The sequence below is a fragment of the Lactuca sativa genome, chromosome 5 (assembly GCF_002870075.4).
Source record: "Lactuca sativa cultivar Salinas chromosome 5, Lsat_Salinas_v11, whole genome shotgun sequence".
NCBI lineage: Eukaryota > Viridiplantae > Streptophyta > Magnoliopsida > Asterales > Asteraceae > Lactuca > Lactuca sativa.
In genome coordinates this window covers 344,305,910-344,377,998 of record NC_056627.2, presented here as the reverse complement: position 1 = coordinate 344,377,998, position 72,089 = coordinate 344,305,910, and the positions used below count along the sequence as shown (strand labels likewise).

Sequence of the window (72,089 nt, the reverse complement as noted above, 5' to 3'; positions counted from 1 at the left end):
TTCTTCTCTAATGACCATTTTCTTCACAATGGAAGCAAGTGGCCTCTTTTGGGTCACTAATCACAGGAACATCAAAATTGGGCTTCGTCTTAGACCCACTGCTAGACCCTCCAATATGGGACTTCCCTTTCCTATTGGATTGAGAAGGAGCCTTCCTCTTTTTCCTTTTGCCACATCCAATGGCTAGGTCAGGAGCATTTGTTGTAGTAGAGGCATGATTTTTCTTCATCCTCGACTCAACAGTTTGCAATAAAATATGGAACTGGGTCAATGTCGTCTCTATGTTGTTCAAATGATAAGTTAGGACAAACGGATTATAACTAGGAGGCAAAGATTTAAGGACTGTATCAATGGCCAACTCCTCACCAAACAAGACATTCAGCCTCTAGAGTTGCTCCATGTACCTTTGCATTTTTTGTATGTGAGCACAAACTGATTCTCCTTCCTTGAGCTTACATGTCATAAGAGATTTGACCACTTCATAACGCTCTTGTCTGGCCTTCTTGTGGAACTTTCCAGCAAGGTCAAGACTCATCACATATGGCCAGTAGTCCTCAGAACTTGGCTAGGTCAAGTGCCATAGTGGCCACCATGATGCGAGTGACCTTCGTGGAGTTATTAGAATGTTTTTTGTAGGAAGCAATTTCCTCGGGAGTAGCCGTGGAATGATCGATTTCAACAAGATGCTTATCAAGGACATATTCCTTGCCCTCATATCGAAGAGTCATCTTCAAATTTCTCATCCAGTCCATGTAGTTAGGGCAGTAAGCTTCTCTTTTGAAAAAATCGAAAGTATGGAGAAGCTTGAGTTTGAGGAGCCGGTTTGAGTAGTTGAGAGATCACCGTTTACAGACATCTATTAAGAGACATAGTTTTAGTTAATGATATAAATCGTTATTATTTTAACCAAAAATTAATATTCAAGGCTAGGATCCTAACTACAATTTACAACAAAGAGAAGGGATGTCAAAATCTAATTGCAAATTTATTAAGGTATGTAACACAAATTTACCAATTCCAATCTACCATAAAATTCCTAGATCATTTGAGATTCATTGAATCTTATCAACGACATGTTTAATCTTAGATTATGTTCTTCAATTTGTGACTAGGATGCCGGGAATCACAAATAAGATGTGAATAACCATGCAATCCCGCTTGACAACATCAATGTCATTTATCATCACAAATTAATGTGCAGTAAACCACACATGCTCCATTAACAATGATAAATTTTGATTTGTCCATCACCCAACTTTATAGTCCCAAATTAGTGTGTCGGTTAACCACGCACGCTCCACTAACGACTTATAAAGAGTGGTTTGTGTTTTCATGGATTAACATACATTTCACATTTTTTCATAAAGTAACTAGAGTTGGGATTTTATAAAAGGTTTAGTTACTTTATTGTATCATACTTTTAGAGGTTATGTCTTATCAACCGGTTCGGCTAACAACCCTCCACCACGCAAGGGAGCAGTGGGTGAGAGTATAAACCCATTCAGCAGTCATTTTATAGGTCGTTTCTTATACCCCCCCCCCCCCCCCTTATATAGCATGGCTTATGAATGAGGCTTACTAACGATTGAATGGCTTGTCTTATACATATAGTATATTAAACTTATATATATATATATATATATATATATATATATATATATATATATATTATAAGGTGTATTTTAAAACTTTTTAAAATACGAGGTTTAAATATAAATTACTAAATTATCATATAATTAATTAATCAATTTAAACATATTATAAATTTATAATTATCCATTAATTACTTTACTATTAAATTAATTATTAAATTCATATGAGATCATTCAATTTAATTCTATCTAATTATAAATTATCAAATAAGGATATCTCCTAATATTTAGGGTTTTACGGATTATCACACAAGGCAATCAAAATTCGGAATCTTACAGAATTAATACTGGATAATTACAAAAACTAACACATAAATTTGATTAGGAGGATGAAAACCTGAAATTCTGGAAAAACATTGAGCTCACGACGTGAGATCTATCTCTCACATCGTGAGATTAGTATTTTGAAAAAAAAAATTAATTCTAGGCTCTAATACCACTAATGTGTTTTATAGATAGCAAATATGTATAATGTGGAAAACAATTAACAATTAATAAGTTACATGCATCCTATAAAAGGTCTATGTCATACACCTTGATAACAACATACAATGAACAACTAAACTACCTAACCCTAGTGTATATCGAATATTACAAAGTTTAGGTTTCATACCTTTTGATTTGTTATAGCAAACAAATCAAACAAATCCTTGAAGTTATGAAGCTTGGAAAAACTATCATAAAAAGATGATGTCTTTAATGGTTTGTACCCAAACCTTAGTAACAAGAACATAAGATGAGAGAAGAGAGGGGTAAGGAATTTCGGATCTTAGAAGAGTTAGAAGGCATGGACAAAAATAATGAGACCATAAGGTCCTATTTGATATGGAATCCATGGATAACACTCAATTGAATATAAAAGTAATATCTCAAAATATGTAGTTATCCAAACCTTTACTTATTCTCGAAGGCTTCCTAGAAGCCTTAGGAATCTTTACAAAAATCGTCCCCTAGAGGGAGGTTCTAGAAACTCTCCATTGTTCAACCTTTGAACAATGTCACTTTTAATCCCTTGCATTTCCAATTAATTTAATTAATCCCAAAATTAATTTCAATTAATTTATGATTAATTCTAAATTAATAATTACTTTTTCTAATTAATATATTAATCATATAAAATATGAGTAAATTATCCTCTCTCTCTTTCTCTCTCTCTCTCTCTCTCTCTCTCTCTCTCTCTCTCTCTCTCTTTTTCTCAATGTAATTCTTCTCGGTTGCTAGTTTTAAGGGCAACCCAAAAAGGACTTTGTTTTTATTTTAAGAATATACCAATTTAGTTATTAACTTAAACATGGAAATCAACACTTTGAACATATCATTAACAACATTCTGGTGTGACTCACTTTCTTATATAATCGGTTTAAGTAGTAAACCACATAGAACACTTATAGCATCCTACTTTCAACATTTTATACCCTTAACTTATATACTATAATTGACATCATACGAAGATTACACACATTTAGTTTCAACCTTATAATTAAGTATCCTAAAGGCTCACTCGTTAAGTTTATGATTGTCATAATGAGACTTATATTATGATACTGCGTTTAGTATACATACTTAAAATTTCTTAAAATTAAGAATGTCTGTTTAAATTATCATATTATAAATATTGTTTAACGTTACTTAGAACCTTGAAATGATAATATACCATAATAATTATTCAAAAAAAAGACAAAATAGTTGGGATACCGCATTGTACCTTTATCATCAATAACGACCCATACACATCACATTACCCATATAAGCAACATCCGCTCACCAATACCATTTAATCATATTCCCACCCGCATACATTTACATCCATACCAATATTTTAAATTGGCATTGCTTTATTGTTACTTTCAAGCTTTATATAAGTTTGGGTGTTACAACATTGACCAAAGACATGGATATGGTGAAACATAGTTTTGATAATAAATAATTACCGACCGTATAGGTAATCATCAATGTTTATGACTAGCATCTATGTCTAAGGGTTATTACTTATTATTAGACACGAACAAAAGATGTATTTCTTTTACGAGCCATTTCCCAGTGCACCACCAAAGGGAACCACTATGAATGACATGTATCTTGATGATAGGTTATATGATCTAACTTCATTTGGCAATCATATCTTTTATCATACAATTTTTTAAGTGTTTTTATAAACCGGTTTTGTAAAGGCGCACTAAATATTTGGTCCTTCATCGTTTAATCATTTTCTATAGTGTTATTAACACCTTATATCCTGGCATGCCTTGTGCAAAAATCAAATTGAAGTCTCATAAAAAGTTTGTAGATAATTGTTGATTAAATTCATTATCGCTAAATTTAAAACTTAAAATTTATAACAAGTATCTTGTTAATTTTGTACTTGTGCATCATATATTGGTCTTAACTCATTAGAAATAAATTGAAACAGCTACAAACAGCTTTCCAAATAAAAAAAAAACAACTATTGCATTACTATTTTCTGAATGTCGATAATCTAGTATTTTTAAAAGAAAAAACTTTCTACGTGTTATTGTCAATATTTTCAAAAAATCTAATTCTCAATCAAAATCAAAGTAAAAACGTTTAATCTCTCTTGAAAAATAGTAGGTCTCAAATAATATATCAAAAGTTTTAGTTTTGAATAGTTTTTTTTTTTCTAGTGATGCAATTGTAATCAGAGGAACAATTAGCAATATTATGTACGAGACAATAAGCTGGATAATTATTTATCATTTTTAAAAAATTTAGTATACGTTAGATGATTATGAGATGTGACTATTTTATATCGTCATATCAAGATTTTTTTTCAACACTTTAGCTTATCAATACTCAATGACTTTAACTTTTATATTCTAAATAAGAAACCAAAAATCTTTTCATATTATTTGTATTATTCAAATCGTCGCTCTAACCAATAAAAGCGACGAACCAATAACTTGATCATTTATATAGTCAAAATAATCAACCACAAATGATTCTTGAGGTGAACGTTCATGTATTAGTTTCGGTGACTCAACGTTTCTCTCATCAAACAATTTTTTTTCCAATAATTCTTTTATTACTTTTCTCAACAAACACCAGATAAATTCCTAAATGATAAGCTATTGCTTAAGAAAAATTCAAAGCCTTCTCAAACCCATTTTGTCGTTACATCTTCTTTATGTTTTTCCTCACTAGATTGAATATTATTAAAATTTATAGTATTATCTTCAAATATATGTTGCTCCATTTGAACGGATTATTCGTTATATGACATTTTGACACCTTTTTATAATATATTCACTTGAAGTGATTCTTTAATAAATGTGTTGCATTCTTAACTTTAAAAGTCTGACCCTCGTCATCTACTTAACTCAACCCTAAAGCCCAAATATATTTTTAAATTTGAGTTATGTTTTCGAGCTTTAGTGTCGTGATATAAATGTCTATATATTGGTATATGAGAAATCGATATTTATAATATATTTAACAAACCTAAATTTAAAGTATATTGCTAATAACGTGAATCAAATTAATAACATCCAACTATATTTTAATTTTTATCAAGTTCTAATTTTGTAAGTAATATAATATTAAAAGAAATTTTCAATCGAAAACCTCTTTATAATCGGATATCTTGTGCGACCGTATGACCCGCACATCCCAAGACCGTCTATGTTTGGGGGTGTTTGTATTGGCTTTTAAACTAACTTTTGACTTTATCTTTTAGAAAAAGTCTAAAAAGATGTTTGGGTAAAATGAAAATGATTTTTTAATCAACTTTTGCTATAGAGTAAATTCAAGCTTTTTGAAAAGTCACGAAATCGACTTTTCCTGACTTTTCACCAGCTAAAACATTAAATTACATTTATAACCCCATCTAAAAGTTAAACCATGTCATTTTTAGTCCTTTTTAGTTATTTTACATGTAAAAGTTAAACCAAACATTTTAATTTTTGATTTTTTCCCTTCAAAAGCTAATACAAACACATTTTAAAAAACAACTTTTTCAAAAAGTTCTTTTACAAAAAAGACTTTTGTCCCACAAAAGCTAAGCCAAAAAAATACAATATTTTAAGTGATCTTTTGCTAAAAATACAAATGAATTTTAATAATCTTACAAGGAACTCAATCTTTTATCGGTATAATCAATGTTTTAAAAATCGGTTTGAACCAGCCGGTCGAACTGGTTGGACCGGAGAAGGGAACGGTTCAACTATCACCGGCTTTATGTCTATTTCTGAACCGGAACGAACCGACCGGTTTTCACAAAAATCCGGTTGAACCGGTTAAATTAAACAGGTTGAACCGATTAAATTGAATAAAAACATATGAAATTGAAACATTTTGCATAATAAACTTTGGTGTTTTTTCATATCTATTAAGATTTTCATGAATAAAAACACTTGATAAATTTTATGAAGTTCTTTGATGTGTTTGTATTCATTTAAGACTTTATTTTCTTTTTAATCCACTTGGATTGGTATAAAACTTATGGTTATATGTTATTTTAATATATTTAGATTGATCTACAACTTGTTTTCATGTTTATTTTTAACGTTTGAACTTGTGGACATCAAATTATTAATTTATGTATATATATGTATGTGTAGGAAAATACAAAAAAAATATAAAAATTATAGAAATCGGTTTATTTGACTGTCGAACCGGTTAAACCGATTGAACCGAAAACTGGTAATCATAAAAGTTTAACTAAAAAATCGATTTTTAAAACATTGGGTATAATAATTTCCTTTCTTTCATTTTATTGAACAGCTCATAACTATAAACTCATAGGCTTGGATGCCAATGTTGTTATCTATATTTTTGTTCCAAAATATCTCCACCGTAACCTACATGTGTTTAAATCACAGCTCCATCAGCGTCCACACCTGAGCCAGTCTCGATCCTGCCAACTTTCACATCAACTGAGCTTGTAGACTGGATGTCTCCTATTTGAGGTCCTACACCTAAAATTTCATATGATCAAATAAATATATGTAATCTTTTGTCACCTATGTATTCATTAGAAATATAAACTTTTCAATTGAGTTAAACCAGCTTTTAAAAATGGTGCTGACATATTACCAACTACTTAATTAGTCAATAAACTTTCAATAAAAAAATTAACCCAAATGTAATCATAACTTAATTTTTCAAGGACACCACTTATCAGCTCTTGATTTGTAGGTTTAACTTTTCTTCCAACTAAAGTTATTTAGTGACATACATTACTTTTAGCCGAAAAATACACCATATATAGTTCGTATTTTTTTTCTCTACAAATAAAGGTCTATCTTGACATATTTTAATATAAAACACCAAAAACTCATAATGATTCCTTTTTTTTTTTGGTACGATGTTTAGCTAAGAAAGATTGTTAATATTGTTATTGCTATGTCGCAATAATTAGTTTTTGACTACGATAATTAAAAACACATATATAGGTACCTTGAAACAAGGTTTTAAAATTGTAGGGAGATGTGAATTTGGAATCTCCATTCCAAAACAACTCTGCAAACTGGCGAACTGCGGCTTCACTAGGATGTAATGAGTCGAAGAAGAGATAATCATCAGGATTATCACATAATTCAAACTCTCGTATTCCTCTCTTTCCTCCACAACTAAAAAACCCTCGTAAAGGACCACTACCACAACATGCACTATCTCCAACCTTAAAACCTACAAATCCATTCAAATCCAAACAATGAATGATAATAGCTCACGAATTGAAAGCAATGAAACTCATGAGTATACAACCATATTTTGATGGGTTTTTCATCCGTTTGTTAATGGCAGTTGAGATATCATAGTTTGCAAACATGAATCCTTCCAATTGTTGCCCTAGATCTTGCAATTTATGTAAAAGTGCATGATTGTGTTGACTTGCTATGATGTTAAGCTCTTCGTTGCACGTATTGTCTGGCCTTTCTGCACGAGTGTTAGGCCAACAGCCTATTGCTGGGACTGTACCGATTCCAATTTTTCTTCCGCCCTTTGCATGGATTTCCTTTTTAAATTAAGATAAAATAAAGAGTAAATTACTCAAATCTTTCTTATGGTTTGGTCAAAATTGCATCCAAATTTTTTTTTGCACTCGGATTATTCCTATGGTTTGATTTTGTTGCGTTTTTCGTCTCTATGTTTGGTCAAAATTGTACGTTTAGTCCCTAACTTTATGTATGTAAGGGATGAAAACGCAACAAAATCAAATAATAGAGACAAACCCAGTGCAAAAAAAGGTTAGAAACCAAAAATATAATTTTGACCAAACCATAGGGACAAATTTAGTAATTTACTTTAAAATAAATTGAATATCAAGGTAATTAATTGGAAACATAACAACATCCTAATAGAAGTTTTCTGGGAGGTTTTTCAAATCAAAACATCTTGAAAAAAAAAAAGTTTGTTAATAACAAGTTCTTCCTAAAAGCTTTTTCAATAATTAGGTCATTGTGGACTCATTAATAATCAAATTGAAAAACTTCATCTACTCTCACATCATATTTACAATACATAAATAAATAAAATATAATTATATAGGTATTATATTGGTAGGAAGTATAGATAGAGGGGAGTGAGAATAGAGTCACTGAAAAACTCCATCAAACACCTCTCATGTTATGGATACTCCTGATATTTGTTACCTTGAAGACATCAGTAAGGTTTCCGATCACCATTTCAACGTACTGCTCATAAAGAAGACTACTCTCATTGTTGCTCAAGAGGACTGAATAGTCGTTGCATCCGCAGCTAAACAAGTAGACAGCATCGGACAACAGCTGATTGGCTTTCGCATCACCTAAATTCTGCCTATATTGTTTCTCTAAATCGGAGAAATACTGTAGCTGTGTTTTGAGGTCAACTACCTACATCCATTAATTTATATATATGAAGTCAATTCAAGCAGTGGATACGAAGAAGGGATACATACGAGTCCTGCATCGGTTTCAACTAATGCACCAGATCCCCCTGATGCAAAGTTTGCTCCATACAAAAATCCACTATTATGGTAATGGGGGTCGAGATATGCAGGGATGAAAGGCAATCCAGCAAACTCAGCTGTTAACAGAAGGGAATTAAGTTTGGAATAAGAAAGAAATTTGAAAAAGAGGAGTAAAATTGGTAGTTGTTTGAGATATATATTAATTGTTACCGATGAAATCAGGGAGGAGACGGCCATTGGAGAATCTTCCAGTTGGGTGATTGAAGTATGATTCGCCATAGGGCCAAAAATTGGCTTGAAAGTCCGGAGTAGTTTTTATGTAGTTGTTGTTTCCGGAATCGAAAAACGAATCACCGAAAACGAAGAGCGCAACATGTTTGTTGAAATGCCCCTGAGAACTCTGGCAACCTGTAAGGATCAAAAGACACAAAACAACAAGTTGATCAAGTCCCAACATGCTTTTTAGAACACCCATATCATATGTCTCAACTCTGAACCTTCAAATGACCCTTTGAGTTGTTTGCTTGTCTTCACTCTTTAATTAAATGGCCCAATCTAGTCAGCCCCGTTGAAGATTAAGAGTTTGTTTGGTTTAACTTTTCTTTTGATTTTCTTTTTTTAGAAAAAAGTTAAAAAGATGTTGGAAAAGATAAGAATGATTTTTTTAATAAAGTAAATTTGGTCTTTTTGAAAATCATGAAATAATGACTTTTTCAACTTTTCAATAACGTTAAAGCTTTTTATTTTTACACTCCATACTACTCATAATAAATGTTCAATTCAGTCTAAACTTAGATGTTTGGGAAAGATAAGAATGATTTTTCTAATAAAGTAAATTTGGTCTTTTTGAAAATCATGAAATAATGACTTTTTCAACTTTTCAATAACGTTAAAACTTTTTATTTTTACACTCCATACTACTCATAATAAATGTTCAATTCAGTCTAAACTTAGACTGTGAAAACTATAAAACTGAATATCCAATTAATAGTGTCTACGATTTTCTCCTCACCCCACTTTTCACCTATTCCACATGGGGCCTTTTTCTTCTAATTAAAGTTATTCATTTTTTTTTTTGTTTCATTTTTATACAAAAACTTATTTGTCACGGATAAAAGTAATTTAATTTAATTTTTTTTTACAATTGTTTTAAAAGTAGGTATCTTACTGTTTAGTTTTATTTAGGTTGAATATTGATTTTTTGCAGCTTGATTGTTTTTTTAATCGGAATAACAAAACTATTTATTATTTTTATTAAATTGTAATATATATTATTAATAAATGTGATTTGTTTAGTTTTGTTAATTTATATAAAGATATATCATATTTGTTTTTAATTTGGAATAATAGTATAAGATAAATTTCATAAATAATTTTGGTTTTTTTTTTCTTTTTGGTTTTCCTTTTAGTTTAGCCATTTTTTCTTTTCGTATAAAATTTTGATTATTATAAAATTTATTATAGTTTGAGTTTGGAGTCTAGTAGCTTTATTGTTTTGATATTAATTACATATTTTAGGTTTAACGACAAGTTTATCAATTTAAAAGAATAATATTTTAATAAGTTTTTTTTTTCATACAATTATATTTACACTTTAAAAAAATTTATCTCTTAAGTTAGGTGAAGGGTTTTTAAAATAATATTATAGAATAAAAAAATGTTACATTTTTTATTATTTCAACTTAATAGTTAATATATATATATATATATATATATATATATATATATATATATATATATATATATATATATATATAATAATAATAATAAAAAAAGAAAGAGAATTAGAGAAAATAAAAATAAAAAATATTTTTTTTTCGGAAAACAATGCAATAAAATCCTTAATTAATGAAAATGATTAGTTGATAGTAATGATTAACCTAAAATATATTAGAGTATGGTGGAATAGGGTGGAGTGTTCATAACATCACCCTAGTGTTAAACATTAAAATTACTTTTATATCTCCATCTACCCCCAATAAATATGTAAACATGTCATTTTTAGTCATTTTGAATGTAAAAATTAAACAAAACACTTTAACTTTTGATTTTTTCCCTTCAAAAGCTAATCTAAACACATTTTAAAAAACATCTTTTATAACAAATCCTTTTACAAAAAGTCATTTTACAAAAGCTAAGTCAAACACCCTCTAAATATTAAATATAGAGAAAATGACAAAAATAGCCATTTACACTAATTGCATTACAAAAATAGCCAAAAAAAAATCGAAATTACAAAATTAGCCTACGATTTCGCAGATGGAGATGCCCCATCTGCGAAATGAGCATCTCATCTGCGAATGTACAAGCACCTAAAGCACAACTGTGCTTTAGGTGCTTGTACATTCGCAGGTGCTTTTATTTTTTTTTTTTAATTTTTTTTCTGTATATATAGGGGTAATTTCGCAGATGGAATAGGTCCATCTGCGATTCTCTCTCATTCTATCTGCGAAATTGTGGTTTTTTTTTGTATTTTTTTTTTAGTTTGAGTATGAAATGAATTGGTTTGACTACGAAATCATGTTGCTATATAAAAAGTTTTGTAGAAAAATATCATTTTGGTTGTTATATAAATCAGGTTCCATTAACTTGCCATCTCCCACCGGTTACAAGACAAACCAAATATTCAATCATTTTTTGAGCAAATTGTAGAGAAAGTTCCTAAACAAATAACAACAAAAATGATATTTTTCTACAAAACTTTTTATATAGCAACATGATTTCGTAGTTAAACCAATTCATTTCATAGTCAAACTAAAAAAAACAAAAAAAAACCACAATTTCGCAGATAGAATGAGAGTAAATCGCAGATGGACCTATTCCATCTGCGAAATTACCCCTATATATACAGAAAAAAAAATTAAAAAAAAAAAAATTAAAAGCACCTGCGAATGTACAAGCACCTAAAGCACAACTGTGCTTTAGGTGCTTGTACATTCGCAGATGAGATGCTGATTTCGCAGATGGGGCATCTCCATCTTCGAAATTGTGGGCTAATTTTGTAATTTTGATTTTTTTTTTTTTGCTATTTTTGTAATCCCATTAATATAAATGACTATTTTTGTCATTTTCTCTTAAGTATATACTTACCTTAGTTACCTATACAATTTACAATATGATGAATAGTGTTTTTATTATTATTTAATACCATATATTTTCTCTTTATAATTATTCCGTGTCAAATTTTAAAAATATCTAATTGATAGCTCATTGATTTGTGCTTTGTATGTTTACTTCCAATTCTACCGTCAACGTTGGTTCAGATCCTTCTCAATTAGCATTAGGGTAAGCAAAAACCGTACCGCAACTAAAATTAACCGTAAAAACCGTAACCGAAAAACCGCAACCGTAATAAAAACCGATGGTGAGGTTTTCTGTTTTTTCAAAAACCGCAAAAAAACGCACCGCACCGCATATATTATATACATTTTTTTTAACAATTATTAGTTTACTAAATATTAAAAATAAGACAAGTTTTATGAATGAAAGACGGATAAAATACTAAAAGACAAAAGTGTTGGTTTTTTCTTATGTTTAACTTTGAAAAATGATAAAATTAGACAATTTTAAGATATTTATTGTTAATTACTATTGACTTTATGTTTTTAAGATATTAGTTGTTTGTGGTTTAAGTTAAATAGTTAATTGTCTTATACGTTATGGTTTTTTTTTTATTACAAGTAATATGTTTGAACTCTTAAAACTATTTGAGCTCTAAACTGTGGTTAAAAACCACACAAAATAACCGCACCAAATCCATGCACTTAATAATCGCAACACAGAAAAAACAAAACCGCACCGCAAAAATAACCGCCTAACCGCACCGCAAAAATAACTGTACCATGCGGTCTTGAAAATGGATTAACCGCATTTGCAGTTAATGGTGAGGTTTTGGCTAATAACTGCACCAAACCGCATCGCGCTCACCCCTAATTAGCATACACCACTTCCTATTATGTTTTTTTTCCACTATTAACATACACCACTTCCATATTTTCCCTTATATAATGTTTTTAACTCGACTTTGATCGTTTTTACAAAATTGGTTTACCTTTTCTATTTACAATTTTAGCGTATTTTTAAACTAGAGTAAATTACACAAATGGTTCCTATGGTTTAGGGTAATTTGCACGTTTGGTCCCTAATTTAATTTTTTAATTCGGAAAGTCCCTACTGTTTGTTTTTGTTACGCGCTTGCTCCCTTTCTTACCTAAAAAGACTATTTTGCCCTTGATTTTCTAATTTCTTTAAATAAACACACCCCCAACCTCACCCCCTCATCTTACCTAACCTACCTCGTCATTTTTTTTCTATTTAAATAATAGTCGTTTTAGGTGAGATAGGGACCAAACACGTAATAAAAACAAACTGTAGGGACCAAGTGTGTAACAAAAACAAACAGTAGGGACCTTCCGAGTTAAAAAAATAAGTTAGGGACCAAACATGCAAATTACCCAAAACCATAGGGACCATTCGTGTAATTTACTCTTTAAACTATTTTTAAGATTTTGGTCTATATTTTTTTTAAGACAAAATTGCAAAAATGTCTCTGTGTTTGGCAAAATTATGTGGTTTTAATCCAAAAAAAAGTTTGGTGATGCATCGGTTGTCCAATTTCGGATACTTGTGTGGTTTTGGTCCCCATGATTGACATTTTTATGAGATTTTGGTCCGTACCCAAGCTGAAATGACCAATATGCCCTTAATATAAATGTTTTTAATTTCTTTGTTTAATTTTTTATTATTTTGAATAAAAACAAGCAAAACTCTCTCTCTCTCTCTCTCTCTCTCTCTCTCTCTCTCTCTCTCTTTCCACCGATCCACTATTTCCCTCTGTTAATGCTTACAGCGAGAAACTCGCCTCCCACCGTACAGTGATTAGCCATTCTCCTTCCTCTAGCTCTGACACCTCTCACCGACCATCACCTTCATCCTTCCTCCTATGTTAATCTCACGAGAAGTATAGACACCGCCATGGAAACGACGAAACGCCTCCGACAAACTCAACAACGCATCCTCTAGTGACTCTTAAAATCAATCATCCTCTCCCGCTTCTAACCCTAATGATATTGATGGATACTACGAGGACAACGCATCAATACAAAATCGTTGATTCCCGTTGCCTCGGAAAACTCAGACCTAAAAATCACTGATTTGATGTTGGTTCGAATTGTTTCTTAGTTATGTATTGGAAGAGAAGCACCAATGGGGAAAACAGAGCAATAAACTTTGTACTCTGTTATCGGGAAACTCATAACCAAATGGATTTGATCACCACTAACGGCTTCCAACTCCTCTCTCTGTATTTACATATAAAAAAATCAATAACAAGGATTAAAAACAAATTGTTTGTGGCTGCTTGGATCAAGCTTTAATTAAAGTATTTGTGGGAGGAATATGTGGGTTTCCATATGCGTGTTCCACTCCTCTCCCTATTCCTTGTATATTCTCTTTAGGGTTTAGGTCATTTTTGGTCACTTAACTTTTGGTTTTGTGCTCATTTGGTCACTTAACTCTTTTTAAGTTTTAAAAGGTCATTAAACTTTTGACTTTGTGCTCATTTAGTCACTTAACTTTTAGATTTGTGCTCATTTAGTCACCTAACTTTTAAAATTGTGCTCATTTAGTCACTAAACTTTTGAAAAAATTTAAAAGTTTAGTGACTACTAAATGAGCACAATTTTAAAAGTTAGGTGACTAAATGTGACCAAACCAAAAGTTAAGTGACTAAATGAGTACAAAACCAAAAGTTTGATGACCTTTTAAAACATAAAAAGAGTTAAGTGACCAAATGAGCACAAAACCAAAAGTTAAATGACCAAAAATGACCTAAACCCTTCTCTTTAAATCAAGATTTTGTAGGTAATGAGATGATGCTTGCAACGGTGTTGGGATGTGATGACAAAGGTGTGTGGGTGGTGAGAACTAAGAATATGATAACATATTTAATTCATTTTCCTTCCTCGGATATGCAAGTACAAACGAGAACATGGGAAGAAGATGGTGATAAATAATGTGACACACCTTTCACCATTGCCTTTGTTTGTTCATCACCGCCCCCACCCATGCATTTTCATCAATGTCTCACTACGTGTTCATCGCTATCATCTCCTTCGCTTCTCTACTCTCTTAAGTGAGATAAAAAAGATGCAAGTTATGGTTTGGGTTTCAGGTTTTAATTTCTGCTTCTTGCACTTATGGATTTATGTTGTCAGGGTTTTATTTTTTTATTTTTTTTGGAAATGGCAAATCTATTCTACTCCTAAACTACTCCTAAATCTCCACTTATGTACCTCACGAGATTTGGACCCTTGACCTCAAGGAGGGAGACAACACCAGATACCGTTGGGCTAGGGTTTTGATTTAATCCATGATCTCTACTTTTAATTCATGGGTTTGTTTTAGGCATGATATTCAGGTTTAAATTTGGGGGTTGAGCACCCTTTGCACCCATTTGGGAACTAAGTATGATTTTTGGGCACTAAGAATGATTTTTGGTACTTGGTTTAGATGTGGGCAAAAAGGGGTTTTCGGCGAGAGATAGGAAAGAAAGAAAGGTGGAGTGGGGTCGGTTGGTCAATTTTTTAATTACTAAATAATTTAAGGATTATAACAATTAAAAAAATGGAAAATATAAATTATAAGGGTATAAAAATAATTTGAATTTTATAGGGACCAAAATCAATAAAAAAAATCTAAAATTAAACCACTGATGCACCACCAAACATTTTTGGATAAAACCACATAATTTTGACAACCACATAGAGCATTTTTACAATTTTGTTTTTTTTTAATTTTTTTACAACTTTCTCCAACTTACTTATTTTTAATCAAGTTTTTTAACTTTTTGATAAAGTATTTTTTTATGAATTCATCCAAACATTTCTTACAAATTATTCCCATTTTTTTATAAGGCTTCCGTTACAATGCATGAAAATAATTATCAAACTACAAATTTAGTCAAAATGATTAGTATTTCTTATTGATTTTGGTTTAAAATGATTCCCTTTTTTTATTTTTTTCAATTTAGTCTATTTTTTTGAGATTATTTTTTGGTGTTGATATCTGAGAGTAACAATTTTAGACCTTAACCTATTAAGCTAGCCATATTTATACTAACATTTTAATACCGTAAGTCATTATAAAATTATTATCAATCTATACAACATAGTTCATTTAAGAAAAAATAATAAATTTAGCTAAAATACATTAATTACTTTGTAGAAAATAGCAAAAAAAAAAAAAAAAAAACTCAAATTACAAAAATAGCCCTTAAAATCGCAGATGGATTAAACTCATCTGCGATTTTGCTCTTCCATCTGCGAATGTACAAGTGCCTATGTGCTTTAGGCAATTGTATGTTCGCAAATGGAAAAGTTCATCTGTGATTTTGTGAAGTCCATCCGCGATTTCGTGGGATCTACTATAAAAATGTTTTTTTTCCTTCATTTTTCACTCTCTTTCTTGGATGATATCATGGACGATTTCCTTAGAGACGTTTTAAACAAAATTTCCAAAAAAATAACAACAAAGATGATAATTTATTGAAAAATTTTATATATAATAAGGTTGTTTTGTAATCAAACCTATCAACTTCATAGTCAAAATTTAAAAAAATAATAATAAACAACGAAAAAGAAATTCACAAAATCGCAGTTCAAAGGCAGAGGAAATCGCAGATGGACATAGTCCATCTGCGATTTTAGGCTCAAAAGGGGTATATATACAGCGGAAAAAAAAACCAACTGCGAACGTACAAGTGACTAAAGCATGTTTGTGTTTTAGCCACTTATACGTTCGCAGATGGATTATACTCATATGTGATTTTAGTGGCTAAAAATGCAATTTTTGTATTTTTTTTGGCTATTTTCCACAAAGTAATTAGTGTATTTTGCTAAATTTTCAATTTTCTCTTTATTTAACAATTGAGTGTAACGAACTATCGCTTTTCATATTTATATGAATAAAATCATTTAACTATAATAAACTTATAAGTTACACAATGTTTACATAAAACTATTAAAAACAAGCTAAGGTTTTTGAATAGTTATTACAATAAAACATCTTTATGTTTGGTTTAAAATTAATTTTAGCTTTTCAACATTCTATGAAGTTTCTAAACGAAGAAAGGGATGTATAGACGTTCTAAACATGTTTCATACAACATCACAAACATGTTTTAAGGGTTTTATTTGCACCCATAAATGGATTGCTTATTTACACTCCACGCCAACAACACACTGCTTTAGTTAATTCCAGATTAAGCATTGAAGTAAAAAAGGAATAGTTAAATTAATAATGCACAATGCAAACAACATGGTGATGTTGAAGGAAGTTTTACAAGTAGGATTCCAGATATGTTTATCATCGATGAAAAAGAGAACGGAAAAGAGGTGGTCAATGAATAGGAACATGTTTTAAACCAAAATGAGGTGTTGGTAAATTTGGCAAAATGTTATATTGACGAGCAAAGAAGTGCACGAGGCTGAATTGGACAAGGAAAGTGATGATGTTGATCAACTTACATAGATTACCCCTTGGTTTAACTCCGATGGTGTTGGCGGACAACATGTTGGCTACCAAACATATTAATTACCAACACTTTTAGTTTTGTTGGTAATATGCTGATTTGTTTTATGTGGTAAACATGTTTTAATAGTCATTTAAAAATATGAGTGGAAATGAAAAGGTAGATAAAGACGAAATTTGCAATTTTAGACCTTGTTAATATTCTAATTTTCATCTATCTTTGTAATTTGACTCTTATAATATGTTTATGATGTTGTATGAAACATGTTTAATTTTCTATATTAAAAGCATTTACAAAAGTTAAATCTAAAATGTGCCTATACGGGTAACGCCGGTGGGGCGTGTTTGCCCGTTGTGACGGCACAAACACCGTCCCTTCATCGTTTTTGCATGTTATAGGCATGTTCGTTGCTTCCCGTTAACACCATAATATTCTGTAATGTCCTTTCCTTCTTTTTTTTTCTGCTAAAAACGTTGGTGGGTGTTGCTCACACCTAACAGCCTAATAAACATTTAAAATGTTATTAAACTATAATGTTGCCATTTAAATATCTTACCTAGCTTTTATAGTTTTACGTTAATGGTGTATACTTGTTATACTTAAATGGATAATAACAATAGTAGTAAAACCATAGTTTATTCCATTTATAAATTCTCAATTTTTTTAGACACTAAAATGACTTGTTATTTTCAATATTTTGCGGTTTCTTGCTTTTAGTTTTCCCTCCGTTTAACACTATAATTTTTTCGTAAAATATAAAATATGTAGTATTACGTATTTTAAAACATAAAATAATTTTGTCGGTTTCTGGCAGTTAAATAGATAGTTAGTTGTAAATTGTATGTTAGTGGTCTTTGTGATGCTTGCATGGAAGACCAGGAGGTGGCTCCTGCCACTTGTCTATAAGACCTAGGGTTTTGGCCCCCAGCCTAGCAAGGAAAGACCATAATACGACTCGTGGCATAATGGCAAGATTATGGTTGACACATAGCACCTCCTATTGAATGTTGGATATGCATGATATGTATGACTCGTATGTTATATATGGTATGTGGTATTTTGGGAACTCACTAAGCTTTATGTTTACAGTTTTTGTTTATGGTTTCAGCTATTTCCGATTCGAAATGGAATGACCCGACTTGATCGCAGCGCATACACCCATGTTTTCCTCAACCTTGAGATTTTGGGATTGTACCCCGATAACTATTTTTTTATGAAATATCTTTAAGTGTTTTAGTAAATGATAAATGAGTGTTTTGGTTGTTTTAAAAATGAAATTTTTACCTTCATATTTTGGGATGTTACATTTGGTATAAAGTAGCTTTTCACCGGAATCGGATGCTTTGTCGGTTTCTTTAGTCCATTCTTCGTAAGCCTTTAATCGTCCAACTACATCTTTAAAATTAATAGTTTTTAAATCCAAAACTCGCAAGAGTGCCGCTACGATGTGAATGAATCGACTAAGAAGACTCGTAAGGAATTTCTTCACCAACTTCTCTTGCGAGATTGTTCCTCCAAGCAGGGGCGTAGCCACTTATTACGAAGGTGGGTCCTAGGACCCACCTAATTTTTTAATTTTATATAATATTTTTATTGAAAAAAAATAGGACCTACCTTGAAAAAAAATAGGACCTACCTAATACTATTTGACAAAATAAGAAAAAATAATAATAATAATGGAGGAGTTATACTTAAATTTCAAAGCAAAGGGTTAATACTTTCAAAACTTATCACACACTGGAAATAAAGAAAGAGTTGAAGTTGTTTGATGTTACAAAAATAAATTATGAATGGTTATTAGGAAATTTAAAAAAGAACATAACTACTCTCATACCTTTGGTTGTACAAAATGGTTGTTGCAAATGAATTCTTTAAAAAGAAAAGAGACTCGGTCGATCAAAGTTGTTTTTTTTTTGTTGTGAAAATCAAGTTGTAGGGTTAAGTATAGGGGTGCAAACGAGTCAAACTACTCGCGAGCTACTCGAGATCGGATCGTTAAAAGCTCGAATCGAAACCGATTTTAAACGAGCCCGAGCCGAGCTCGAGCTTAATATTAAGCTCGTTTATTAAACGAGCTCGAGCTCGAGCCTATGTCACTAAGCTCGATTAGGCTCTCGAGCCTAAACGAGCCTTTATATAAAATAATTTATTATTATTTTTATATATTAAAATAAAAACATATTTGGGGATTAGGGATTTAGGGTATTAGTAAACGAGCTTCTTAACGAGCTCGAGCCGAGCTTAAGCTTATTTAGGCACGTCAGACAAAAAACGAGCCGAGCCCGAGCCCAATTCGAGTTTGTATAATTATTTACGAGCTTGAGCCGAGCTTAATACAAGAAGCTCGAATCGAACCGAGCTCGAGCTCGAGCCTCGTATAACTTAAACGAGCTCGAGCCGAGCCTGACCAGGCTCGGGCTCGGCTCGGCTCGTTTGCACCAAGTAGACCGGTTTTCCTAGTTTTTAGCTCTTCTATCAGTTTGATAGTGGTTTGACCCTACCCGATTTGTCACATATAGCATTGACTCTTTGGTTTTTTCGCTTTCACTTAACTAGGAACCACGTGCTATTCTATTCTAGATTCGCCACTGCCTCCAAGTGTCGCTGAAATGGTCGCAATGCCCGATAGTTTTGAAGAGAATTCATCAATTGTGTTCGTATCTTTCATCTTTAAGCTTTTGAATTCTGAAGTCAGTGTTTGCAAATATGCTTCCTTCACTCGATCCGCACCCATGTTCCGAGATTTGATTGTATCCCACCTTTCCTTTGCAGGCGAGAGATTTTCGATTTGCAAGATTAAATCTTCCGGTATTGATTGAAACAACAATCCCATCACGGTGTTGTTTTTCTTGCATTCGTTGAACCTGGATCAACCACGTCCCACACGTCGTGGGTGTCAAGTAAAACTTTCATACACATGTGCCATATCGTGTAGTTTACTGACCTCAACTGCAGAAATTGAAACGAGATCGAGTGCGCCTCCTTCGCAGGTTGATTCGCTTCACCTCCAGACATGAACAGTCAAGAAGCGAACCACACACCTGATTGGTTTCTTATGTCGCAGTGCAGACCAGAAATCCGATCACTAGTTTCTGATGAGGGACCAATTGATCACGTGATAACAGGAAGAACTCTCTTCTTCTGTTAAAACTTCTCTGTCGCAGGAAATCTTCTTGACAGTAGCTCTGTTACCAATTGAAAACAGAAAACAATATTCAACCAAACTAATGCTTTGATTGTATTACAGAAATTTCATTTCTTAAAACTCTAACAAATGTTCTGTCTTCTATACGAGATCAGACGCATACATATATAGAACAGAAAAACTTATTGGATTACAATTCTTATTCAATCATCTAATCACAGAAAAGGAAACTTTCCATATATCACGTATCTTGGACTGCACTGCAAGACACCATTGGGTTGACCCGCAGCTAAAAGCCCATGGCCGAACAACCAATTCGCCAACACTATCTAATAATTCCAAAATAAACATCAAATATATCATCCATAAACTATCTAATAAATCCAAAATTGTCACACCCCCAAACCTGAACGGCGGAAACGTTCGGGGGCGGATGACTTCATGTGGTAACGTAACAAATGAATACATAGTAAAGAAAGCAATACAACCATCATATATATAATTGAAAGTTTACATTTGTCAAAAGTTACATGTTCAAAACTCAATTACAATATGATGTCAAAATACGAGATTAAACTGGCGCCGCAGCATCCCTTCATCAAAAGTGAAATGAATACCTGAAATTACTGATTCCCTGGGACATACAAGAAATTTTGAAAGAGTAGATCAGCATTTAAGCCGGTGAATTTCATAAGTATTTAAGTGACAATGTTTGAATGAACTGAAATGTTTTATCTTCGTTTGTTTGTGGTTAGAAAATCCAATATTTCCTACTAGTATAAAAGTAGCCTTCACTCAAGACCAATGTTTGTTTCTAAAATGTATGTAAATGTAAAAGAACCAATGAATTTGAAAACCTTGTAAATCAATGCATTTTAATACCCCTTGTGAGTTTTATAACCATACTATTGACTCTGAATGCCTATACACAACGTTCTTCAGGCGTTGGAATGTTATGACGTTTGTCACCCCAAACGGTGGACTGCAGCTAACAGTCAGGGCGCGGGTTTGTCACATCATCCCCCCGTTAGGGAGAATTTCGTCCCGAAATTTAAAGTAGTAAAGATACTAGTGAACATGAAAGAGATGAGGGTACTTTTGTTTCATCTGATCTTCGCGTTCCCATGTGAATTCGGGTCCCCGCTTGGCGTTCCAGCGAACCTTCACGATGGGTATGCGACTTTGTTTTGTTTGTTTGACCTCTCGGTCCATGATTTCTACTGGTTCTTCCACAAAGTTGAGGCTCTCGTTGATCTCGATCTCGTCGAGTGGAATAACAAGAGTCTCGTCGGAAAGGCACTTTTTCAAGTTTGAGACGTGGAAGGTTGGATGGATGTTACTAAGTTCGCGCGGTAGGTTTAGCTTGTAAGCCACTGGGCCGATTCTGGCAAGAATCTCGAAAGGCCCTATGTATCTTGGATTTAGTTTCCCACGCTTTCCAAATCGTATTAAACCCTTCCACGGTGAGACCTTTAATAAGACGCGGTCTCCTACCTGGAATTCCAAAGGTTTCCTCCTTTGGTCAGCGTAGCTTTTCTGTCGGTCTCTTGAGGCTTTCAATCGTTCACGAATCTGAACGATTTTCTCTGTTGTTTCACGTATGATCTCCGGACCTGTGAGAGTGCTTTCAGGAACTCTTCCTCTAGCTAACTGGGTATCGCCAACTTCAGTCCAGCACAGAGGGGATCTGCACTTTCGACCATAGAGGGCTTCAAACGGAGCAGCCTTTATGCTTGTATGATAACTATTGTTGTATGAAAATTCGACAAGGGGTAAATGAATATCCCATGCCTTTCCAAAGTCAATCACACAGGCTCTCAGCATGTCTTCTAAAGTTTGTATTGTTCTCTCACTTTGTCCGTCTGTCTGTGGGTGGTAGGCTGTACTCATGTCTAGCCTAGTTCCCAGGGAACTTTGTAGTGACTGCCAGAATCTTGAAGTGAATCTACTATCTCGATCGGAGATAATGGATATCGGAACACCATGCAGTCGTACTACTTCCCTTAAGTAAGTTCTTGTAAGCTTCTCCATTTTGTCAGTCTCCTTGATGGGTAGGAAATGTGCGGATTTGGTCAACCTGTCGACAATGACCCATATGGTATCGAGTCCACTTGTCGTCTTGGGTAACTTGGTTATGAAGTCCATAGTAATCCGCTCCCATTTCCATTCCGGTATCTCTGGTTGTTGTAGTAGTCCTGACGGTTTCTGATACTCGACCTTAACCTTAGCGCAAGTAAGACATTTACTCACGAAGGTAGCAATTTCTGCTTTCATGTTAGGCCACCAGTATAGTTTCTTAAGATCCAGATACATTTTATCTGAACCCGGGTGAACGGAATATCTTGAATTGTGAGCCTCGGTCATGACTACGTTTCTGAAACCACCATGATTTGGGGTCCAGATTCGGTCCATGAGATAGTAGGCTCCGCCACCCTTGACTTCTAAATTCTTCTCCATTCCTCGCAGGGATTCACCCGCCACATTTTCAGGTTGCAAAGCTTCCATTTGTGCTTCCTTAATTTGTGTGGATAGGTGGGAATGGATAGTCATGGTCAGAGATTTGACCCTCCGACCAGTGTATTCCTTTCGACTGAGGGCGTCGGCTACTACGTTGGCCTTGCCAGGATGATAACGAATTTCGCATTCGTAGTCATTCAGTAACTCAACCCATCGTCGTTGTCGCATGTTGAGTTCCTTCTGATCGAAAATGTGTTGAAGGATCTTGTGATCGGTGAATATAGTACTCTTTGTTCCGTATAAGTAGTGCCTCCAGATCTTCAGAGCAAATACCACTGCTCCTAACTCGAGGTCATGTGTCGTATAGTTCACTTCGTGTGTCTTAAGCTGTCGGGAGGCATAAGCGATAACCTTCCCTCTCTGCATAAGAACACAACCAAGTCCTTGATTTGAAGCATCGCAATACACCACGAAGTCTTCTATCCCTTCGGGGAGGGATAGTATCGGTGCGGTGCACAAGGCCTGTTTTAGTGTCTGGAATGCCTTCTCTTGTTTCGCTTCCCAGTCAAAGGCCACTCCTTTCTGGGTTAATGAAGTAAGAGGTTTCGCAATGCTCGAAAAGTTCTTTATGAATCTGCGATAGTAGCCAGCTAGACCTAGAAATTGACGAATTTCTGTAGGTGTCTTTGGTGCCGACCAGTTCTCAATAGCCTTAATTTTGGAAGGGTCCACGTGTATACCTTTCTCGCTAACAACGTGACCTAAAAATTCGACTCTTCGAATCCAAAATTCGCATTTAGAGAACTTCGCATATAGTTTCTCCGTTCGCAGTGTTTCTAGGACTTTTCGTAGGTGTTGACTATGCTCTTCCTCACTTCGAGAGTAGATAAGTATATCATCGATAAAGACGATGACGAACTGATCCAAGTAAGGGCGGCATACCCTATTCATTAGGTCCATAAATACTGCTGGTGCATTGGTTAATCCGAACGGCATCACTACGAATTCGTAGTGTCCATAACGAGTTCGGAAGGCTGTCTTTGGAATGTCCCCCTCTAGAACTCGTAATTGATGATATCCGGATCGCAGGTCTATTTTGGAGAAGTAGTTCGCCCCTTGAAGTTGATCGAATAGGTCGTCGATACGGGGTAGAGGATAGCGGTTCTTGATAGTAAGTTTGTTCAGCTCTCTGTAGTCGATGCACATACGGAACGATCCGTCTTTCTTCTTTACAAACAAGACTGGTGCTCCCCAAGGTGAGAAACTTGGTCTTATGAATCCTTTGTGAAGGAGTTTATTAAGTTGACTGGAAAGTTCCTGCATCTCTGCTGGTGCAAGACGATAAGGCGACTTCGCTACTGGGGTAGCTCCTGGAATTAAGTCGATTCTAAACTCGACTTGGCGTTGCGGTGGTAATCCTGGCAGTTCTTCTGGAAAGATATCGGGAAAGTCGCGTACTACCGAGATGCTCTTGATGTCCTTCAGTTCTTGACTTGTATCGACGATGTGCGCTAGGAATGCTCGACAATCCTTCCGCAAGCACTTTCGAGCTTGGATGCACGAAATGATGCGAAGGTTTGCACTAGATTTGTCGCCGTAGATAACTAATGTTTCGTTGTTTGGGAGATTAAGACGGACTGCTTTCTCAAAGCACATGATGTCGGCGCGAAGAAGGCTCAACCAATCCATGCCGACTATGACGTCGAAACTTTTAATTTGAACCGGCATGAGATTGATTGGGAAAGAATGGCCGTCTAATGTTAACGTACAGCCCATGTATATGCAATTTGTGTTTTCGGTTTTTCCATTGGCCATCTCTATAGTGAATGATTTTTCTAACTTGCTAGGTTTAGGTTTAAGTAAATGAATAAAATTCTGACTCACGAAGCTTCTCTCCGCTCCACTATCGAATAATATGCATGCGTATAAATTATCGAGAAGAAACGTACCAGCAACTATAGTTGGGTCAGCTACAGCTTCGTCGTGGCCTATTGCCAAAACTCGTCTAACACCTCCGGTGCCTGCTGCCTTAGGACAGTTTCTCTGGTAGTGGCCCACCTCGCCACAACCGTAGCAAGCCTGCCCTACACCCGCACCGGGAATTTGAGTGATCGGCTTTGCGGGTTCCTTGCAGAAACGGGCTGTGTGCCCTTTCTGGCTGCAGTTGGCGCACTGCATAGCTCGACAAAGTCCATGGTGGTGGTAATTGCATTTGGTGCATTTTGGGAGGTTGCCTATATAAGGCTTTGTTGGGTAGGTATTTATAGGGGCTGTAGTAGGTACAATGGCAGCATTTACTGACACAAGTTGTTTCTTCGCGGATTCTTGGGAAGATCCACCCTTCCCTTTAATCCATACTCTCTTCCTGCCATTGTTGTGGTTGTTGTTGTTGTAGTTGTTGTAGTTGTTGTTTGCTTTCTGTGGTGCTGGTGCAGAAGTGATTGAGTTCTGATGACCTCCGTAGTCGATCAGAGATTGTGCCAGTTCCTTAGCACTTTCAAAGGTGTCAGGTTTAGAAGCTAACACGCTTGATCGCATTTGGGGCGTCAGTCCCCAGATGTACCTTTCTATCTTCTTGCTCTCGGGAGCAATCATATCTGGACAAAGGATTGCCAGCTCGCAGAATCTGTTGGTATAAGTAGCGATGTCGGTCCCCACCATTCCGAGAGTCCATAGCTCGTGTTCAAGCTTTTGAATTTCTCCCCGTGGGCAGTATTCTCTCATCATCATGGCCTTCAAGTTCTCCCAGCTTATGGAGTTCGCCACGATTAGGGTAAGTACTTTAACGTGGCCATTCCACCAAGTTAAAGCTTTATCGAGAAGGGTGAAAGTTGCAAATTTGACCTTGCTGTGCTCGGGGCAGGAGCATATTTCAAAGACTGCCTCCGTCCTTTCGATCCACTGCCTCAGGGCCATCACACCACCAGTACCATAAAACATTCGGGGCTTGGCATTAGTGAAGTCCTTATAGGTGCATTCCCGAGGTGGTCCATGACTCTCGCCATGGTTGGATGGGTGTGTGCCAGATCCCGAGCCATTAGTACTTGAGTTATTGATCTGTGACATGGCAGCTGCCACTGCTGCGGTGACTGCTGCTTGAAACATAACAGCATCAAATTGGGGTGGTGGAGGTGGTGGTGGTATAGGTGCTTCCTCACCGTTGTTTCGCCTTGGATTCCTACGCGGAGGCATCCTTCAACTATAGATTGAAAAGACAAGGATAAGAATTTCATAGAATGGAAAAAATGTATGTGTCTCATGAACTAAATCGCTATAGTTCAACAACAGATGATAGTATGAGTCTTACAATAGAAGAATGAAAGTTATTTGTAAGACTGAAGGTATGAAACAAGTATTTGGGGTTCTCAAAGACCATTCAAGGTTCGAACGAAATACTCAACATAGTAGTAATAGTGCCACTTATATTAATATAAAAGTTGTTACAACGATCATGAAAATTTGACCCCTATAAGGGTCTCCGATTACAAAGTTCGAGAAATTTAAAGACTTTTAGCCGAGGTCCTAAGCTATAACAAAATTTGAGTCCTTGACAAGCACTACTTGCGTCGAAGGTTGCGCTTGGAGCTTGACTCCGTATCTGATTGCTTTGACTCCATTAGACGCCTATCGAAAGCGGCTTGTTGTTCCCTTAGTTCGGCGAGGGCTGCAATCATTTGCGCTTGAAACGATTCAGCTTGGAATTGGGCGTTGTCTTGCATCTTGTCCAGCCTACGGATGTCAGAAGTGTGAACCTGCACTTCCACGTTGATATCCCGGAGTCGGCTAGCTTGTACTCCAGACTGATAGGACTGATTGGCTAACTTACCCACCATTACCGGGAGTGCTCGATCAGCCGAACCTCCACCGCGGACATCATAGAAGTCCCGGCACATGCCGTAGGGAGGGCGTAGGTTCTGCTGTTGGCTCCAATGGTGGAGGTGACTTCCCCAGACGGGAGTCGGTCCTTGAAAGTTCCTTACGAAGACGGGAGGTTGAATGGGTGGTGGATCGATAACTTCCGGCTCTGAGTCGGTACCGGAGTCATCACCCACTTCTATGGGTTCCTCGTCCTCTTCGGGATCATCTTCGATCCATCCTCCGTTGCCTTGGTTGGGAAAGTAGGGGTCGCCAGGGTGGTGAAATCCAGCCATTTGACTGTACGAGAAAAAGGGTTATAAGAATTGAGTAAAGCCGGAACATGTAAAACATGTAAGTTAAACTAGTTTAGATAGCAAATACTCCTATAGTATTTAAGTGCTTGTGTTTGATTCTTGTAACGGTTTGGTAAGTTTTGACTTGTTGCTTACTACGATCATCCCTCGATATATGTTGGTCCAATCTTGGGCAAATATAGTTGATCACGCTATATTTGTCCAAAATCTGATTACATATATCGAGTCCCAATCGTAGTGTCAACTTGTCTAAATACTTGTATAGTTGTATAACATGAAAATAGTTCGTGGTATGCATGTATTTGTACTTAAATGAACTACCAATTTAAGTTGAACGAAATGCTGCTTAAGTGTAAAAAGAAAATTTGTTTTGTCAGAGAGTATTAGTCCCTTAAGCATTTATAGTTTGTATATCTTATGTGGTTCGATATACTTAGTTCACTATAAACATTGCTCTGATACCAATCTGTCACACCCCCAAACCTGAACGGCGGAAACGTTCGGGGGCGGATGACTTCATGTGGTAACGTAACAAATGAATACATAGTAAAGAAAGCAATACAACCATCATATATATAATTGAAAGTTTACATTTGTCAAAAGTTACATGTTCAAAACTCAATTACAATATGATGTCAAAATACGAGATTAAACTGGCGCCGCAGCATCCCTTCATCAAAAGTGAAATGAATACCTGAAATTACTGATTCCCTGGGACATACAAGAAATTTTGAAAGAGTAGATCAGCATTTAAGCCGGTGAATTTCATAAGTATTTAAGTGACAATGTTTGAATGAACTGAAATGTTTTATCTTCGTTTGTTTGTGGTTAGAAAATCCAATATTTCCTACTAGTATAAAAGTAGCCTTCACTCAAGACCAATGTTTGTTTCTAAAATGTATGTAAATGTAAAAGAACCAATGAATTTGAAAACCTTGTAAATCAATGCATTTTAATACCCCTTGTGAGTTTTATAACCATACTATTGACTCTGAATGCCTATACACAACGTTCTTCAGGCGTTGGAATGTTATGACGTTTGTCACCCCAAACGGTGGACTGCAGCTAACAGTCAGGGCGCGGGTTTGTCACAAAAATATCATCATCCATAACATAAAACAAGAAATATTAGGCGTCTTCGTCCTGCTCTTCGTTGTTTTCCTCGTTGTTGCTTGGTTCTTAAACGAGCGGATAATATCTCCAAATGTCGTACCGGGTTTTGAAGAAAAGTGTTAACATTCACATCCTACAAATTAAGTATATAAGTTAAATATCAAACTAAAAAAACAAATTATTATTACTTAACAATTAAGTCACAAACACGTTAAGTCATTAACAATTTAATAAACTATCAAACCACCAAATGAATTAAATCCTTAACAATTTATCAAACTCTCAAACCACTAAATCAATTAAGTCTTTAACAATTTAACAAACTACCAAACTATCAAATTACCAAATTCATAACAAATAAATTAACCACTTAACAAATAAGCATAGTATCAAACTACCAAAATTACTATGAATGCATCAAGTTCTTAACAATATAACAAAGCTACCTAATTCTTTAAGAGTTTAATAAGTACGTGTTGGTTGTGGGGCTTGTGACTGTGAATGCCATTGGGATAGAGCACTTGTACTAACTGTAAAATGAGGTTTAGGCCGAATGCCTCTCACATGCCCTCTTCGAGCACCTAACACCTTCTCAAATATTGTGATCCAATCAATGGAGTTTGGATCACCACCGGAGTCGGTTATGTGTTGACTCTATAAAGCAACCTCACCAACTAAAGCATTATGTATTTCACGAATATTGTCAATATACTTTAAAACAAACACAAAAAAAAACAATTTACTTCATTTTTAAGTGATAAAAGCTTACATATTGGTATTCAACTAACGGATCAACAAATTCCCCTTGTTTATTCACATGCCCACGGTGAAATGCTTAAAGCTTATTCAAATTATGTTTAACATTACAAAATATGTTATACTTGAATAAAAATTAAAAAATATGTTATAACTTGTGACAACCCAAGTTGTCCCGTTACATTTCCCCGTTACCGTTAACGGAATATTTTAGTTTATAAAAGTTCCGTTAAATTAAAGGTCGTCAATTTAATAAACATTCCATTTGTTTACATTAAATATGTCGTTAAGTCGTGATAAAAGGAAATAAAAACACATAACACACATTTCCATTTATTTGGAAAATGTTAAGTTTTATTATTACGACCACTAAATCGGGTGCGACCAAAAGCCCCGTTTAACGGCAGTATTGGGTAAAATTCCACTGAGCCCCGACTCGGAACCCTATATAAAGGTGAGTGGAGTCCATTGGATACTTTTTACACTCTCTCTCTATACCCTCTCTCTAGACTCATTTTCGCCCCGAATCCGCAACCAAACGCTTTCAAATCGTAAGTCCGCTTACCTTAGCTTATTCTAAACATATTGATTCATGTTTATAGCTTAGAAATCGAACATAGAAGTTGTGAAAGAGGAGTTTACGGCCTAAGCTCCTCCTTAGGCCGTAAACCCCTAAATAAAGGCCAAAATGACCCCCAAAAGTCCCTAAAAGCTTGGAAATAAATAGAGGAATTAGCCTAGGAGTGTTTGCACATTTAAAACAATCATTTTGAGGCTTAAAAGAGAGTTTACGGCCCAGGCATACGCCAAGGCCGTAAACACCTCTAAACCTTGTCTAAATGTCCCAAAAGCACTCCTAAAACACCCTTGGACTTCATACATAAATTAGGGGCTTATCCTCTTGGGTTTAGATCATTTAAACATAAGGATTTGGAAGATTAAAAGGAGTTTACGGCCCAAACATGTGTCAAGGCTGTAAACTCCCCAAATCAAGCCAAAAATGTGGTTTTTGCCCCCCAAATGGCCTTAGACTATTTTTATAAAATGCTAGGAATGATTTAAGGGCTTAAACTCCAAGAGTTGTGGGTGTATGAGAGTTCACGGCCAAGCCATAGATCTTACGGCCGTAAACTCTCAAAGATTGGTCATTTGGACCATAAACTCTAAAGGAATGCACCCTTGGAACCCCAAGCACCCCTATAGCCTTGAATAAATTACTAGAAGTGATTTAGGGGCTTTAAACTTCCATAAAATCAAAGGATAGGAGTTCACCGCCGTGAACTCCCATAGGGGTGGTTCATGGGCCGTAAACTCCCATATAGCCCTTAAAACACTTTAAATCCACACCTACCAAATAGATTTGGACCTAGAATAATTCCATGAACAAGCTAGAAGCCTTAAACACACTAGAACCCTTCACCATGAGTTTACGGTTGTAAACTCATGGTGAGTAGTCCCTGGGCCGTAAACATCATATAAAGGGTTTACTCTCGGAGAGTAAACTCCATTCCTAAGCCATACACACCTTTAGACGCTACCCGGGACACCCAAACACTTAACCAAAGTGTTTTCCGCTCCTTTGAGTGTGTATATTTGTTTAATTAGTATTAAATATACTAATTGTATGTGAACATATGTTTTCATATTTTAAATAGGTCATTGAGTGTTTTCGAGTCCTTACGTGACACCGAACGCCCAAACGGCACCTTCGTCGGACCTACTTACACCAGGTGAGTTCATACCCCTGAATGAACCTTTTAATGTTTTTACATGTTTTATAGGGGGGAATACAAGTTAAACATGCCAGTTATCATATCAATCACATGTGATTGATAACCCACATGCACAAGATTTTACTACACTTTACACTGTTTTACCGAGTAGGACACTATAATGGTTTTCAATTGTTTCAAAACCCTTACTGATACTGTTTTATCTAAATTCATTTTTAAACTGGTTTATAAAGGTTCCAAAGATTTTAAAGGTTTTCAAACTTATTTTACCAAGGACACCAAATGCGATTTTCCTAAATATAAAGGTTTCCAAGGTTTTCATCAAAGTTCCTTTCACGATGTATACTTTTACTTGTTTGTTACTGCTGCTTCACTTTTAATTATTTAAAACTCCTACTTGATAACGCATTTCCTTCGTGATACGCTTATACCAGTTATTGTCTCTATTTCACTTATACTTGTAGTCGCTTATACCTGATAGACGCTCTTACTTCACTTATTGTCGTCTCTACTTCGTGATACGCTTATACTTGTTCGACACTCCTACTTCACTTGCGACCACTCCTACTTCACTTGTCAGACACTCCTACTTCACAAGAATCACTTCTACTTGATACACACTCAGTGGTAGTTAGATGTATGTTTGTGCTTATATAGGTACATATAAGTAATGATTGAAAGACTTAGGAAGGCTTGTCCGCCTTATTTCCTTTTCTTCGTTGAGATGTGGTCTGGTGGGATCGGATGACCGTCCGAAGGTCGTTTGATTCATTAGTTATATATTATGTATATGAGTATGGACATATAGGATTCTCTAGTCAGTTCAGTTAAGAGTCTCTACCTCTAGTCTACACTTACATTATAAACCCACTATTTGGAAGTCTCTACCTCTAGTTCAGCACTTACACACTACCCACTATTTGGAAGTCTCTACCCACTATTTGGGATGCATCTTCAGGACACGGCCTTCTCCGTCGTCTAGTTGGTAACCAGAATCTCCTGTAGGGAGAGCGGACATTGTGTGTATAGATCTATACGGGATTGACAACCCCGCACCCAGACTGCTAGCTACAGTCCCGGCCTACCAAGCCAACGGGTGACAAATGTCATATTTTAGACGCTTGTAGGGCATCTGGTACTCTAGTCAGTATGGTTACGAGTATCCCGGGTTACCTTATAATTCATTGGCTTTAAGGTAACGGTATTTCACCGGCAATTTACACTGTATGCTGGTAATTCATTTTCACAGTCACACTGTTTTGACTTTACAAGACGTATCTTTCATTTGATACTGTCTGGGGTCTATTTTCTCTGTTTTGACCTTACAAGACGTATCTTTCATTGGATACTGTATGGGGTCTGTTTTTCACTGTTTTAGACCTTACCAGCTGTACCTTTCATTTGGTACCTTCTGGGGTCTGAGTCTCTACTTGTTAGACTGAACCAGGCGTGTCGTTAGTTCGATACTCTCCTGGAGTCTATGATTCCTTTGCCTTAGTCAGCAGTCCTCACTGCTGAGGCCTATGTTATTTCCCTGTTGTCTCTTACTTTCTTTAATAATCAAATTCACCATTTTGATAATGATAGCAATTAAGGGAAACTACTTTTTACCACATAACACTGACCAGTCTTGGTAGAAGGCTGCTTTATTAAAGAAAATATAGGATTTTCTGGAAAGAACTCTAATACACAGTAAACACTTAAACTACTACTTTATAAAGTTATTTGAATAAACGTCACTAAATGCTTATGAACTCACCAGCATTTGTAAAAATGCTAATACTCGCTTTTCAAATAACTTGTATTCTCAGGTTAGCATTAGACAGATACACCCCCGGAGCTGTTGATGAAGATAGCTTAGTATCACGCTGTATTTATTCTATTACTTGAATTACTTTGAAGTATTGTAAAGTAATCGTGTAAAATTATTACTATTAATGCAATGTTTTGTTGTACTTTGATTACTATAATGCATGTGTTGTGATACTTGACATGACGTCATCCACTCCAGAACGTTTCCGCCGTTCCGGTTTTGGGGTGTGACATAACTAAATAAACATTATAAATGAATAAACATTATTGTAACTTACGTTATTAAAAAAAGCATTACCATAACTGCACGCCCCTCCACGATTCTTAACTACTTGCTTCTTTCGGCATTCTTTGTTTTCACTGGATCGTTTTTTCTGCTTATCTATTAAAAAGTGGTCAATAGCATCACTCTAATGTTGTGGATCCATACTATCGGGGGCTCAAGCCCTTGCTGCCTCCACATCCTCTTTCAAATCAATAAAACGAGTTTTTTCAAGATGTTTGCAGCCTCTATACCGCACACATATCCAATTGTTCAATGACGCCCAATAAACTAAAGCCAAGGGATCATTTGAAATCGCTCCAAAATCAAACCATGTATACAAAAAAAATAAAGAAGTTAAAAACAAATCAAAGTTAAACATATTAAATTTAACTTTATAAATAATTTACCGAAAGATACTAGAACATGCCATTCTTTTCGGCTTCAGAAACTTCTTTCCATGTGTCCTTATCCAAAGCGATGGCAGGCCACATATAGCTCCCAACCTCCTTAATGAAGTATTTGTATACTTCCCCAATCGGCATGTGAGTATTTTTGTCAAATAATATCTTTAGAGGCTATTTTTCGTTAGTTGCAAATAATTTATGCATTTTTTTCGTTTACTGACATGCCCTCGTTTTGGTACTGCATAAAAAAAATATTAGTCAAGATAATTTTTTATATACATACACTATGAAATACAATGAATTAGAATAAATCTTAATTACAATCGATCCGGTGATCACCAAAACCTCCATAGAACGGATGTGGTGGCTCGTCACCACCATCACCTCCATGCCCATCACAGCAACCATGAGATAGAGCACTGCAATCCAAAAAATTGACATCTTGAAAAATTATAACAAAATATGAATATATATACATACAATATGATATGATTACAACAAATATAAACCTTATTTTACTAGTCAAATGTATAGATTTTTAATCATTCTCTCCCTCAGACACTTCAGTGTCTGTTGGCACATCACTATCATATTCGGAAACCTCCTCATCATAATCAGCCTCGTAGTCAGACACATTATTGACGATATCCGTAGGCGGACCAACTTCAATATCATCTTCAACCGATTGGTAATTTGGAAAGTATTGGCTAAAGTTGATTGAAATAGTGAAATTAGAAGAAGTATCACTAAGAACGACATCGGTTGAATCATTGTCGACATTTTCATTGGGATCATGGTCGATATCGTTCATCGGTAGATCCTAAATTCTTCTATGATTAACATTTTCAACAATCCACCGTTGTTCGTTATTTTTGTCACTTCATGAAGGTTCTCGGATGTAAAACACTTGCTTGGCCTGCATAGCAAATATGAGTTGAACTTCACTGCTCGATTTGTGTTGTGGGTCAATACTAGTGAAATTATTGTCAGATTTAACTCTTGCAATATCGAACCACTTGCAATGAAAAATTACAATGAAATAACTATGAGGATAATGCAGCTCGATAATCTCTTCTAGTTGACCATAATATTTTTGCTTATTCTCTCCATCAGTTAGAACCCCCGAGTTTTGTGTTGATCGTTGGGTGTCATGCATTAGTACCATAAACCTAACATCAGTTACTATGCAAGCGGTGTAAGTAAAGGCATTCAGATGCACACTAATTGAAAGAGTTGATAACTCCTTGTTAAACTCTGGAGATTTTTGTTTTTTCGTATCATAAACCTTGTGAAGTAACCATTTAGGGAATTCGGTTTTTTCATCACTTTCAAGATGTAATCATTTGAATTCACTACATTGATGAAAAAAAGATATAGATTTAGTAAAAAGGGAGAAATTAAAAATAGACAATGAATTAAAATATAAGAGCGCTTACGCAATATACTTTCTGACTTCGTCACAACTATCAAGCATAAACCATTGTAGATGTTTTCTCTCATTTAGACTGAGATTTTTCATTTTCTTTGCACTAGTCGGTCGAAACTTAGACTGAAACACCCATAACTTTGTTTCTTCTATGACAACAGCCTTGTTTCTTTTGCGGCGATTGAATTGAGTCTCGACATCTTCAAGGTACATCAAACAAAATGATAATGTCTCTTCAGCGACATAACCCTCAGCTATAGAACCTTCCGCCCTCGCCTTGTTTCTGACATAATTTTTAAGTTTTTTCATATACCTTTCAAAGGGATACATCCATCTCATACATATCGGGCCTCCGCAAATAGCTTCATCAGGTAAATGAAAACTAAATGAACAATAATGTCAAAAAACGCGGGAGGATATATCACTTCAAATTTGCACAATATTTTAACAATGACTGCTTTCGCTTCTTTTATATCCTTCACCGATAGTGTTCTCGAGCAAAGTTGCTTAAAAACGTACAAAGCTATACTATTGGTGTATAAGTACCTTTGGCCAAAAGCCTTTTAACTCCAATGGGTATCAAACATTGCATAAGAATGTGATAATCATGAGATTTCATCCCAATAATGTTATTATTGTTTTCAGTCACTTTCTTACTGATGTTAGATCCAAACTCATCCGACAGTTTTACATCTCTTATAAACTTACAAAAATGAATGTGGTCAGGTTTCGCGAATGACTAAGATGGATGGGGTTTAAGAAACTTGTTGCCACTCTTTTTCAACCATTGAATTTTCTGAATGTTCGGTTTTTTCAAGTACACTCGAGAATTTGATGTGTCTTTAGACTTATCATTCATCAGAGAAGTACCCAAAATACTCTAACACACATTTTTTTCAATATGCATAAGATCGAAGTTGTGTTTTAGCTCCAAAGAAGACCAATACTCAAGTTCAAAGAATATGATCTTTTAGACCAATTCAACTCGAAATCCTCACGATCTCTTTTAATACCAACTCGTTGAGATAATACTTTATTACCCGGTGGACAAAACAATAGACGAGCGTGTTGTGCTTTTATTTCTTCCTCACTAAACTATCTTTGAGGGTCTCTTGTCTCGTGTTGGCCATTATAGTCCAAAATTTTTCTCCATGGATGGTTAGCGTCTAAGAACCAGTGATGACCAACATATACGACTTTATTTGATACTCTGTATGATGGCGTGTCTTCATTGCAAGTCGGACAAGCTCTGTACCATTGTCTGCTCCAACCGGATAAACTACTATGAGATGGAAATTCACTTATTGTCCATAACAACATCGATTTCATATTGAAGAATATACATGTCGCCATGTCTTTAGTACGTACGCCAAAACTCCACAATTGCTTCAACTCAACCATAAATGGCCTAAGGAACACATCTAAGTCCTTCCTGACGAGAATCAACAAGGTCAACATGAAGGAGGACTCTTTAATGCATATCCATGGTGGGATATTATAAGTGGTGAGTATGACGGGCCACGTGCTACGAGGATTACACATGTTACCAAACAGATTAAAACCATCAGCAACAAGCCCCGAGCGTAAATTCTGGGGTTCCATCATAAGTTAGGATGCTTCATATCAAAATTTTACCATAAAGTACCATCAACGGGATGAAGCATCATACCATCTTTGGATCATCCGGTACTATGCCAAATCATATATTTAGCTATGTGTTTGGAACAGTATAAACGTTGTAGTCTGGGGGTCTCATTACCTTTTACATAGTGGCAGTGATGGAGATTGGATGAATCTCCTTAAAACCTCCAAAATCAGCAAAATTGGGACAAAATGAAAAGAAACAAAAAAAGAAAGAGAAAATACAGCGGAAATGAGAAAGGGAAACATACCTTCACAGTTGGAGAAGTTCGCCGGAGAAAGTGGCGAGCTGAGGTGCTGATAGTCGCCCGTAGAGCAACTAGAATGTTGGTGAGAAGCTAGAAATCCCTCCGTCGGAAGAAGTGGGGTGCGCAGGCGGTTTCTGCGATGGAAATTATGACGTCGCCGGAAAAACGCTTCACCGATTGTCTCTGGAAAATAAGAGATAAATGGAAGAGTAATCAGGTTCTACGACCTAGTGGGTAACAAAAGGTGGAACCCTTTAGGGACGACTCCTTTAGCGGCGCCTTTTGAATCTTTAGAGACGACAATTTGGAGGGAAATCCACACACCCATTTTTCATGACCTTTAGCGGCTACATTATCGTTGCAAATGGTGTCGTCCCTATTGTTGTGAACAGTAGCTAACCAGTCGTTGGCTCAGGATGCAATCGTAGGGGCAGAAATTGATCCAGGGGCATTCACAAGGATCGCCGATCAAACCCTTTAGTGACATACTTATTAGCGACAACATGACTCTTTAGCGACAACAAAAACGTGTATTGTCTAGTGTCGCCCCTAACACTACTTGTCATCCCTAATGGTGTCTTACCTAAAGCGTATATTTCTTGTTGTGAGTATAAGACTTATCATCATTCCCTAAAATGACATTAGTATTTTAAGTGAACCACCTTAATCCTTTTGGCAAAAACAAATATGTATAAATCAAGAGTTTCAAAGCCTATTTTTGATTTTTTTTTGTTTTCATTAAAATAGTAAACCAAATGGTTTTACTTTCTAGACTCGTCACTGGTAACAAATTTCCCACTGGATTAAAATGTCTCAAATAATGATCCCTACATTAGTAACGATATATGGTTAAGAACGGTTTAGAAACTGAATGATTCAATATTGAACAATCAAGATGCATGAATGATTAAGGGGTTTAAATGGTTCAAAGACAATATTGTTTGGTAAGGTTGTTGGACAGATTTAGTGGATGAATAAAATTATCATTTTAACCTTCTAACAAAAACAAGAACATCAATGAAAACACAATCACACCGACATGTATATGGAGTTTAAGATTATATATATATATATATATATATATATATATATATATATATATATATATATATATATATATATATATATATATATATAATATCATAAACACATTCAATAACATTTCCAAGATATATGTGAGCATGATTGAATCTTTATTCTTAAGTTAACGCACCTCATGTAAACACGAGTGTTACAACTTTTATATATATATATATATATATATATATATATATATATATATATATATATATATATATAAAAGTTGTAACACTCGTGTTTACATGAGGTGCGTTAACTTAAGAATAAAGATTCAATCATGCTCACATATATCTTGGAAATGTTATTGAATGTGTTTATGATATTTTGAAGACAAGATTTTCAATCCTAAAATTGCAAATAGCTCATTATCCTTTTCTAGTGTATTCGGTCTTTTTGTATGTGTATTTGAAATTAAAAATTTGGATGTTTCATGATATTGGCATATTGCATGTGTATTTGGTCTTTTGTGCTTGACAATATTCGTTTCTTAGTAAATAAATTTGATATGATTTTCTTAGAATATTTATTGTTTGTTAGGACATTGTATTTGTAGGAACTTTAACACTTAGTTCAATATTGTTGTAGATAATTTTTTATTAAATTTTGTCCATGTCTAATAAAAGTATAAAACAACTCATAGTACAGATTTACCTAATTCAAACTATTTATTAGTCTCAAAACAGCTTTATATATATATATATATATATATATATATATATATATATATATATATATATATATATATATATATATATATATATATATATATATATTTTGCTCTTAGAAATCTTTTTGGTTTGTTAAGAAAGTTAATTTTTTTTTGGGAATTTAATAGAGTAAATTACACAAATGGTCCCTATGGTTTGGGGTAATTTGTGTGCTTGGTCCCTAATTTATTTTTTTAATACGCTTGGTCCCTACTATTTGTTTTTGTTACATGGTTGGTCCCTACTGTTTGTTTTTGTTATGTGCTTGGTCCCTACTGTTTGTTTTTGTTACGCACTTGATCTCTACTATTTGTTTTTGTTACGCACTTGGTCCTTGTCTTACCTAAAAAACTATTATTTAAATAGAAAAAAATGGTGGGGTAGATAAGGTAATGTGAGGGGTTGAGGTTGGGGTATGTTTATTTAAATATATTATAAAATCAATGGCAAAATAGTCTTTTTAGGTAAAACATGGACCAAACGCGTAACAAAAACAAACCGTATGGACCTTCCGAGTTAAAAAAATAAGTTAGGGACCAAACACATAAATTACCCTAAACCATAGAGACATTCTTGTAATTTACTCAATTTAATAACTTACAAAGTAGTGTATAATAAAGTTTATTTTATAAACTGTTATAAATATATAACGATCACATAAGTTATGGAGAAGAGTTTTTCTGTTTTAATCAAGACTGGGCTAGACACTTTTGTAAGCCCATTACGAACGAAAGCTGTTTTCAAGTGGGGTCTACTTTCTATCTACGGCATCTATGGATTGCCATATGTCAAAATCTGAACCAATCATCATAAAATATCAGTTCTTACAAGTGATTTACTTCAACGTCCAAAACGCCAATAAAAACCGATTCAAAAATCTCTCCATCACAAAATCTCTGCAACGTCAATGGCTTGCAGCTCGATCGCCATGGACGGAAGAGCACTTCCGATATCTCTATACTCTCCTCCGAAACGCCAGCGTCCGCCGGACACATCGGGTTCCAGGAACTCCGGTTCGAATTTGAACTTCAAACTTCACTTCAGAGTTAGGGTTCAGTTCCTCTCTGGTTCGAGTGTTCATGTTCTTCTGAATGGTTCACGTGGGAGAAATCAGTTCTGGAAGGTCAGGTCGGATGTAAAATCGGAACCGTATGAAATTTCAAAATCAGCGCCTGAATCGTTTAAGTTCAAAGAGAAATTGGGCGTTGACGTTGTATCGAAGGATGATGATGGAGATGAATTTGTTGTCAATGCAGTTCCGTGGTGGGAAGAGTTCCCGAAACGTTGGACTATTGTCATTCTATGTTTTTCTGCTTTTCTTCTATGCAACATGGATAGAGTAAGCTCATCTCACTACTATTTTGCAAAGTTTTATGGAATCTATACGAGTACTTAAACAAACGTGACTTGATTGATCATGACATCTCTTCAATTGAACTCTATTGACACCTGAAAGAACCTTGTTTTGACAACGTCGGTTTTTTTATTATATATGTTTAAAATTCGCAGGCGAGGCTGTTTTCAGTAGAGAATTATAGGAATTGATTGATTAAATACATTTGGAACTCGACTTGGTATCTATTGGAGAAATTCACGAATCAATTGTAAAACAATAGTGATGGAACTGTAACCCCAATTTTCAATTGATGATAAAGCTTTCTAGTTGCCATGTTTGAAGAATCAGAATGTATGATAATTGTATCTGAGTTAGATTTTTCTACATGGCAGGTGAATATGAGCATTGCTATACTACCAATGTCGTCAGAGTACCATTGGAATTCTACAACTGTTGGTTTGATACAATCATCCTTTTTCTGGGGCTACCTTCTCACTCAGGTTTTCCCAATTTCTTCATCTAGTTCAGTTCTTGTTCTTCACATCATTGTTGGTGCTAGATTAATCAGAAGAACAAATTCATATGTGATTCAGTTTTGAATTAATGGTAATTAAGCTTAGAATTAGATTGCAGGAGGCATTTGGGCAGACACTGTAGGTGGGAAACGTGTATTGGCTTTTGGTGTCATCTGGTGGTCTGTAGCTACAATTCTTACTCCAGTTGCTGCAAAGTTAGGATTACCTTTCTTACTCATAGTCCGTGCTTTCATGGGCATAGGCGAGGTTCTTTTTCTTCTTCCAACATCTCCATTAATCTTTCTTTCTTTTTTTTTATAAAGATAAACTTGTAGCTTACATACACAACTTTCTCCCTCTCTTCTTCCAGGGTGTGGCTATGCCAGCCATGAACAATCTTCTATCAAAATGGGTTCCTGTTGCAGAAAGAAGCAGATCATTGGCTCTTGTTTACAGTGGAATGTACCTTGGATCTGTCACAGGGCTTGCCTTTTCACCATTTTTAATACATTCATATGGATGGCCTTCTGTCTTTTTCTCTTTTGGTTCTCTAGGCACAGTGTGGACTGCATTATGGTTAAACAAGGTATCTTTTCATAATTCCATCCCATTTCTGATATTTCTTTTTCTATTTTTTTTTTACAAATATTGTAAAATTTTATTAGGCATACAGTTCACCTCTTGAAGACCCTGAACTTCGCCCTGAAGAGAAGAAACTTATCTTTCACAATAGAGTTATTGAGGAACCTGTTAAAACCATTCCTTGGAGGGCAATCTTGTCAAAACCACCTGTATGGGCTTTAATCACTTGTCATTTTTGTCACAACTGGGGGACATTTATACTCCTCACATGGATGCCTACCTATTATAACCAGGTTAATTACTCTTTTAATTCATATGTTTTAACTTTAATCAAAGAAATATTGACTTAAATGTCTTTTTTTTACAGGTTCTAGGGTTTAATCTAACAGAATCAGGGCTATTTTGTGTATTGCCATGGCTTACAATGGCTTTCTCAGCCAATCTTGGAGGCTGGATAGCTGACACACTTGTCAGCAAAGGGATGTCTGTTACCACAGTTCGAAAGGTAATATTCAAGATTTATTATTTTATTTGATTATTAGTTTTTTTATTTCTTATGTTTTTTTTTTATTAAAAAATCAGGTAATGCAATCAATTGGATTTCTTGGGCCTGCATTTTTCTTATCTCAATTAAGCCATGTTAACTCTCCTGCTATGGCTGTCTTATGCATGGCATGTAGTCAGGTTTGTGTTTAATTAATTATTTGAAATAAATAAATATTTTTCTTGAAAATATTCTAACACTTTAACAACATCTTGAATTATGAAAAACAGGGTTCTGATGCATTTTCACAGTCGGGTTTATATTCAAATCATCAAGATATTGCCCCTCGATATTCCGTGAGCATCTATCTCCTTTCTTAAATACTTATAAATTGACTAAAACAATTATTAAACATTTTTTTTTTTTTTTTAATTTTTATGATTTTGGTGTTTAACAGGGGGTGTTGCTTGGTTTATCGAATACTGCTGGAGTTTTGGCTGGTGTCTTTGGCACTGCAGCAACCGGTTACATCTTGCAACATGGTAAATTTTTTATTTATTTATTATAACAACGTGAAAGTACAAGAGAAACTTTACATTTTGTGACACGTGTAAGCAGGTTCTTGGGATGATGTGTTTGAGGTGGCAATTGGGCTATATTTGGTTGGAACAGTGATATGGAATCTTTTTTCAACCGGTGAAAAAATAATCGACTAAAAGTTGCATATATAAATTATAATTATATATTGTCTGATTTATCACCCGTGATGATTGATGATGATGCGAATTAAAATCCACAAAAAATGGTGCAACGATTTCTTGAGGCTCCATAGAAACATATTATGTTTCAAAGCTCCAAATCAAATACTATGACTTTTTGGCACACAGAACTGGTTTTGTGAGAAAGAATAACACGAAGATTATGACGACTTGTAAAAAAGCCATTTCACTGGTGTATATAGGAAGATTAGACACACGTTTTGATAGAATTTGTATATTTTGTTTTTATACCAACATATGGGACAAACAAATGCATTTATGAAATGTAATACCCTTTTTTATGTAGTCCAATTATTTTCCTAATGCACACCCCCTATCCCTAGGGTCACACTCACCGACTCACTTAACCCATTGATAATAATATAATACTTTGAATGTTATCTACTATTTTGATTTGATTCTCATATTGAACCTTGGCTAATCCATCGTAGCCTACAATAAATAATAAATAATAATGTGTGATGATGTGTCACGTGGGTTGGTTTTGTTATATAATAATAATAATAATAATAATATTAATTGTAATAATAATGGTCACAGATTATATATAGCCGGTGCATAGACAGCTAAATATGTCTTGACCCTACTTTGTACGGACCACCAAAATCACTCTTTGTTTCATTTAATTCCACAACTATATTTTATCCATAACCATTACAACATCCAACTACTAACCCCACAACAAAACATAATCAAACACAAACATAAACAAAAACAAAAACATCAGGTTAAAAATTCAAATTGAAGACCGAATCATATAATATTAATAATGAACAACTCAACAAGAAACAGAATTAGACATGGTTGATGAAGTAGAAGAAGAAGAAGAGTTGATGAAGTCAATGCAATCCTTAATGGCTTCTGCTCTTTCAGAATCCACAGGAGACAGTGAAAGTCGTTTTGGAGTTCCCGATGATGATATCTTAGTGGAACCTCGTTTTCGAGGAGCAACAAAACAAAGAACAGCCACCATCCAATTACCCACGTTTTTAAGGTATCTCACAGGCAATAAAAATCTACAACTCGCTGAAATCTTTGTTGTTCTTCTACCATCAACCTTTTTACTTGAATTACATTTGCTCAACATGGTTAGCTCTCCTGTTAACTTTGTGTGTGTATTTACACTCTTGGTGTGTGTGTGTGTGTGTGTGTGTGTGTGAGAGAGAGAGAGAGAGAGAGAGAGAGAGAGAGGATCAAGTTCAGTATATGCATGCAATGCCAATGTGTGTGTATATATAGTGGTAGGAGGAGAACTAAATCACTAATGCATTAAAGAAGTGGACCTACCAGTAGGACATAGAAATTAAGGTTTACAGAGAACCACCTAAAATTTTCTTCTTATGTACATTGCAAAAGTGCATATAGTGGCCAGATAAAGTGCCTTTTAAAATTTGGGAAGAAAACTACTCTCTTGAAACCACTAATTAAGTAAAATACCTAAATTACCCCTCCACTCTCCACTAATAAGATGCTCATAAATTTCTGAGCTTCCCATATTACCTGTATTTAAATTATGTGGCAGAAGTCGATGCATAGCAGTATAATGTTCTATCAAGAAAAAAAAGTTGAAAATTCAATGTTGTAATTTGGTAGTTTTTCAAAGTACAACGCCTTAAAGAAAAAAAAAGACTGAAAACACAATGTTGCAATAGAAAAATGACTAAAAAAAAACATTATATTTTGGACAGTTTTGTGGTTACCCTTTTTTTCAAATCGAACCATAAAAGTTTTAAGGCATTTTTCCATATCAAGTTTCAACTGTAATTTTGTTATATTGGGTTTCACCGGTAATTCTCAAAATTAACCATTTTGATGTGTTAGATTCGCTCAAAATTGTTAATTTGGAAAATTGTCAAATGCTTTTAAAAATGCAAAGAAACATCTAAAATTTTCTTACTTTTATTTCATCTTATTACAGTACTATACTTTAGCAAATCTACAAAATTATAACAATATCATCCAAATACAACAAGCTTTTCATTGCTACAATTGGATAAAACTTTTAAATTACAATGTTCTAATAACAAAAAGGTAAAAAGCAAAATGTTGTAATGGGCCTAAAATGATCCATAATCTATTGTAGCTAACTACTAGTCATCATCCTTAACAAGAAGTAGCTCAGTACCACCATCAATGGCAGCATCCAAGAAATCCCTTAATTCTTCGGTGCTTCCAAATGAACAAGGAGATGTAAAGTCACTATCTAAGTTATACCAAATCCCATTAATCCTTCTCAAAGAAACCCAATGTCTACTTCTCCAAAGACCACCATACTTTCTTACAGGAACATTTAACACAATCCCCATTAATTTACCTTCAGGTTCATCAAGGTTAATGGAAGAAGCTCTATTACGCCTATCATGCCAAACAACTTTCTTCCCTTTTCTTTCAACTGCAGTAATTAACACGTTTATGTCATAATTACCTGTTAGTGAATTATGATGAGGCTTGAAGATAACTGAGAAAGGCATCCGGTTTCCTTCATATGGATCTTCTTTAACAAGTTTTTCAGCTATATCATCCAAATCTTTTCTTGTAAACGCATCCTTCTCCTGAATCGCATCAAAAAGGAAGAATTTGTTAAACAATTTGCCCAGAATCCCAAGAGATGGAACCAAGTACAAAACGAAACACAATAATTGATCAAAATTACTCTTTCCACACTGGTTTTGTTTGAGAAAGTCGCTAATGATTTCTTATCTAATATTCATGATACATTGGAAATTATAAAATTACGAGAAATCGACGCTTGATTTTGGAACGTATGGGGGTAATTAATCAGTAAAATCAACTAAATTTTCAAAAACTCGTTATTCCAAACAGTATGACCTGATTTGATTCTACGCTTCTGTAAACAAATCAAAAGTATGCCCAATTGACGACATATCAACCACAGAAAATTTATCAATTCTATAGAAATTGAATTGAAATCAGATAGGAAAAAAAACCTGGAAGAGATTGTTGAGAGAGTGTAAGAGGCAAAATTGTAACTTCTGTTTTTCATGATATATTTGCTTCTGTTCGTCTCCCATAAATTCTGCTGCAACTGGTTCGAAATTTAGGGTTTTACAACTAGTGTTTCGAACTTTCGATCGAAAGAACGACGCGACCATGAAAAGTAAACCGAAAACCGATTAATTGCACACGGAGGTCTAAAGATTACGTTAATCCTCAAAAATCTGATGAGTAACTTACAAAACTAGTCCCTTGACTATATGTCTAAGGATAAATTAAGTCATGTATTTTTTAGTTTTGCATTCTTCATCCAACAAACCCATTTTAATCATCGTATTTGGTCCAACTTAAGAGATCCTAAAATAAAACCATCAAAAAGGATATATACATTGTACATGACATTTACTGAGGTCAAAACCCAAAACTAGTGATTAAGTTAATGAAAAACTACACCGAAAACAAAAGTTGTAACATCCTAATTCTTTTTTATACGAACCTTAAACTTTTTAATCAATAAGGTCATAAACTTTAAACCACAAACCATTGACACGGAAGATAATATGTGCCATCTATCTCGATGCAATCTAAAATGCAAATCATATTCTAGATTACATAGGAAGTCACGTTTTATAATCAACTATGTGTTCTATGTAAGGTTGTTAATTGAATTTTTGAATCATATTTAATAAAAGCTTAGGTCTTAACCTGTGTCTGTATCAGCACTTATGCCTATCACTTACATAAAGTGCCCAACCTATCATTCAACCATTAAGTCATTTTGTTTGTATTAAGCAATTCATCCAATGACACAACTTCATTGACAAATGTGTAAATATAAAACAAATATACAATTATAAATTACAATAAACAAAATTACAAGTATAAATTAACTAACGCACTCCTATATCTAGCTATAAAACAAATTTACCCTAAAATTTCCTCATCAATCTCTTCCTTCAAAACTCTTAATAGTATCACTTTCTAAACCATGTGATTCACATGGTTCTTAGCCTTCGGTTGGTTGCTTCTATAACTTCTCAAACGTACACCATTCCTATAATATGTACCACACATAAGTACAATTAGCCAGCCTTGTACTGTGTTTGACATGCATTGGACTGAAACACAGTCAGGGACTCACTCTCAATCTCTCGTGTGTGCTAAAGACAAAAATAACCTCCTCATCCTTATCATAAAAAAATAATCCTAAAAAGTTTGTCCAGTCCAGTCCAATCCAGTCCAGTGTTACAAATCCAAAACTAAGTAACTAACCTCTATCTTTGTATAACTATCGGTTTTCTCGTTTGAATCATGATTTGTTCTTGAAAAATCGGATTCTACAGAACTTTGGTCGCTAAAATCATCTACATCGCTCAATCTTACATCATTTAAATCCAAATCAAACGAGTTAACTGAGTCAACCAGGTTTTCATTAAGTAGAGATGTGGATGTAGGCGAACCAACTTCTGAAACCTCAACCTGCATATCAGAAGCAATGGAATTCATTGATGCGTAATGAATTTTTTTATTTCCCCCAAAAAAGAAACAATCGGTTTTTGACTTGTCAAACAGTGAAGATGGACCACAGTCGAATGTTTCTGCATGTCTATGAAAACTCTTTCCTTGTGAAAGTGAAAGTGAAACGCTTCTCATTCGTGACATACTTAAAGAATGCAAGATTGCTTCTTTGTTTGGTCTCATCATTCGTTTTTCATCTTCACTACATGAAGATGATGATGATGATGATGATGAAGTTGATGAGTCATCAATGGAGATTTTTTCATGTTCAATTTCCTTTTCTTTTGTATTTTTTGAGATTCTGTTTGCTTCATCGGGAATGTCAAACACTTTTTCAGCTACTTTTGAATCATCTTGTTGAGGTTGTTTCTTGTCAGCTTCCTTGTTTTCTAGAAAACAAAACTCATCATAATGAGTAACATTCTGCTTTTATTTTTTTTATTTTTTTTGAGAGAGAGGATTCACCTTCTTTAGCATGGTTATCATTGGTGCAATGATTAGGGTTTGAAACATCATCACGTTTATCCTGTTTGTTGTCATCTTCCTTGTTTTCTTGAAAAAAGAAATATATTGTCAATTTGAGGATCTTTCATGACAAATAATCAGATAGGGTAAATGCAAGAAATAGCAATGCACTTTCATATATTTGTGTATATGAAACAAATAAATGAAAGTAAGTTGCTATTTCTTGTATTTAACCCTAATCTGAATGATAGAACAAGAAGTGAAGAATTGTACCTACCAACTGTGGAAGTGACAAGTTTCCCAGAGGGTAACTGTTTGATGGAAAAATCAGTCTGAAAAGATGTTTTGTATTTATAATTTGTGAATTTCGGAGGTGCAAAACTGCCTAATCTAGAAGGCCCATGTTTTGAATCTTTATGATGAGTAGCTCTGAACTCATCTTCAAATGTATCTCCAGTGAGAATCGGCTTTTCTTCATGGGGATCATAAGGAAGGTCAAAAGGGTTGCTTTTCACCATGTAAGATGGAGCTGAAACAGGAGAAGCTGAATTATCTGAAAGAAATGGATTCTTTTTTGGGATATTGAGGGAAGAAAGTTGATCACAGCTTGTATTTCCTATTCCAGTTCTTCTAACTTGAAAGCTTGATAGCTTTTTTGATCTTCTTCTTTCCATTAGACTCTCTAATCTTTTGCTTCTTTCATCCTCTGAAATTCCAAGATCCATTAGACTCTTTTCAGCCTCATCAAACCATCTAACAGTTTTGATTCGATGCTCATCTTGTTTCTCTTTCTCTTCATCAACATCCAAACTTTCTTTTGTTTTATCTTTGTCGTTATTATCAAAACTAGATTTTCTATACTCTTCATCGAACCTGTTATGATGCATCTCTTTAGGGTTCTTATCAACCAAATTGTTTGTTGGGAAAACAACGTCTTTGTTGTCCTTGGCACTCATATTGTTGTAATGTTTGTTACTTGTCTCTTTGGCATTTTGTCGAACACTTGGTGGATCCTGCATGAAACTATTTTTGTTATGTTGTTTGCGAACATGAACATGATGCAATGACTTAAATCTCCTACGAGATTGCAATTCCTTCCATCTTTTACTTTTTGCTCCTAAGCTTTTAACCTTTGGACGTTCCATACGTATAAATACTCTACGAACAAGAAATGCAAACCCAACTACAGGGGAGGAATATACTACGAAGTCTACGATGATGAAAACTGAAGGAAAAAGCTTATATAATAAAACGCATGCGAAAAACATAAGACAATAATGAAATGTGTATTTTTTAACACAGCATGCACAATTTTCACCCAAATTTTTGACAGTTTTGATCACAAAAATTTGGATCTCATTCGCGCCCATACTAATTACATGTATATTTTCAAATTTCGTTTCTTCCTACGTCCTGTTCGCATTGATGAAAGAATCGAAAATTTCGTTTCTTCCTACGTCCAACAGAAGTAATGACAGAATCGAAAATTTGATATAAAACCTATTGACGGAATCTAAAATAAACAAAAATGCATTGATGTTGGAGATGCATATCATGTATGAATTTCTTACTTTACCTAGAATCGGTTCTTGAAAGAATTGTCTGATTGAAAACTGCTGGAATATTTTTCATTTTGCGATTGCTAATGTGGGGCACGTTTTCTTTGGTTGTGAGCTATGTTGGATCCTCAAATTCAGGAGTCCCGAAGTTTAGTCCCCCTCGTTGTCAAACACGCAAATTTACACGTAATATCTTGGATATCTCCTTCTTCCATCTTCGTCTAATCGTCTTCAATCCTTGCAAATGCCATAGTTTTAGTACATCCATAATCGAAGATCGGATACCCATGATTATGGATCAGGGAGAAGGGTCACTCGCTCACTGGTCGTGGGATATGTTTTTAAAAACGGTCCGGCCCGGGAAAGAAGACGGTTGAGACGTACCAATTTTTTATTTTTATTTTTTAATCCTAAATTTTTTTTATCAAAAAAAGTTATATTTTTTTATTTGATATTTTTTATAAGTTTTTTTTTTTAATTTTTTTTTTTTTTTTTAAAAACTCCAACATTTGACAATCTCATTATAAACATTTTCAATATCAAAAATGATTTGATCGATAACAATCATATTAAATTTTTTGAGGATTAAGTTTTCATAATAGAATCAACAAATTCATTAAACATTGCATTATTATAGCAGACCTACAATTAACAAACATAAGATTGTGTAGACTGTCGACTAAATATTTTGAGTTTGCTAATTGAAGTATTGAATTTTATCCTAAACTCGTCAATTTCAGATTATTTCAAAAGAAATACAATTGTTCTATATTAGATTATAACATCTTTCATAACTAATATTTGTTTATCATAATCATTCTAAAATGTTAATCATCACATATCACAATAAAGAGTCCTATTGGGTAAAAATTGTTTGCATCAGTAAAATCAATGAACTAAGGATTTGAGACAACTAATTTTTCTATAACAAGCTTTTTATATCAAACAAATGTTTTAAATAACCCTAATTTTATAACAAAATTCTTTTAAGTATAATTATATATTGTCATAAATAGTTGAAGATACATAATGTAGATCTTATGAAATAAATAGATTGTTAACAAAAATAGTTACATGTTGTACCCTTAAATATATTTTAGTTTTAAATATTTATTGTTTTTCTATTAATTAATTACAATATTTCTATTAAATATTTAAAAACATTTCATTATGAAATATAAACTTTATAACAATTTTAACATTTTTAATGTTCTTTTATTTCCATAACTATAACGTAATAACTTTTTCTTATTTTATATATAATAAAAACTCGGTTTTCTTTATATTTTGTATTAAAATATAATGCGTGCTTAAAAACTACTAATGAAACGAGATAAGTTTTATATAATATTTTAGATAAATAAATATATATTAGTTAAACTTGTAAAATAAAATAAATTAAAAACTATCGAAAATGATTAACCTTTGAAAATGTCATTTAGTTATAAATTAAAACTAATAAAATAATTGTTCCAACAAAATTGGTTTGTTTATCAAATCAACACAGAAACTTACTACCCTAACCCTAAGTTTGAATCCCTTCACAAGTGCTTTAGGTCATCGGGTATGGCGGATACATCAAGCAACTCCACTTCACCACCATCTTCTTCCACATCATTGTTGGTGTACTTGCAACGAGAAAATGAGAAAGGAACATAGACTACTTTCATGCCTTGTACACCCCATTGTCTTACCCTCTCCATTTCCATGACACGATGCCAAATAGACACTAAACGTGCCACTAGTTAAAAATGTTAAAATCAAATGAGGCCTCACATTTTCCTTTCAATTAAGATCATAAGGTTAAAGGTACCTTCAATTGGAAAAAGAAATTGTTAGAAAGTCATAAATAACCTTATTTTTAAAATCCGAGTTTATACTTTCAAAACATATATTCCAATATATAATTTATAAATTGTTTGTTGTTGGAAATATATGCCCGACTTCGAATAATATGTTTCCCAAAATTACCTTAAATGGTCGAGGACGTTCATTTCACATGCATTGTGCAATTTATCCTTTCTATAAAATATGTTATATGACCAAGTAATATTTATAATCATATTACTTTCACATTTTGAAAATTTACAAAGACAACATTCAGTTATTGATAGCCTACACTTCAAACTTCAAAGATAATGACAATTCTAACAACTCTCCTATATGAAGATCCACAAAATAACCATCAATCTACTGCAAAATCTGTATTTAGTGCTTTTTTTTGGATGATCCACCAAGACACGATATCATATTATTAATACCATGGTAGAAAAAAGAACTAAAAAGCTTTGTTGTTTCAATTAAAACAAGTCGTTACTTTACTCTTACACCTTGAACCTTATAGCCTGGTGCAAATATAATAAATCACAAGTAAAGATACAACACCAAATTGCATCAAAATCCACTTCAATCTTATATATTCCCTACAAAAATAAGATTTACAGAGCTGAAACTTAATGCAACTACAGGATAAATGTCGATAAATCAGCTTCAAGCATCGCTTGGTGGCAACACTTCCTCCTCTGCCACAGTTCCTGTTATCATGTTGAAAAAATATATAAGAAAATGAGAAATGAAAGGAAAAAACTAATTTTGGTAAATTCATAAAAAGCTTAACAGATTAAATTAGGCCAAATTTAAGTACATCACCTATTCTTAATCAATGGTCATAAATCAAGATTCACTATATACCACAACTAGGATGTAAAAATTTCTTCTGAATTGAACACATTAACGCATCCAAAACATATTTTCAAAGCCAATAGCAACAACCATGGATTGGAACGATGATTTAGACTCTAAACCAATCAAGAATTCTAAAATTATAACAATTAGGATGATAGTTTTCATGTTCTATGTGGTTTTCTTATATGTCGACCCACAATCATGAATGTAAACAGAACATTTTTCAGTGAGTAATGTGAATTGCAGTTAATAATACTAATGTTTTGGGTTAATTAACCAACCTTCATCAGCTACTTCTTCGAAATCTTCTTCGTCTTCATATTCCTCGTATCCATAAGCATCGTTCAAGTAGTCTAATGCAGCTTTAGTGAAAACCAATTTATCAGCATTCAGAATGTCGAACAAATTTAGTGTTCTGGGCGTCAACATCCTCAGAGTTCCAATGTTCCTACTGGAAAGAGCAACATTGTCTGAAATCTCTGTCATGAAAAACATAGATTTCTCCTTGGGGTCGATTCCCCATCTCTTCAAGGCTTCAAGGAAATCTTTAGTTTTGGGTTTCTGAAATTTATCCCCAAATTCTTCAACCACAATCCCATTCACAGCGGCGCTCGCCAAAGCCGTTGAAATCGCAAGCCGTTTCTCCTTCTTGTTGATCTTCACGGACCAATCACGGGGTTTAGGGCCGAAAACGACTCCTCCACCGGGACGAAGCGGAGTACGTTGAGACCCACGGCGAGCGCGGCCGAGTTTCTTCTGGGGGAAGGGTTTTTTACCACCTCCTCGGACCTCAGCTCTGGTAAGAGTGGAAGCGGTACCACGACGTTTGTTGTTTAGGTCAGTGGTGATACCACGGTGAACAACGGCGCGGGCGGTGTCTGGGTTGGCGGATTTGAGGTTAAGGGTGGTTTCTCCGACCTTGGTGCCGTCGAAGGAGAGTACTGGGAGTGTGGCTAGCTGGGAGCGGACTACGGCGGTGGTGCATTTGGGAAAATGGGGTTTTGGGGGTTTGATGAAAAGAGAGGTGGAGGGGGTTTGATTAGAAGAAAGGGAGAAAATGGAGGATGAAAGGAATGAGATTGAAGATGGTAGTCTTACAGAAATCGACATTGTTGTGTGTGATGAAGCTCTCTCTGGATGAGTGTGCGTTATCCTCTCCTCGAGAGATTTACGGGCCTATCCGCTTCTGCTGGCTTTGCTCTTTAATCTTTATTTGATGGTGTACCGGGAAAAATATAGCATAAGATGATTGTGGTAACTTTAAGAAGGGATAAGTAACGAAATAACAAGTAATTTTTTTTTTCTTGGCGTTATGATTTGTCATAAGCGAAAAAAAAAAAAAAATAGGACAAAAGACAAATATGTTTTCATTTTTTACGATTTTAAAATTAATTTTTCAATCTTTTATATTTTGACATTAAATTTTTGATTTTTTCCAATTTGCAATATAAATTAAATAAACATAGGCATAGACATAATTGCTCTATTTACCCTATAATATAATAAAATATATGTACAATAAATTAAAAAAAATATAAATGAAATAAACATATGCAAATACATAATTGCTATATTTTTTGTAGTTGGTTTTCTTTCTCTTTTCAAAGTCATTACCGCTCTCCTCAAGTGGGTTTCCATCATTTTCTTCCGACCCCCCAAGAATTTCAAAAACTATGGTTCATAGGATATCATCATCGGAGAAACTGACGACATCAGCAAAGCCTTTGCCTTCCAATTTTGTGACATCCTCGAGTTCACGGCTAGAAAATACCGATTTATTTATGTTTATTTTGAAATCAGAGTATCCTTAAAAGATTAATATTGCGGAATTTGTTCCCAAAAACATGATAATGATATTATCAAAACATTTCCGAAAAAACATATTTTATTTATATTAAAAACTCTAGGATGTCATTTTTGATACAATACATAAGCATAAACGAAATAATACAAGCCTTACACTAGTTTATCTAGACTACTGGCCTATAGGCATCCATAAATCTCTCATCATATCATCACTACTGGCCTAATGAGCACGCAGGGTTTTCAACCCACAATAATTAAATCTTTATTATTATTATCAAATCATCAACCTGATGAACACTAAGTTCAAAAACACATATAGGTTGTGAACCTGCTAGCGTTCCACTGGACTATCTACAATAGTATGTGATCGTTATTTATACTCCACTAGACAACTGGATCATCTTTAAAGTCAAGTCCTATAATCATCTATATCATTTTTCATCTTTCATCATTTATATCACCTTTCATCTCTTATCATCTATGTCATCTTATATCTACCCATCTTTACCAACATAATTATAGGTAATAAAATAAATATACAATTTAAAATTGAATAAAACATGTATAAATCGTTCATCTAGCATAGATATCAGGAACACAGATAATGTATGCTGATTGATCCTAAAAACATTTGAAATTTTTGTTTAGATAGGTAGAAGATGTTCATCTTGTGATTGATCCACGGGCCAGAGGGTTCGGTTCATGAAAATTAAAATGGATTTCACATCAAGATCCTATTTTTACATGGTAACAAAATCTGCATCTCTTTTTTTTCTTCACTCTTTTATTCTTGATTACCTTCATCACCTAAAATGGAGACCTTCTGCTGATAAACAACAGTGCAACACAGGAAATGGTGGTGTACTTCTTATCCACTGGCTTCTTCTGGAGGTTAGCTTACAACAATTCAATTTAAATACTTTAAATTTCATTCAAATTAATGATTTTCAATTAAATTTTGCACCAGTGAGCAAGAATATGAACTCAAACTGATGTTGAGGGTTGCAGAGTTGAGGAAGAAGATCAAGATGCATAAATTTCATGTCACATTTGTTTCCAAGTTTCAGTGTTTCCTGAAAATAAAAGGAACCCATGTGAAGGAGGTTACTACTTCTCTTGTAAATGCAGATGTGGTTGATTCTGGTGCAAGTTTAGTTGAAAGGTTGGAAGCAACATCTCTGCATGAGTTCCAGTTGGAGTAGGGAGATTCCTACATGAATCTTGAAAAATCACATGATGAGGGGCATACCTGTAATTTCATTGCCACTCTAATGGAAGGATGTTTGTACAGGGTTACTGAGAGGAGTCTTTTTTCTCACTATCTTGTTGGCCCTCATGAATCCTATTTGACTCCTGGTATAAATAATATATATTTTTTTTATATTGATTTATAAACTTTTTAACATTTACTGTTAAAATTGTATTGTATATTGTATACAGCTACAGGGTAGCTGGAGAAAGAGCCAAATATGACTGTATAGATTATAAACATAGTTATGGTCATCCTTTTTCTCGAGCAAAGAAAGACACAACACAAGAAAGAAAAGGTATTTTGGCAGTTTATTATGGCAACTCTTTCAACTATTTTCTGAAAAAGGATTTTCAACTGTAAATGATAGGCAGCTATAATTGATATACATTTAATGGTGCTGTTGTGACACTTAAATCAAGGTCCAATCTTATCATTAAAGGTAAAGTGATGGATTTGTGTTTGATTTCATCATGTTTATATTATTGATCATCTTATGTGGATTTGGTTCCCATTTAATTTAGATGAGCCGGTTCTTGAAAATCAAAAGGGATCTCATATTACATGGTAACAAAATCTGCATTTTTTTTCTTCAGTCCTTTATTCTTGATTACCTTCATCACCTAAATTCGAGACCTTCATCTGATAAACAACTGTTATAACTAGAAAAATACATATTTATTGATGTCTAGGTTTGTAAATAGTACATATACGCAGGCTAGCATCTGAAACAGTTTACCTAACACTCCCTCTTATTGATCTGATTTTTGCTATGTAGTTATGGTATTGAAGGGCTGGTGTGCATCACAATGAGAGGTGAGAATATATACATATAAACAACAACATAAACACATTTCAAAAAGGAAAATGTTACATCTTTTTATATTAGCATTTGAAGTCTCAAGCATCTTCATCTCGGAGAAATTTACGACATTTTAAGTTATATAATATTGTTCTCAGAGATGGATTTACATAAGATTTTCAAGATTTATCATTTTGGCTTTGAAATCAAACTTCATATATGATTTACTCGTTACTTTCTTCTGTCTTCCTTTACCTTATATATATATATATATATATATATATATATATATAATTTATTTTAAAAAAATTAATTGAAGAATGATGTTTATGGTATAAATGTATTACGTATATGCTTCATTTATGGGTTGAAGTTTTGATTGAAACAGGGCTTCCAACATCTTCTCTTCACTTAACCTTGGGAATTGGGATTGATTTCTGTGGGAATTGGAATTGGGATTGTTCTCAGAGATGGATAAAGAGAAGAAGCAGCAGGTAGAATAAATGGGTAGAGGTTATTAACAATTATAATTTGTTGGACTTTTAAATATATTTTGATTTTAGATTTTCAGGGGTTCCAATGATAGTTAATCAACTAACTGATTGATTCTCCCATGGCTTGGGTGGTATGAAGGTATTTCTTGCTGTTATGTATTTCTAACTTTTTCAGTTATATCATTATATTAAGAAACTGTACTTTGAAATCTAACCATTTATGCTTTGATATTTTTTAATCTTTAGACATTTATCAAATGTTATTTCATTGTTCTTATGGTCACTTCAAAAGAACAATATTGGTTGTATGATGATGAACAACCATTTGTCCCTTGGCTGCAGATGGAGATGAACAATCGCACAGTTTACTTAATGCCAAATTTAAAATACTTGGGTGTTGATTCTTACAAGGAACCAGTTTTTCTTTCTTTCTTTTTTTTTTACTTTAAAATATGGTTTTCTCGGATTAAGTAATTGCATTTTTGTTGTTTAGGTTTTCATCTTCACTTTCTCTTTGGGGGGTTTTCTATGAAATTTTATTCAAATTGTTTCTGAATGAATGTGTTTCTGTGGTTTTTTGATCATATGATAATGTCATGTTTTGGAGATAGTTTTGTTTCTGAATGTGAAATCTATTTTTGTGTATGTGATCATGGAAGACCATCATCTGATGTTTATTGTTTCTCATCCATTGCAATGCATTTACTAATGAAATAAAACTTCTCCTCATCAAAATAATTTATCTCACTGCCCATCAGATTATCCACTAACTGAAAATACGTGTTTAAAATCTGCAAATACAGGTCACAAAAGATTTTAAATTTTTTAGTCACCATTTTATGGTTGTGTTAGATTTCAGTGATTTTTCTTTACATCTTGACTGAGTATGATTCTTGTGTAGCATATGTAAACCAGAAAGGAGAAAGGGGAGCCCTTGGTGACATTGGAAAATGAAATAGGAAAGTCCCAACTGCTTTATTTATTATACTTTATAATAAAACTTTCAAGGGTGAGAGAGCTTGTGTATTTTTGTTCTTGGTAAGAGTCGACTCAAAAGGAAACTAGTCAATGAGGTTGTGTTTTTAATGTATGGGATCTCCTAAATTGCTTTATACAGACAATTAAATTATTTTGATTTCTATTTTTTGTTAACAAGTTGGAATCATTACAATCAAATTCCTGCATGAGGTCCAGTTGAAGTAGTGAGACAAATCTTGAATGATGAGGAGCATAACTGTCATTTCATTGCCACTCTAATTAATGGAAGGATGTTTGTACAGGGCTGATGTTAGGGTCAAGGATTGTTATGATTGTGAAGAAAATGTAGAAATCGGGCAAAATAGGTACCAAAAAGTTACGTAAAATGGAATAAAACTTGATCGGTTTTTGATAATTTAATTGTATAAACATAATCATGGTTAAGATTTTTCTCCAACAAAAAAAGACACAACACAAGAAAGAAACGGTATTTTGGCAGTTTCTTATGACAAGTCTTTCAACTGTTTTCTAAAAAGAATAGCATTATATAGTTATTGGGCTCAGTATCCATAGTTTTCCTATAGAGTAATCAGAGAGCATTGAATGTGCTTTGAACCACATAGAAGAAGTTGTTGTTCTGTATACATGTAATCTGATTACATGGAGATTTATGTTGTAAATAATTATGGTTACACTTTTTCTCCAGCAAATTAAGCAAAGGGGTATTTTAGCAGTTTATTATGGCAAGTCTTTTTCATTTATTTTTTGAAAAAGAACGAGATGATGAAAGTAGGGGCCTAAGATTGATCAGTTCTCAAACCTTGCGATTCTAATAGCAAAGGTCCAATCTATCACTCATCTTGCAGTTTCCTTGTTTAATTGTTGGATGAAATCTATGTTGATCCTAAAAACATTTCAATTCATTTTGATAGATCATCTTGTGGTAGATCATCATGCATGTTGGTTGACACAAGGATCTTCTATTTACATGGTAACAAAATTTACAGCTTGATTCATTTTCTACTATAAATTATCTGTTATAGTTACAAAAATAAATAATAGATTTTTTCTCGTTAAAGATGAATCAAATCAGCAATAAAAGTTTCATATATTACAACTGTTTTAGTTACACTATGTTCTTTCTCCTGACAGATTTGGTAACATATAACACATATTTACAGAGGCCCATAAAGTTGAATATTTTCCAAGTCTAATAGACAGGTGTGCATTTATACAAATAGTTAAAGCATGGGCAAATTGGTTGCTTTTAAGAATTTTAACAGTGTGGCTGTTGAGGTTAATACCAAAAAGAAAGCCTGAATTTTTTTTTTTTGGGACCCAAATCAAAGGGAACATTTTTGCAGTGTAGTCTTACATTAATTTAAATCAAGAGTAAATTACATTTTTGGTCCCTCAGTATAGTTGAAAACTTTCCTTGGATTTTTGGTCCTTATTTTGAAGACTTTGTAACGTTTTTGGTCCATGAGTTTGGCTCCACTTGGGGAGAAAAAATTGGCATTTTACTTGGAATAGAGACCAAAAATGGCACAAGAATCTCTAATGAGGACCAATACTCCAAGATAAACTTTTATGGACCAAATTTGCAAATATCAGCTATACCGAGGGACCAAATTTAAAAACTGGTTTAGATTTTAAATTTTTTAGTCTCCATTTTATGGTTGTGTTAGATTTCAGTGAGTTGTCATTACATCCTGACTGAGTATGATTCTTGAACCAGAATAATATTAGCATTAGTATAATACCAATATAATTAATGTCTGAAGTTTTTAAATAGGTATGGCCTTTAATTGTTTTATATCCAGTTGGAATGCTTAAATTTGTTGTTTTGAAAGGGAAAAGGTTAGCTATTTATTTCAACTTAGATACTTTAAATTTCATTTAAATTAGATTTTACACCATCTATGACAGAAGATAAACTCAAGCTGATGGTGAGGGGATTCGGGCTATTGAGAAAGAAGAGCAAGATGCATAAAGTTCATGTCACATTTGTCTCGAAGTTTCAGTATTTTTTAAAAATGTGTTGGAGATAAAAGGAACCCATGGGAAGGAGGTTGCTACCCCTCTTGTAGATGTAGATGTGGTTGATTCTGGTGCAAGTTTGGTTGATTTTCATTAAGTTTCTGGGTAAATTTAAAACAATTAGTTTAAAGAAAGGAAAGATTTATATAACAATTGTTAAATTGGACTCTCGTAGGGTGCTTGTATTTGAGGAGCAAGTTGTTAACATTGTGGGTTTGGCTTATGCAATGGATTTGTTGGATCTTGTACAAAAAGTAAGATGGATTTTGATTATCTTGAATCAGTTAATGTTGGTTAATTAATTAAGGTTATAGAATTAATTTTGAAACTTTGAAGGGTGATATATATGCCGGAGACTGCTGTAGTGGAAGAGTCTGCATATTTTTTTTTTTTTTGAAGATCTTGAATATTTTTTTTGTTAAAAGGTTGGAGCAGTGAGACTCCTAACAACCCAATGGTGTAAACGTGAATCTTCAAATCTTACTTGATGAGGGGCATACCTGTCATTTCATTACCACTCTAATGGAAGGATGTTTGTATATATATATATATATATATATATATATATATATATATATTATATTTCTTTATTTTAACTTTTTTACATTTACTTTTAAAATTGTATTTTGTGTTTTATATACAGCTTCAGGGTGGTTGGAGAAAGAGCCAAATATGACTGTTAGGCATCAGGATTGTTATGATTTTGAAGAAAATGTAGAAACCCGGCAAAATGGGTACGAAAAAGCTAGGTAAAAAGAAATAAAAATTGATGGGTTTTTATAGGTTATAAACATAATTATGGTTATGCTTTTTCTGCAGCAAAGAAAGAGAAGGAAAAGGTATTTTGGTAGTTTCTAAAAAAGGAGATGAAAAAAAAAAACTTCAGGCAATCGTAATTAATGTAGTTTTGATGGAGAAAGAAGGATCTTAAAAAGGATTTTGCAGCAGAGAGAGGGAGAGTAGGGTAATAATATTCATCTTGCAGTTTCATTGTTTTAATTCTTGGATTCATTCATAAACAAACAACGGATGATTGATTCATCTTACGGTATATATATATATATATATATATATATATATATATATATATATATATATATGCTTCATATAGTTAGTTTATTATGATGTATGAAAAACTTAAAATCTACGATGCATGTGTTTTCTAGCTAGGTCCTGAGCTTTGTTTTTTAAGCAACAAATAAATGGCCAAAGGAAGCAACTAAAACTTCTAAAGAAACTCACTTTGGTCTATGAGTATGGAAGATGTGTACTTTTTCTTCTATTCGATTCTTATTATTTTTTTTATGATTTCTACTTTGAAATGGAAATTTGAGTTATATTGATGGGGTGAGATTAATTAGCATGTGATAGAGCTTATGGAAAAGGTTGCATCCATCTAAAAAAGTGTGTAGTGGTTGGAAATATGTTGCGTTAAGTTAAGTTTTAATGAATAACTAATTAATTATGTGTAGGTAAATAGGCTGTCTAATTAACATTGGGATTGATGTCTGTGGGATTTGTTGATTCTTTCATAGGATAAAGAGAAGAAGCAGCAGGTAGAATCAATGGGTAGAGGTTGTTAACAATTATGATTTGGAATTTGTTTTTATTATAATACATCTTTACATAGAAGCAAGCATTAGACTTTTCATATTTTGATTTTAAAACAACAATTAATCAGTTGATATCTTCTCCCATGGCTTTGGGTAATTCTTGATATCTATCTCAACACATGAAATAGAAATAGGAGTGATATTATTAATAATTTTGGGTTTGAAAAAATGGATGTTAGAGTTTTGATTTCATGTATTATTATAGAAGACTGAAATTCTATAAGTTTATACCAAACAAGGACTTGACTAATCGAGTTGTTAAAGTTAAGCTTTTACTAGGGAAGCAAAAAATAGTCATTTCACTTGGAACTGAGCTCAAAAATATAATAAGAACCTATAATGAGTACCATAACTATTTGGACCAAATTTGTAAAAATCACCTGTCTGGAGGGACAAAAAAGGTAACTTAATCTAAAAACAAAAGAAACATTGTATCGGTTTAGTGATGTGCTTTTCACAAGGCAAGCACAATATTTTTTTTGATGGAGCTTGTTTAGACTTGAAGCAGAGGTATAAATTCTTTAAATTTAATAAGTTGTGGTGTTAGTTTCCTGCATAAATATAATTCGATAACTATTTTTTTTAATGTTTTGAATATTTTTTGTTTACAGGTTGGAATCAGTAGAAGCAACATCTCTGCATGAGGTCCAGTTGGAGTAGAGAGAGTCCTAACAACCCAATGGTGTCTTGAAATATCACATGATGAGGGGCATATGTGTCATTTCATTGTCACTCTAATGGAAGGATGGTTGTATAGGGTACTGAGAGGAATCTTTATGTTTATCCTTTTGAGACCAATTCAATTGGTGGTGAATGTTGAAGTTGTAGATAAGAATGTAAAGGTACCCATTTCAAGTTTTCTAGTTAATTAAAGATAAATCAGATCAGCAACAAAAGTTTTATGCGTCTAAAGCAGAGCTTTTTTTTATAGCCCAAATGCAGAAACCAACAAACTCAAAATAAATCTTCTTTTATTGAAGTATCTTCCTCAGGTACATTTTCTCTAGTTATGGGATTCATTGGGTAAACTATGGTATCAAATTTCATTTCATTTCCAATAATATTTTTTAACAAGCTAAGCACTCTTCATAGAAGCAGCAACATTTTTTGGACTTTCTAATAAAATTAGCATTAATAATTAAATATTCTCTCAAATAATAAATAGGCATGGCATTTAATTGTTGTATACCTAGTTGGAAGAGTAGTAATGGGAATGCTTAAAGTTGTTGGTATAAAAGGGAAAAGGTGAGCCATTTATTTCAAATTAAATACTTTAAGTTTCATTTAAATTAATGATTTCCAATTAGATTTTGCACCAGTGAGCCAGCCATTTGTGACAGAAAATGAAGAGTTGACTCTGGTTATTGAGGAAGAAGAGCAAGATGCATAGACTTGTCTCCAAGTTTCGGTATTTCCTGAAAATGTGTTGGAGATAAAAGGCACCTATGTGAGGTTTATTTTCATCACTTCTCTTGTAGATGTAGATTTGATTGATTTTGGTTTATTTTCATCACCTATGGGTAACTCATCAATATTATGAGTAAATTTGAAAAAATTAGGTTAAAGAAAGGAATTTTCCATGAAAGATTTATTTAACAATTGTTAGATTGGACTCATAGGGTGCCCAGTATTTGAGGAGTAGATTGATAACATTGTGGGTGTGGCTTATGCAATGGATTTGTTGGATCTTGTACAAAAAGTAAGATGGATTTTGATTATTCTGAATCATTTTGATGTTTGTTTATTAGTTAAGATTATAGAATTAATCTTGAAACTTTGAAGGGTGATATATATATATATATATATATATATATATATATATATATATATATATATATATATATATATATATATATGTTGTGGTGAGAGAGCCTGTATATTTTTAAGTTCCTGGTAAGAGTTGACTAAAAAAACCGGTCAATTGGGTTGACATTTGTTGTTGTTGTGTTTCAAATCAAATCATGGTAAGAGTTGACTAAATATATTTTGATTGTTAATTTTTATATTCTTTTGAAGATGTTGAATATTCTTTTCTTAACAGGTTGGAATCATTACAAGTAAATCCCTTCATGAGGTCCAGTTGGAGTAGGGAGACTCCTAACAACCCAATGGTGTGTAAACATGAATCTTGAAATATCGCATGATGAGGGAGGGGAATATGTGTTATTTCATTGCTACTCTAATGGAAGGATGTTTGTACAGGGTATGGATCAGATGAATCTTTTTCCCCCATCAAAGCCGCAAGAAAGAAAGTGTTTATTATATATATGGCAACTCTTTCTGAAAAAGGAGATGAAAAAACTTTTTTCTAGAGGCAACTTTTGATGGTGCTTTTACTACCGAGGATGTGAGTCAAACCTTGTGACCACACTGGAAGCAAAGGTCAAGTCTATCATTAAAGATAAAGTGTTTGATTTCATCATGTTTATGTTTATATTATTGATCGATCATCTGATGTGAATTTGGTTCTCATTTCATAATGAATGTACGTAGTAGGAGCTTTAATTATTAATTTATGGTTCTGAAACCTCAAGCACCCTACTTACTATGTTGATACTATCATAAGACCAAACAATCCTAGTGGAAAGTCTGAGGTATGCTTTTTGCAGGTTCATTGTTTAATTTTTGGATTCATAACAAAGAAAATGTTGATTTGATCCTAAAAGCATTTGAATTCATTTTGATAGGTAGAAGATGTTCAGCTCGTGGTTGATCCATATCGGTTCTTGAAAATCAAAATGGATTTCACACCAAGATCTTGTATATACATTTTTTTTATCTTCACGTACTCTTTTATTCTTGATTACCTTCATCATCTAAAATGTAGACCTTCAGCTGATAAACAACACTGCAACACAGGAAATGGTATGTATGAAGAATATACGACTTTCTGCAAATTGTGATTTGTTATTACAATTTTGGTAAGTTATATTATTATAATATTCACTAAATCCTACTAGCTGGAGAATGTTGCTTACGGTATATACGTATTTCTTATATGCTACATATAGTTTTATATTAGCGTATGAAATGATTTATGACACTTTAATTAATCTACCATGCATGTGTTTTCTAGGTCCTAAGCTTTGTTTCTTGTGCAACAAATAAGCAACCAAAGGAAGCAACTAAAACTTGTAAAGATAAGTCACTTTAATTGTTCTATGAGTACCATTACTTCTACTCGATTCTTTTTTTCTATCATTGATTTCTCTACATATTGACTGAGTATGATTCTTCATTTCTCCATTCTTGATTTGGTTTTGATGAGTCACAAAGTTGTCCTATTACAAGGTCTGCTGTAAAATCTAATAGAGTGTCTGGTGTGTTTAGATGGTTTTGAAAATGTATTTTTGATTCTGTCAGCAGCCTTATAATTAACCAATTTGATCAGATCACAAATTTCTTTTTGTGGGTATGTGATAGTGGAAGACGTTTTTATATGATTCTAATCTTAATTGTAAGTTAATATTGGCTACCAACAACATTGCCATTGTTGTTGGTTATTGTTAAGCTCACATAATCTGCCACATTTATTAATTTGTACCTTGTCTGTTATTATTCTTTTTGTGGCTATTTGATAGAAGAATAACTGGAGCAGTCTGGAAAAAAAAGCTAAATGACTCATCATTAATTATATGATGTAGATGCCAAGGTAAGAAGCCAAACTATACATTGCTAGCTTACTTACACTATGTTCTGTGCCACTGAGAGTGAATGGTTTGGTAATTATTTATCCTGTTAAAAGTGATGATAAATTAAATTCTCTAATTTTCTTTCTTTTGAGGGTTTTAGTAATATATACACACTGTTACAGAGGGCCACAAAGCTGGTGAACATATTTGAAGTAAAATAGACAGGTGTGGATTTATACAAATAATAAAGTTTGGACAATTTGGTCATTTTTAAGAATTCAATAGTGTGGCTGTTGAGGTTAATTATATAAGATGATCTAGTTTTGCTATGTGGGTATGCTGGTATTGAATGGCTGTGGACTGTGGTGAGAGGCGGGAGAAATCGGTGTAAGATAGTCATCAACCTTACTTTTATAATTTATTTCTTTATTAACTTTTCAACATTTACTCTTCTAATTCAAGAAGATGGCTCGAAATGATTTTCCAGGAAAATATAAAAATATACCACTTTCAACTATTTTCTGAAAAAGAAGGAAACCATTATAAATGCCAGGTCATCATATTAGTGTACTTTTGATGTTGTTCTTGTGGTTTTACCATATGGTGATGAAGAGGATAGATTGATTATAAAGAGAACTTAATTTAATGGAAAAACTTGATATCTCTTTAGCAATTATCCTTTGACATGCATTAATGCAAAGATTGATTGATGCCAAAAGAAATCGTATTGCTGTACTTCAATCACAAATTCAAGAAGTAAGTCCCAACTCCTAACCATTGCAGTTTGTAGTATAAAATCTGTAAGGTTAATTTATAAGTAAAATAGGGACTAAAAATTTTAAAAAGAAAAACTGCACTTGCAGTTTTTGGTTTTTTAGATATACAACAATGCCCATGAATTTAGTGGTTGTTATGGCCCTTTCTTGATGCTTTTATTGTATTTAAGTTTAATAACTATAACATATAGTAATGGGCAGATGAGTATTAGTTGTTAAATAAGGCATTTAAGCAAGATCAGCTTAGCATACATTTTGATAATCCTGTCCCACAATCCACATTGCTTTCTTCTTCACATCGAGTTTTAACTTTGAAGGTTCTCAATTGTAAACTTGTGATTGATAATGATTGCCTTCTATGGGTTTAGACTTCTTCTAATCTTCTTCATAATTACAAATAAATATGACGAAATCAAAAGTTCAAGACATAATCAATTTAATATGTAATCTCTAATCTTGGCGCCAACGATAAGAACATCTATTTTGACTTTTGCACAATTGGTTTTGTGTGGTAGGTTTCATCACTTCATGTGGTATGTTTTAATATGGATGATCTTTGATTCAATCAATCGTGATATCAATATAATTTTATTTGATTGTTTTTGTTTCTTAACTTAGTGGATAGTTTAGTGTCATATATTGAAATAAGTGTTTTAGATAGTATTAATAATGGTACGATTGTGGACATATATCAAGATATTAGACCGCTTCGGGTATAATTGTAATATCTTAAAAAAAATTGCTTATATGAATCGAACCATTACTAGTATTTTTTTTAGCTATGTCATTTCTATCGGGTTTACATAAATAGTGACCCACGTAGGTTGTTGTTCTAGACTCGCCACTGAACTACACATTTACATAAATCAATGCTACAACTTTTAACACGTTTGTTAAATAAAAAATTAGAATTTGAGTAAGATATTAGATACCACAAAACTGCTTAATTGATATTTTATAATTTTTTTTTTTAAAAAAAAAAGTTGTCTTGCATTTACTTTCTTACAGGGATAGAAGATATGTCGGTGTTATGTTTGTCCATTGTGATAATTACCAGGTTTCTGAGTGTGTTTAGATACATTACTTTTTATAAAATCTGCCCTAATGTTTATTACGTTTATTGTTTCTCTTCCATTGCTTTGCATTCATATTAATAATATAAGTTTCGTCAAAATCTTTGATCTAGAGTCATGGCATTAATGTGTTAGGTTTACCATTTTTGTTTACTCGATTTTAATCTTATTGGAATATGGGTTGTTATTAGAGGCTCACATTATGATCCGCCACATTTATGTTTTTCTTTTTTTTTAGTTATTATCATCGTCTAACAATTTTTTTTTGTGGCTATTTGATAGAATAACTAATTCGCGAAGTTGAGAGCACCTACTAATCTAGAGAAAAGCTAAATTACTCACCATTATATTATACGTTGCCGTTGCCAAGGTAAGAAGCCAATCTATACTTAATTTGCTGATTACTTAATAATATAAAGTCTCATTAAGAAATTCTACCTTTTATCTTCTTCTTTTTTTCTTATAAAGAGCACATGAAGTTTTTTTTTACCTATTAAAAAATTGTACTTTGGAATTTGAAACTTATTTGATTTCGGTTACCGGTTATAACCATCACACTTTCCATTATTTTTTCCTATTAAGACTTTGTAATTTTGATTTCCCATAAGACATTATAGTTTGAAAATCCTACCTACTAGAACATTTTACTTTTATTATTTTTCTTATTAAAACTGAGCAAACTTGTTTGGTTTTTGTTACAAATTATAACATATACTCCCCACTCTTTTTTTCCTATTAAGACTTTGTAATTTAAATTTAGATGTTGTAGTTTGAATATCTAACTAAGAATAGCATTTTACCTTCACTTATAACATTATACTTTCATAATCATTTGTGGGTTCTGTAACTCATCAACATCCCAGGAGGTTTAACATTGATTTCTAATGATCTTGAATATCAAGAGTTTATAGACATCGCGAATAGGTGTGGAGTACAACTCCTCCGTACATGGACCATTTTGGTACTTATCTGTAGGTATTATTAATACTATGGACGAAGGTGAGTGGAAAACCGCCGTCCAAATCATAGTCGTTCAAACTCCCATGACTTTAGATCTCAGCCACTTAAACTCCATTATTTACAGTTACTTTGGGCTGTTCTTCTCACGTTGGATCCGACAGCTTCCCTTCCCCCAGTACATCTTCAACCTCCACAACCAGGGATTAATCGCATAAGTCACGACTCAATTGTGTGTGGAGGTTTATTTAATAGTAAGAAGTATAAGAGTGACACTCCGGATACCGTTCATCAGGCCGTCCCAAGACGATTTGAGGCCTAGGGCAAAACCAAAAAATGTGGCCCCTCAATATTTAGTAATAAAAAACGATAATACGAGTACTAGATGACTTGTTCTTTTATATATATATATATATATATATATATATATATATATATATATATATATATATATATATATATATATATATATATATATTGTAAAAAAATGGTTTGTATTTGAAGGACATGAGTTAAAAAAAACCAATGACAAAACAAAATAAAAAATCCAAAAAATCGAACAATCGAACCATTTTAAAAAACGGTTAGATGTTTGGAAAAAAAAACAAAAATGTATGTTTGGAAAAAAAAAATCTTATGTTGGTGAAAACTAAAAAAATGAAGAATTACCCGTCTAACCGGTTGGTTAATATGATTTTCGCTAAAAAACCTATAAATAATAGTTATAAAGAAAGCTAAATAGAAAATCTCATATATAAACATGAAATTTATGCATGATAATTGGTCATAAAAAAAAAAGTAAAGTTTTAAATGAAATAAGTGTTTTGGTGGTTTGCCAAAAATCAAAAGCGTCAAGAAATTACTTCTATAATTTGGATGATTTATGTATAATGAAAAGAAAGTAAGAATAATTCATTAAAAACAATGAAAATAAAAAATCTCATATATAAACATGAAAATTATGCATGATAATTGGTCATAAAAACATTAAAGTTTTAAATGAAATAAGTGTATGGGTGGTTTGTGAAAAATCCAAAAGATTAAAAAAATAATATTTATATAATTATGATGATTTATGTATAATGAAAAAGAATATAAAGACCATTTTTGTAATTTTGATTCCAATTCACCAAGTTAGGACATCGACATCTAATTCAAATGGTATGATTACAATAAGAAAAAAATAATACTCCGTACTACATAGAACAAAATGGGCCTTCTAAGGTAAATGCACAAGACGACCCGGACATCACAAACTGCGCTTAAAAGAATGTATCATAACCAATTAAACTACTACAATTTTAATTACTATATTAACAAGACGTGTATATATATATATATATATATATATATATATATATATATATATATATATATATATATATATATATATATATATATATATATATAGGGTAAAGTGAATATACCTAACAACCTTATATAAGCTTAGGTACCTAACCTCATCAAACTACGTCATTTTGCATTAAATTTTCATTGCAATCATCCAAGGTTCTTAAACTTCATCCCTAAACTTGATTTACTTCAAAATATTTTGGAAATTCATCATTATATTTCTCCTACATCATATCATTTGTAGCGATAGGATATGGAGCCCATCAGACGGTATTCAATAGAAAGACGTGATGTAAAAGAAAGATATTGGTGAAAGTCCAAAGATTTTGGAAGTAATAAAGTTATGGAGTTGAAGTTTAAGAACCTTAGGCAATTACAATGTAAATATGATATAAACCGATGTAGTATTATGGAGTTAGGTACCTAATTATATATATATATATATATATATATATATATATATATATATATATATATATATATATATATATATATATATATATATATATATATATATAGAGAGAGAGAGAGAGAGAGAGAGAGAGAGTGGTTCAAATGAGAACCACAAAATATTAAGAACCCTAAGAACCTCATTTAATAACTAAATATATATTGTGAATATTATCAAGTTTGTTAAAATCCTGATTTTTGGCTTTTTGGTAAGAAAATGGCAAAATCGTAATTTTTTTTAGTCTAATACTTCCGTGCATGCATTCATTTATATTTTAACACAAAACTTTTATAAAATACAACTTTATACAGTCCATTTACAGTTTAATACATAAAATTCACAACTTAACATAACTTATTTTACACTAATTCTCAAATTCATAGAAATCAAATCCAAACTTTACCACCACCAAATGTCGCCACCAACCACCTGTGCCAACATTGCAACAACTCTTTCTTCCAAATGAGATCTGCATATAAAATCAGACAATGACATGTTAAATACTACATTCATAGTTTAATAAACTGGTTTATTCATCCATTTTGAATTTAATGCAAAATAATTATAAAAACTAAGTCATTCTTACATACTCATATAACATTAAAAATAAATATATTTACAAGAAATTAATACAATTTTTTTTACATAAATCATTTATCACAGCAACATGTAGTCAATTCATCATTTAATATACTCAATTATCGTTTTATATATAAAATTTAAATCTTAATATAAAAAATTAAAACTTTAATACATAAAAATATCATATTCTTAACTTAAAACATACATTTATACATTTAGATCTAACGGTTGGTGTTTTTCAAAATTTAATGTACATAATATTCACAATTTAAATTTTATATAATTTTGTTAAAATTAGAGAAAATCATATATATGTATAATCATTCTTTCTTCTCATATTTTGAGAAGCAAATACAAAATTCATAAAAATTCCAAATCTTAATACAGTCAATTCACAGCTTAATACAATCATTTTACAGTTTAATACATAAAATTCACAGCTTAATACAGTAATTCATAGTTTAATACACAAAATATATATGCACGACTATATTTTTTTTAACTTAATAGTAACAGTTATATGTTCATATCTAGAGGTATTTTTATCTATTAAATTGTGAATTTATTATACTAAGTTGTGAACAAATTTACAGCTTAACACAACAAATTCATAGTTTAATACAATATATTCACAACTTATTTACAAGTATAATCTCATATTTCAGTGTATGAAAAATTCATTTATATTTTAATACATATATAAGTTATCTCATACTTCATAAGCAAACATCAAAAGAAAAATATATACGTGAATCATAAAAAGGATAACTTATTTGAAATCAACGAAGATGATGAGTGAGAAATAGAAAATATCATTACTCTTCCACTATCGCCACCATTAACACTGCCAAGTACCAGTCTACCATACGTTGCCATCAACCATCGTCACCACAAAGCATCAATGTCAACACCAACAACATTCCCTAAAAAATCAGAAAAGGATTAAAAAAACAAAATTCGCAGTTTAATTCATTATTTCAGACACTAATTCACAACTTAATTTAATATTTCAGACACTAATTCAAAACTTAATTCAATATTTCAAACACTAATTCACAAGTTAGTGCATAAAAAAAACACATTCATAACTTAACTTATATATTCACAATTTAATGCATAAAAACATATATTCACGGTTTAATACACTATGTTCACAACTATTTTATAGGTATAAAATTCAAATCTTGATAAAAAAAAATATATAATTCACAGTTTAATAAAGCATTTCAGGACTCTTATTCACAATTTAATCAAACACCTTGTATGCTCTATAAAAAGATATTCAGATGATCGATTTAAAAAAAAAAACTTAAAACTTATAAAAAAATAAATATTCTCATATTAAAATTTATTAAAAAAAGTCAAGGATTCACAACATAAAACTTATATACTTTTTTTATTAATAATAGTTAAAACTAACATTAACATAACTAAATAATTTATGAAACCTTAAAACATCACAATTTAATCACAAGAACATAATACAAAAAACAATCACACACAAATCATTCATATTTTAACTCAAAGTTAATTAAAAGTTCAAAATTTAATAATTAATTCACAGTTTAAACGACAAATTCACAACTTAAGCTTAATGCGGTTATTCATATTTCTAAACACACAAGTTACAATTTAATACTCAAAATCCATAGCTTAATAAAATCAATTCACAGTTTAAACAGAAATTATACAGCTTAATGCAGTCAATTTACAGTTTAAAACCCAAATATCACAACTTAATACACAAAATTTATAGCTTAATACAATATATTCACAGTTTAATACACACATTATCCATTCACAACCATATTATCAACTTAAAACTCTTAGTACAGTCAATTCATAGTTTAGTACACAAAATTCACGTCTTAATGTAACAAATTCATAGTTTAATACACATAATATATATTCATAGTCATATTCTCAAATTAAAACTTACATATATACATTCATGTATGGAGGCATTTCTATGTACTAAATTGTGAATTTAATATATTAAGCTGTCAATAAAATTCACAGATATAACAAAAAAAATTCACAGTTGAATACAATACATTCAAATCTCATTTACAAGTATAATCTCATATATCATTCACAATTAATACATACATAAATTATCTCATATTTCAAAAGCAAACATCCAAGGAATATATACATGAATCATAAAAGTGGATAACTTATCTGAAATCATCGAAGAAGATGAGTGAGAAATGCAACATATCCTTACTCAACCATCGCTACCACCAACCACACCGCCAACATCCCTCAAAAATTAGATCTGGATAGAAAAATCAAAATTCATATTTTAATAAAACATTTCAAACACTAATTCACAGTTTAAACAGAAAGTTCATAGTTTAATGTAGTAAATTCACATTTTTAAACACAAAAATCATAGTTTAATATAAAAAATTCACAGTTTAATATAGTCAATTTCACAATTTAAATAAATATTCATAACTTAATGCAGTTAATTTAAAGTTTAAAATACAAAAATCATACCTTGATACGTAAAATTCACAATTTATTACAATAAATTTACAGTTTAATACAAAATATATAAATTCACAACAATAATATCAGTTTGAAACTCTTAATACAGACAATTCACAGTTTAATATACAAAATTCCCAGCCTAATATAATAAATTCACAATTTAAGACAAAAAAAATTTATATACACAGTCATATTTTCAAATTAAAACTTATATTTATAAGTTAATATATAAAGACATTTATATGTATTAAATTGTGAATTTAATATATTAAGTCGTGAATAAAGTTCACAACGTAATAAACAATTCACAGTTTAGTATAAAAAATTCACAGATTAATATAATAAATTCACTATTTAATACACAAAAATTATATATTTACATCATTAATCTCAACTTAACACAGACATTTATACATTTATATCTATATTTAGATCTATAGGGTAGTGTTCTTTTAAAGTTTATTTGCACAAATATACACAATTTAAATTTTATATATTTTATTCAAAATTAGATAAAATCATATATATGTATAATACTTTTTTCATCTCATATTTAAGAAGCAAAAATAAAATTCACCAAAAAATTACAATTTAATACATTAAATTCACAGATTAATATAATAATTACAACTTAATACAGTCAATTCACAGTTTAATATAGTCAATTCACATTTTTAATCTAGAAAATAAAACAAGAATATGCAATGAAGATCCATAAAATAGGTCAAACATTGTGATAATTTAATTTGTGAAAATTAATTTAAAAACATACCATATCATTGCTTTTAACACAAATAGACTACATGTTACAATTTTTATTTGATTGAGTTTTTATTTTTTGAAATTATTCCAACTTAAAAA

The 72,089-nt window shown here is 32.9% G+C and overlaps 5 protein-coding genes across 6 annotated transcripts; 1 reads left to right on the top strand and 4 right to left on the bottom strand.

Moving 5' to 3' along the window:
* Positions 1–6,354: 6,354 nt before the first annotated feature.
* Positions 6,355–9,088, bottom strand: LOC111887322 (GDSL lipase). Its single transcript, XM_023883479.2, has 6 exons — positions 8,770–9,088; positions 8,548–8,675; positions 8,261–8,482; positions 7,374–7,623; positions 7,065–7,295; positions 6,355–6,583 (listed from the first exon to the last, which is right to left on the bottom strand). The coding sequence occupies exons 1-6, from the start codon at positions 9,032–9,034 to the stop codon at positions 6,477–6,479; spliced, it is 1,203 nt and encodes a 400-aa protein (XP_023739247.1). The 5' UTR covers positions 9,035–9,088; the 3' UTR covers positions 6,355–6,476.
* A 29,803-nt stretch (positions 9,089–38,891) lies between these two features.
* Positions 38,892–42,035, top strand: LOC111887307 (sodium-dependent phosphate transport protein 1, chloroplastic). The gene is made up of 10 exons (XM_023883464.3): positions 38,892–39,387; positions 39,777–39,884; positions 40,011–40,166; positions 40,270–40,485; positions 40,565–40,774; positions 40,849–40,986; positions 41,064–41,165; positions 41,256–41,321; positions 41,423–41,507; positions 41,584–42,035. Exons 1-10 carry the CDS (start codon positions 38,956–38,958, stop codon positions 41,679–41,681), a joined length of 1,611 nt encoding a protein of 536 aa, XP_023739232.1. The 5' UTR covers positions 38,892–38,955; the 3' UTR covers positions 41,682–42,035.
* Positions 42,036–43,625: 1,590 nt separating this feature from the next.
* On the bottom strand, positions 43,626–44,892 carry LOC111887320 (josephin-like protein). The gene is made up of 2 exons (XM_023883477.3): positions 44,693–44,892; positions 43,626–44,296 (listed from the first exon to the last, which is right to left on the bottom strand). Exons 1-2 carry the CDS (start codon positions 44,855–44,857, stop codon positions 43,835–43,837), a joined length of 627 nt encoding a protein of 208 aa, XP_023739245.1. The 5' UTR covers positions 44,858–44,892; the 3' UTR covers positions 43,626–43,834.
* Positions 44,893–45,503: 611 nt separating this feature from the next.
* LOC111887313 (uncharacterized) lies at positions 45,504–48,953 on the bottom strand. Of its 2 annotated transcripts, XM_023883471.3 has the most exons (5): positions 48,259–48,953; positions 46,960–47,695; positions 46,683–46,769; positions 45,972–46,606; positions 45,504–45,753 (listed from the first exon to the last, which is right to left on the bottom strand). In XM_023883471.3, exons 2-5 carry the CDS (start codon positions 47,636–47,638, stop codon positions 45,727–45,729), a joined length of 1,428 nt encoding a protein of 475 aa, XP_023739239.2. In that variant the 5' UTR covers positions 47,639–47,695; positions 48,259–48,953; the 3' UTR covers positions 45,504–45,726. The 2 variants fall into 2 exon arrangements, with proteins under 2 accessions (XP_023739239.2, XP_052620046.1); XM_052764086.1 differs by lacking the exon at positions 48,259–48,953 and having other exon boundaries at positions 46,960–48,228.
* A 1,563-nt stretch (positions 48,954–50,516) lies between these two features.
* Positions 50,517–52,150, bottom strand: LOC111887309 (50S ribosomal protein L4, chloroplastic). Its single transcript, XM_023883467.2, has 2 exons — positions 51,208–52,150; positions 50,517–50,775 (listed from the first exon to the last, which is right to left on the bottom strand). The coding sequence occupies exons 1-2, from the start codon at positions 52,034–52,036 to the stop codon at positions 50,732–50,734; spliced, it is 873 nt and encodes a 290-aa protein (XP_023739235.1). The 5' UTR covers positions 52,037–52,150; the 3' UTR covers positions 50,517–50,731.
* Positions 52,151–72,089: the final 19,939 nt, after the last annotated feature.

Bases quoted from the DNA above. Each gene is read 5' to 3' on its own strand.
- LOC111887322 (XM_023883479.2), bottom strand. From the start codon at position 9,034: ATGGGTGTTCTAAAAAGCATGTTGGGACTTGATCAACTTGTTGTTTTG. The intron at 8,483-8,547 runs GTATGTATCCCT...TAATGGATGTAG, and splicing joins TTGAAACCGATGCAGGACTC to GTAGTTGACCTCAAAACACA. The intron at 7,296-7,373 runs GTTGTATACTCA...ATGGATTTGTAG, and splicing joins GAAAAACCCATCAAAATATG to GTTTTAAGGTTGGAGATAGT.
- LOC111887320 (XM_023883477.3), bottom strand. From the start codon at position 44,857: ATGGTCGCGTCGTTCTTTCGATCGAAAGTTCGAAACACTAGTTGTAAA. The intron at 44,297-44,692 runs GTTTTTTTTCCT...GATGCGATTCAG, and splicing joins CTCTCAACAATCTCTTCCAG to GAGAAGGATGCGTTTACAAG.
- LOC111887309 (XM_023883467.2), bottom strand. From the start codon at position 52,036: ATGTCGATTTCTGTAAGACTACCATCTTCAATCTCATTCCTTTCATCC. The intron at 50,776-51,207 runs GTTGGTTAATTA...ACATGATAACAG, and splicing joins CGAAGAAGTAGCTGATGAAG to GAACTGTGGCAGAGGAGGAA.
- LOC111887307 (XM_023883464.3), top strand. From the start codon at position 38,956: ATGGCTTGCAGCTCGATCGCCATGGACGGAAGAGCACTTCCGATATCT. The intron at 39,885-40,010 runs GTTTTCCCAATT...GCTTAGAATTAG, and splicing joins GGGGCTACCTTCTCACTCAG to ATTGCAGGAGGCATTTGGGC. The intron at 40,775-40,848 runs GTTAATTACTCT...TTTTTTTTACAG, and splicing joins TGCCTACCTATTATAACCAG to GTTCTAGGGTTTAATCTAAC.
- LOC111887313 (XM_052764086.1), bottom strand. From the start codon at position 48,052: ATGGGCGCGAATGAGATCCAAATTTTTGTGATCAAAACTGTCAAAAAT. The intron at 46,770-46,959 runs GTAGGTACAATT...TCTTTTTTCAAG, and splicing joins ACTTGTCACTTCCACAGTTG to AAAACAAGGAAGATGACAAC. The intron at 46,607-46,682 runs GTGAATCCTCTC...TTTGTTTTCTAG, and splicing joins TGATAACCATGCTAAAGAAG to AAAACAAGGAAGCTGACAAG.